This window comes from Rana temporaria, chromosome 1, assembly GCF_905171775.1.
Source record: "Rana temporaria chromosome 1, aRanTem1.1, whole genome shotgun sequence".
Classification (NCBI taxonomy): Eukaryota; Metazoa; Chordata; class Amphibia; order Anura; family Ranidae; genus Rana; species Rana temporaria.
Window position 1 is genome coordinate 422,571,343 of NC_053489.1, and position 72,089 is coordinate 422,643,431.

Below are 72,089 nucleotides of genomic sequence, written 5' to 3' on the forward strand. Positions count from 1 at the left end.
GGCACCCATGCCCAGCTCGTCTGCACCTCAGGGCGTGGTTCTTGAAAGGGGAAGGCTTGAAGCACTAGGATGTCCAGAAGAAGTTATGTCAACCCTTCTTAACGCCAGGAGATATAAAGGGATTGGTTCTGAGATCCCCAACCAGAGAACCAAAGGGGAGTGGGGCCATTTTTTGGACAGACACAGATATATAATTATAAGTAACACATTTTTATTGGATACAACATTAGTAAAAAATTAGAGCAGATAAAAACACAATGACATTCGGCTTGACTAGTTTCGCGGCTTTAGCCGCTTCGTCAGAAGCATGTCTAAAATTGAAATAACAAACAGAAAACAATTATACTTTGAACAACATATAAAAAGAGTAAGTTGGGGAGTAAAGGGCTCAGCTGCTCACCTAAGAACCCCGCAAGCGAGCGAGGCGGGTGCCGCCGCACAAGGCCGTGTATGGCGACCGAGGGGGCGCGCAATTGTCTGGATGGACCTACTACTTGGGTAATAAAATGGAAATAGTGATTAGTATGGCAAGCCCAGATCTTGGGTGAAGGGGGGAGGTGCACACACGCGTGAAAGTGACCATGAAAAGAGGAAGATAAAAAAGGGGGGGTGCTGTGAAGGTGTTGGGTAATGGGCAGGAGGGGGGGGTGGGGAAGGAGGGTATGGTTTGGGGGGGAAGGAAGAGGGAGGGAAAGAGGGAGGGAGGGGATCGATGGTTGGAAAGGGAAGGGAAAGGACAGAGTAACCCAAGGAAGGCAAAAAGGGGGGGGAAGGGGAAAGAGGGACCAGAAGGATAGGAAGGGGAAGCAGGGAAAAAAGGGGGGGGGGAGAAGAAAAGGGGGAAGAGAAGGGGAAGGAGAGGGCGAAGGGGAAGGGAAAGGAAGGGGGGGTTTAGGGAGAGGGAGATGGGTAAGGAAAGGAAATTGAAATTATGAATGGAGTAAAAAAGTGAAAAAAGGGGGGGGGAGTGAAAATTATTTTATACCTTTAAATACAGAAGTGTATTGCGTGTAGGGGGCCCCGGGATACAGGAGCCCAGGCTGAGGCAAGTGTAAAAAGCCACATATAGCCTCCAACAAGGAGGGTCCATGGTAGTGGGCCCAAAAAGGGAGGGGGACCACGTTGGATCCCAGGAAGGCTCCAGGGTGATGGAACCAACCAGTGGCACCTGAATGAAAAGCAAAAAAATGAAGAAAATATATGTATTAACAAACAGTGAATGAATATCTAAGGGAGAAAGGGATGTGAGGGATGTGGGGGAGGGAGTGGACTGAGCAAGCCAGTTGAAGAGAGAGAGCATAAGAGGTTCTCACTTACTGTGGGCTAGGTAAGGCCACAGAGATCCCGGGGTCCAGCATCCATTGCGCTCTGAGCAGATGGAAGCTGCTATTTAAACCCCCCCGCCCATAACAGCTGACACACGTCCCTAGGACGTTGGTGTACAGCAACGACGGGTCTGGGCGTCAGCGTGACGGCAGCGCGGAGGTTGTGCGCATGCGCCGTACAGGGCTGTCCCGCGATGCGAGGGCAACAGCATGACGACAGCGCATGAGTTATGCGCATGCGTCATGCAGTGATAGCCCACGATGTAAGGGCGGAAGCCCACACCGCGAGGTCTCCGGACGGGGCACGCCCCAAAGGGGTGGGGGCAACCCTCCCATGGAGACAGGAGCCCGGTCGCCACAGGGAGGAGTCCGGGAACGTCCAGACCAGCCCGCACAAGGGGGAGTGGTGGGCAGCTGAGTCCTGGTTAGGAACATAAATAGATGTAAAGAAGAAGGTAAAGTTATTATGATATCGTTAAACATTGAATACATAAAGTGTAAGTAAGGTATAACTACAATGACCATTGTAGTGAGGTGCCCCATGGATAATGAGCACCAGGGTAGACTTAAGCCCCATATTGCAACCACTGGGAGCCTGTGTGGGGTAAAGGCAAAGAGCCTTAGATGGCGATATTATGTATCCCCCTGTGGCAAGGATAAACCCAGGGGGATCATAACACTCAGACTGAGCTGGTAAAGCACACTTAGGATGGTCAAAACGTGCTCACCGTGCCCTCGCGATGGTAATCGCGTAGGGCAGGCTGAGCACCTAGTCTGGACAATTTGAGGTCATCCCGCCCAGCCTGGTGGTGAATCAGGCTGCAGGCGGGAGGGACAAAACCAGGCCTCGAGTCCAGATTGGGTCCCAGTGAATGACAAGGCACGGTTGCTAAAGTCAAACCATATAAATTTGGGTAATCTAAGATATAGACAGAGGATACTCCTCAATTGAAATTGAGGAGTATGGGTGGGTGGGATGTGTAAGGCACAAGGGGTAAATAGGAATAGCCCAAGTGCTTGTCACAAACCTCCCAAAGGGGGCCTGGGTGTATTATCCACCCAATTACTAATGCAGAAAAGGAGCCTCTGAGGTTGAAATTGATAAACAATTAAAAATGTACCATCATCCAGAATTTCAATATAAAGGGATTGGTTCTGAGATCCCCAACCAGAGAACCAAAGGGGAGTGGGGCCATTTTTTGGACTATTGCGGTACGGGTAATATAAATATAGAATGTACAGACACAGATATATAATTATAAGTAACACATTTTTATTGGATACAACATTAGTAAAAAATTAGAGCAGATAAAAACACAATGACATTCGGCTTGACTAGTTTCGCGGCTTTAGCCGCTTCGTCAGAAGCATGTCTAAAATTGAAATAACAAACAGAAAACAATTATACTTTGAACAACATATAAAAAGAGTAAGTTGGGGAGTAAAGGGCTCAGCTGCTCACCTAAGAACCCCGCAAGCGAGCGAGGCGGGTGCCGCCGCACAAGGCCGTGTATGGCGACCGAGGGGGCGCGCAATTGTCTAGATGGACCTACTACTTGGGTAATAAAATGGAAATAGTGATTAGTATGGCAAGCCCAGATCTTGGGTGAAGGGGGGAGGTGCACACACGCGTGAAAGTGACCATGAAAAGAGGAAGATAAAAAAGGGGGGGTGCTGTGAAGGTGTTGGGTAATGGGCAGGAGGGGGGGGTGGGGAAGGAGGGTATGGTTTGGGGGGGAAGGAAGAGGGAGGGAAAGAGGGAGGGAGGGGATCGATGGTTGGAAAGGGAAGGGAAAGGACAGAGTAACCCAAGGAAGGCAAAAAGGGGGGGGAAGGGGAAAGAGGGACCAGAAGGATAGGAAGGGGAAGCAGGGAAAAAAGGGGGGGGGGAGAAGAAAAGGGGGAAGAGAAGGGGAAGGAGAGGGCGAAGGGGAAGGGAAAGGAAGGGGGGGTTTAGAGAGAGGGAGATGGGTAAGGAAAGGAAATTGAAATTATGAATGGAGTAAAAAAGTGAAAAAGGGGGGGGGGGGAGTGAAAATTATTTTATACCTTTAAATACAGAAGTGTATTGCGTGTAGGGGGCCCCGGGATACAGGAGCCCAGGCTGAGGCAAGTGTAAAAAGCCACATATAGCCTCCAACAAGGAGGGTCCATGGTAGTGGGCCCAAAAAGGGAGGGGGACCACGTTGGATCCCAGGAAGGCTCCAGGGTGATGGAACCAACCAGTGGCACCTGAATGAAAAGCAAAAAAATGAAGAAAATATATGTATTAACAAACAGTGAATGAATATCTAAGGGATAAAGGGATGTGAGGGATGTGGGGGAGGGAGGGGGGGAGGGAGTGGACTGAGCAAGCCAGTTGAAGAGAGAGAGCATAAGAGGTTCTCACTTACTGTGGGCTAGGTAAGGCCACAGAGATCCCGGGGTCCAGCATCCATTGCGCTCTGAGCAGATGGAAGCTGCTATTTAAACCCCCCCGCCCATAACAGCTGACACACGTCCCTAGGACGTTGGTGTACAGCAACGACGGGTCTGGGCGTCAGCGTGACGGCAGCGCGGAGGTTGTGCGCATGCGCCGTACAGGGCTGTCCCGCGATGCGAGGGCAACAGCATGACGACAGCGCATGAGTTATGCGCATGCGTCATGCAGTGATAGCCCACGATGTAAGGGCGGAAGCCCACACCGCGAGGTCTCCGGACGGGGCACGCCCCAAAGGGGTGGGGGCAACCCTCCCATGGAGACAGGAGCCCGGTCGCCACAGGGAGGAGTCCGGGAACGTCCAGACCAGCCCGCACCAGGAGAGGTAGTACTAACAGGGTGTATGAACGTATTTGGTCAAAGTTTTCAGACCACATGTCTTCGAGGTCTAACTCTTCTAGCTCCCCAGAGGTTCAAGATATTCTTAGCTTCCTACAAACGGGCTTGGTCTTACCTTTAGCGGTCAGTTCTCTCCGGGTGCAAGTCTCAGCCATCTCTGCGTTTACGGGGATCTCTTGGGCTAACCATCCCTTGGTTCGCCAGTTTTTCAAAGGTGCCATTCGGCTCAGGCCCCAGAGAAAACCGAGGTTTCCCAAATGGGATCTGCCTCTTGTTCTGGACTATCTTACCTCGATCAGCTCTAATCCGGATAAGCCTCTTTCAGCTAGAGATCTTACTCTCAAAACCATCTTTCTAGTTGCAGTCACTTCAGCTAAGAGGATCTCCGACATAAGAAATCTGGGCTCAAAAGAACCGTTCCTGACCTTCTTTCCTGACAGAGCAGTATTAATTCCTATGCTGGGCTCAAATCCTAAAGTGACATCCATTTTTCATGAAAATCAGGAAATTGTCCTGCCCACCTTTGGGTTATCTGAAGATCAAAGTGTTCATCCCCTTGATGTAGGACGCACATTAAATCTATACCTAGAAATGACAAAATCCTTCAGGCAAACAGACTTTCTTTTCGTCCTTCTCCATGGAAAGAACAAGGGAAAGCGGGCATCAATCAGATCCATCTCAACTTGGATAGTTCAGACCATCCAGAGGGCATATAAAGAGAAGGGCCTGGCTCCTCCAGAGGCAGTAACTGCACATTCAACTAGGAGCATCTCGACTTCTTGGGCAGCCTCACGTCATGTCGCACCTGAAGTTATATGCAGAGCGGCTTCGTGGTCTTCAATTAATACCTTTGTTTCTCACTACTGTATTGAACCAGCTGCTTTGTCTTCTTTGAGTTTTGGTTTACAAGTGCTGTCGGTGGACAGTGTTAAATAAATTTATTTTCTCAGCATTTTTGCCCACCCGGGTTTCTTTTGGTGAGTTATTTCCCACACGTATGCCGCCATGGAGCCAGTCAGGAAAAAGGAAAATTTATTACCAAATACTTACCGTAATTTTCCTTTCCTGATAGGCTCCATGGCAGCAGGAGTCCCTCCCAAAATGCGTGGAGTAGGATAGTTACGGAACAAGGCTAAGAGCCCACAGCTAAAGATTTATAGGGGAGGGGTCCTATTGGGTAGTTATGGAGGCGGGGCTAACCCACACGTATGCTGCCATGGAGCCTATCAGGAAAGGAAAATTACGGTAAGTATTTGGTAATAAATTTTCCTTTTTCTTGACAAGGATCCAGGGACACCGCTACACAGAAAACTGTTCTTTAGTGGACTTTGCAATTACTGAAATATATTATTTTCCAAATGGAAATCCAAATACTGGTAAATTGAATCTAGCAATTCCAGTGTTTGCTAAAAAAATTTTGGTTATGAGGATCTTTGAAAGACACCACCGTTATCAATTTTTAAACCAGTTGAGCTGCATCTTGAGAGCTATTATCTAATTTGATAGAATCATAAAAACAGTGTGTTTGTCCCCCCCCCCTAGCAAAAAAAAAAAAAAAAAAATATTAAATACCCTGAGTTTTTTTTTTTTTTTTATCCGAGAGATTCCAGTCCTTCCATATTCTATCCATAGACAGGTTGATATACTAAAACTGGAGAGAGTGCAAAAAATCTGGTGCAGCTCTGCATAAAAACCAATCGACTTTCAGTTTTTTTTTCCTTTTGGGAAAGCTTGATTGAACAAGCTGAAGCTAGAAGCAGATTATTTACCCTGCAACAGATTTTGCACTCCAGTTTTGGTAAATCTTCCCCTTATGTCCGAACACATTTTTATATTGATGTTTTTATAGACCAATAATGCTTTTTAAGGAATAATGTTTCAACCAAAAACAATTGTCTGCAACGTAATTTATCTACATACACGTATATAGCAAAAGCAAAGAAAACGGAAGCTTTGAAAATTAAACATATGATTTGTTTAATTACGAGTGAAATATGAATGTTACATAAAATTTCAAATGCTCTCCACAAGTAGAAAAAAAAATTGCAGTATATTACTATTTACATTGCTATACAAGCACATTAGCTGGAGCCATGTCTATTTACAACACTGAAGTTACATGACAGAAAAACAAAATCGCATCATATACATCTAGAATTATAATACATGGAAATATGTTCAAAAGAACAAGACAACACTTATGTTAGACCCCTTTTACACTGGGGCAGTTTGCAGGCATTAAAGCGCCTGAAAACTGCCTCTCATGCCTCCCCAGTGTGAAAGTCAGTGCTTTAACACTGGGGCAGTGCGCTTACGGGACAGGACAAAAAAGTCCTGCAAGTAGCATCTTTGGGAGAGCTGTATACAGCGCTCCTACACCGCCCCTGCCCATTGGAATGAATGGGAAACACTTCCACATGGGCAGTTTTAACCCTTTCTTCAGCTGCCATAAAAGCACCTTGCTAGCAGCCACTAAAACTTTACCCCTGACCCTTTCAGTGTGAAAGCAGCCTTCACTTGCAGGGAAGTCCTCTTTCTTTCTGTTTTGCCTATGGGACACAGATGGCGGGTGTAAAAAAAAATCTCAGGGGTTATATTCCTCCCTTGCTCTGTCCAAATGGAGAAAAAAAGTTTTGCCTATAGGTCTATTTAAAGGACAGGAGAGTTCCCTACTCTACTAAAATGTTTAGTTTTTTTTCATCTGTAGAGTGGGGGAAATAATGGATTTGATCCCCTGCAGATTTTGTACATTTGCCCACTTGCAAAGAAAATGAAGGGTCTATAATTTTTTAGCATAGGTGTATGTTAAATGATAGAGACAGAATATGATGATACAAACGTTATAAATTCAGTTGCAGTTCAGTGAGTAAAATTAGTATTTGATCCCCAAGCAAAACGACTTGGTGGAGAGACCCTTCTTGGCTAGCACAGAGGTAAGACATTTCTTGTAGTTTGTTACCAGGTTTGCACACATCTCAGGAGGGATTTTGGTCCAATCTTCTTTACAGATCTTCTCTAAATCCTTAAGGTTTCTCCCAACTCGAAGTTCAGCTCCCTCCATACATTTAATATAAGATAAATGTCTGGAGACTGGCTAGGCTACTCCATAGCCTTAATGCGCTTCTTCTTGAGCCACTCCTTTGTTGCCTTGGCGGTATGTTTGGGTCATTTTAACAGTGAAAGACCCATCTTCAGTGTTCAGGCTGAGGGGAGATGGTTCTCATCCAAGATTTTACAAAACATGACCCCTCAATGCGGCAGTCTGGAGGAAGAAAAAAATGCCGACTATGACCCTAAGAACACTATCCCTACAGTCAAGAACGTAGGTGGAAACATTCTTTGGGGCGGGTTCTCTGCTAAAGGTACAGGCCGACTTGAGGAGCCAATCAACAGGGGCCATGTATTGTAAAATCTTGGATGAGAACTTTCTTCCCTCAGCCAGAACACTGAAGATGGATCTTCCAGCATGACAATGACCCAAAACATACCACCAATGCAATAAAAAAAAACTCAAGAAGAAGCACATTAAGATCACGAAGTGGCCTAGTCAGTCTCCAGACCTTAATCCTATAGAAAATTTATGGAGGGATCTGAAACTCTGCATTGCCAAGAAACCTTAAGGATTCAGAGATCTGTAAAGAAGAATCCCTCTCCTGAGATATGTGCAAACCTGGTCACCAACTACAAGAAACTTCTTACCTCTGTGCTTGCCAACACGGAAGTCATGTTTTGCTTGGAGAGCGAATACTTATTTTACTCATTGAACTGGAAATCAATTTATAACATTTGTATCGTGTTTTTTTCTGGATTTTTGATTGATATACTGTCTCTATCATTTAAAATACACCTACGATTCAATAAAAAATATAGCACTTATAAAATTCGCAGGGGATCAAATAATTATTTTCCCCATTGTATATCTGTTAGAGATTTCTCCTCACTTCTTAAGAATCTCAATAATAGGTGCATCGTTGGAAATAAAAAAAAACATACTATAATCCCCCACTCTATCCAAATTAAAGAGTTTTGGATGGAGTTGGCCTTTAAAAACAGGTAAAGCAACAACATTTATATTACCCCTTCATAAGCCTTACTGTAGCAAGTCATGCCTTGTATTTGATCCTAAGCCAAACACTGTAACAACAAAATCTTTTCATTGATACAAAAGCGATGCAAGATGACCATGAGATTTTCCGTGCAGCGTGAGACTTGTCGTTCCATTGCCAGCCTGAAGTCTTCTTTTACTCCTTTCGTAATTCCCCGAGTCACTGTGTGATGCCTGTCAGAGAAAGCATCATCTTTGCTGAGAAGATACATTGGAGTCTTAAATTAGGCCTGCCAGAGCCCTGTAGTTTGAAATGACATCTTAAAGTCTCTACCATGCTGAAGTCAGCCTACACCTCCCTAGGCCAGTACAGTTATAACAAAAACCCTGTAATACATTGCTCACTTGATTTAGTGAGATTGTTGGGGCTTACTTTATATCTCGGAAGAATAAAGTTGATTAGATCAGTGGTTGCCAACCTTTCAGACCACCAACATGAATTTTACATGCCTTATACACACACAATCCTCCCAGTGTCTGTGATCAGCGCTGCCATTGGAAGTCTTTCACCTCTCACTCCCTACACTACTCCCAGAGCCTCCCTCTGAGTTCACAGGAGCCGAAACTACAGAGGAGGCATCCAGTATCAATGTGCACTGAAAGTATTGACACATTGAACTAGGCAGATTCGCCTGCAGTAAATGTTTTCTAAATGTCAGATTCACTACTTTACAATTCTTGCCCTTTGTTCACACTGGTGTGTGGTGCATTTTACATGCGTTACCTTTATATAAAAAGTGCATTTTAATGACAGCACACAAAAGATGCAGTAAGCAGAACTCTTTTTTTACGCACCCATCCTAAAACACACAGGTGTGAACAACAGAGCCTCGACCCACTACGCTGAATAAAATGAGCCAAAATATTAAAATACGAACCTTATTTTCTAGACATTCAACTGAGTTTAATATCTGAATTGGAAACCTATACCAAGACGAATACATATGCTATGTTTCCTTACCATATTCTAAAAATGCTAGTCATCCTGCTGCTCCTCTGACTTTAAAACGATCAGACATCGACCCAGAACAAGTATGCAGGGCAACCATTTTAACGATGCTTGCTTATTGTGAGTGAGTGACATTGAATCAGAGGACCAGCAATAGCAACCTACATTTTTCTCAGTGCCAAGTTTCTGTTTAGTGCATCTCCTAATCCCACATTTTCTACACCTATCCTCCCCAAACAGCTGGTAAATCACACCGATAACCCCACCTATTTATATGTAACTTTACCTGCTAATAATGCACGGTTGCTGCCTTAGGGACATGTTGCGCTAACAACCAACTAGTCACTGAATTGCTAAGAAAGAGGGGCAGTAAGGTTTTACGCCATCAATGCCAGTGAGGGAGCAATCCTGTAGAACAGGCATCACTAAATGACAGATCAAGACTGAGTCACTGTCCCATCTGGACCACAATGGTCACCACTTAGGAGCCGGTTCTTTCCCCCATCCTCTGCCACTGTAAATTTCACAACAGAGAAGAGGTCAGGAGGCACAGCAGCACTGGATGGAGGGAAAGAGCGGTAAGCTGCTGGAGCCAACTTTTTATATTAACAAGCTGGCGATTGGTGACTAGGACTGTCCCACGTCCTCGCAACCAATGACTGTTTCACCCTCTGCACTGTTGTGTGCCCCTGTGAGGTAGGAGAGTGAAGGCACTAGGACACAGTTGTGAAGGATGAGATGGGTTGTTGTGAAGTGTTCAACGGTGTGATGGGGGGGTTGAAGGACATTGCTCACTACTGGAAGGGGAAATGGGGGGGCACTACTTGGGCTGGGCGGGGGGGGGGGGGGGGGGGGAAGAAGAAAGCTTCTGTGGGGGGGGGGGGGGGGGGGAGAAGAGGGCACTACTGTGGGGAGGTGATCTGAAGGGTGGTAGATGATGACACTAATGTGAATTTACTATATTTTCTTTAGCCTGGAAAGCATTAGACCAGCAATCAGCAGATTGCCGATACCATGCAGGTCTCCTACAAACTGTTAGTGTGAGAGGTGTGTGTTCATACATCGTACATGCATGCAGTTTCACATTGACAGGAAGACTCAACAGCGCTGTGGTAGTTTGAGCACTACAAGCTGAAAGCCACAAAGGTTGTCGGCACTTGTAGTTCACACACACACACAGCTGTGTGAATAAATGATGAAGCCATGTGGGCGGAGCGGTTTAAAAAAAAAAAAAAAAAAAGTGACAGCTAGTATGGGGAACTTCTCACCACAGCCGTGTTCTCCCTGTGTCCTCCTTATCTCTATTTTGGGCACCTGGCTGTGACAGCTTGCGGCTTCACAGCCAGGTACCCGCTGCACATACACAAGCGGAGCTGCGCTCTGTGACTGGTCCCAAAGTGTTCTAGGACCTGTCGAGTCCCAGAAGACTTTGTAAAAGGAGAACTTCCGGTCGCCTTAAGCGATTGGAAGAGGAATGGAAGTGGGAGCAGGTTCCTGTCAAAGTCGGGTACCTGCTCTGCCCCTCCTCCACAAAAGCTCAGTTTCACAAACAGGATCCAGGGAGGAAGCCTTAAAGCAGAAGTTCCACTTTTGGGTGGAGCCCTGCTTTAAGTGACTTATCTTGCTCTGATTTTTAATGTTTTTACCTCTCAAAAACCTGGCATTTTCACAAGGGTATGCAAACTTTATGTTCACGCTATGCAATGGCAGCACAATATACTTTACCTACTAAGACACCTGGATACACTAAAAATGGAAACGGCTTCATAGAGGCCATAGTCAGAGGAATTGTACAAATAAGTGAATCGATTTCTCACCGCCACCAATCGGGTGCAAACAAGAGAAGGGAACTTGGTTTCTTAGTAAGAACATAGGCCCTACTATGTTTAACTACCTGTATTTGAGCCAAATGTATTCAAATCTGTACACAAACATGAAGCTGAACTGAATGTTTTTCCATTGGGCAAAAAATACCACTTTTTAAAGCGATTGTAAAGCACCGCAGAAAAAAAAAAAAAAAAAAAAAAAGAACACAACAACTTTCCTCTGTAAGATAATTGCATAATTATGCTAGTATGCATCATATACTAGCACATTATGAAATACTTACCTTGGAACAAAACCCTCCAGCGACAAGGTGTCACAGCCAACAGGGCTACCATCTTCCCCCAGTCTTCCTTCCACGTTCATGGATTCCTGCTGCGAGATTAGCTGGAACAGCGATGACCTTTAGAGCGCCATGCAACAGTGATGTCACCAGCTGCATCCAGTGTGAATATCTTGTAAATGGTGCCCATTTAGGAGATATTTATTTTTACCTAAAAGGTATGCCTTTTTATAGGCTTATCTGTAGGTATAAAGTCACAAAGCAGACTTGACTATCGCTTTAAGAAGTAATGCTTTGAGTAGTGTATCCATGTACATTTGAAGTGTCATAAAATCCATTACACATATCTGTAGTGCAAGAGCTGCTCTGGCAAAAACGGTTTACAGTATTTTCTATATGTTCAGACTCACATTCACTTCTGGTCTAATAACAGAGTGTAATACAAGTCAATGGATCGGACAAATAGAAGCATACCTACTGCTGCATGCAGATGCGATATGAAACAATTCATGTAAGAACTGCATGCACTTACAAACATGTACAGTGTGTGGAAATTGTTCTTTTCTAATACTGTACGAGTCTCATTGTATAATGTGATGTAAGAGTGCTGCCAGTTGGAAACAAATTACCAGTGGCTCATGGGGAAGAATGCGGAATGTCACGATATTACAATCAAAATGAAGAACAAGAAAATAAAAATGGAAATCTATCTATATGGGCAAAATGTTGTACAACAAACATCAAAAACTATGGGGCTGTGAGTAAAAATGTTAACGGACACAGCACATCATGAGCAGGCTTTGTGGACTTGGTACCTGTCACTGGATGTTAGGCTGGCCTGTAGGACAGGTATGAATTCCTGCTGCAGCAGCCCCAGGGTAGTGCTAGAGCTCCTTCAAAACAGTAAACAGTAATATTCAAAACCCTCAGCTGCCAAAACACATCACACTGGAACATGTTTCATAATACAAATGGAAGAGCACATTTTAAAAAGTAAACCTGTCACAAATCAGAAGAATTCAAACTGAGCAAAAAACAGAGGTTACCTTCAGGGAAAACCCCATATAAAAATCATCAATAGATTTTTCTATATAGACATTTGAAGTTAAATACACAATTATGACTTTCTTTTTAAAATATGTGCTGGGGCCCACCTCCTGAGCCTCCCTACTGGTCCAATGTGATGGGCACACTCACTGACCAATAGCTATAACAGGCTGGAAGGGACAACAATGCTCAACTCCAAGATGAAGCGTCAACATTAAAGTGATTGTAAAGTCTCGTCTTTTTCTTTAAAAAACAAACAAACATATTATACTTAGCTACTATGAACAATGGTTTTGCACAAAGCAGCCCAGATCCTCCTCTTTTTGGGTCCCGCTGACGTTCCTGGCCCCTCCCTCCTGTCCAGTGCCCCCACAGCAAGCAGCTTGTTATGTGAGCACAGGACCCTAGCTGCAGCTCTGTGTATCCATTCAGACACTGAGTCCGGGTTCAGCCCCACCTTATCTCTCTCCTGATTGGCTGACTGACAGCAGCGGGAGCCAATGGCAAATAAGATAAAAAACCTTCTGCCTTTACAACCACTTTAGAGCTAGGTTCAGACCTTATAGAATCACTGAATAGAATACCCAAGCTCTACTGCTTGTGATGTTATCCAAAGTTAAAAAACGGTGCTCGTGGCTGGGATGTGCAGTCCCTCGGTACTTTTAACGTTAATAGATACAAGCCACCAACTTGGTGGACTCAAACGTTGAAAATCTTAATTGGCTACACAAGTACAGCATTGTTTTACTGTATGTACTTGTGTAGCCAATAAAGATTTATAACGTTTGATGTTCAAACCTTAGTGAAATAGGAAGTCGAGACGTATTTCCGGCAACTCGTCATCCAGGAGCCGATATTTATTGTTGCAGGTGGAATATACAGTTATACAACAGCTTATACATTTCATAGCCACATGGCTAGGACTAAAGCTTTGTAGTGAAAATGCATAAGCCATTGTATAACTGTACTCTACCTGCAATAATAAATATATTTGCTCCTGGGTAAAGAGTTGCCAGCAATACATTGTGACTTCATATTTCACCTGGGTGTTATAAAGACACCAATAGCCAGAGCACCGATTACTCATCTCTTTCAGGGAATCTGGAGAGACTTTTTTTCTGCTAGGTTCAGACCTTGGTGTGTCAAGAATGCACAAAGTCACATGCTTTCTCGACATACAGAGAAACACACTCATTACATGTACTTATATAGCACCATCAATTTACACAGCACTTTATATTAATATTGTACATTCACATCACTTCAATCTGAAGGACCCTAACTCACACATATACATACGAGGGCTAGTTTAGACTGGATAACATATCTTCAGCATCCTAGATCTCTAAAGCTGGCCATAGATGGATCAAAATTTGACCAGTTCAGCAAGGACCGGATGGGTTTCGATCCATCAATGACCAGTCCTGTTCAACAGTGGAATTTGCAGTGCACAGACATTGCAATGCCGTGCCAATCACATGCAATGTCTGTTTGCACCAGTGTGAACCCCCAGCCTTAATATGTGAATAGGGGAATTGGCTCCATATTGGTCTAGTCATCAATTTTGACATGCTGTTTTCACCAAAGTTGCCTATATTTATCACATACTCGGTTTGATTTGCCTTGGCTGTGACAAGTTTCCTTTCAGTAGTTTTTCAGTTAGTACTGAAAAACTCAACGGTAACACAAACTGAAAATAAAAGTCAATAGCAAAATATATTCGCTTCCATGGGGATAATAAATACTAAAAGGAGAAGCCATTTTTCCACCTCAAACTTAAAAAGGTTGTTTGGCAGTGGGATCCAAATAATTGAAAAGCTTCATGCATTCAATTTGCGGTTGTAAACCTTCATTACACCAATACCCACTGCCTCTCTAGCTGAGAAGTGAAGGAGTCAGACAACTCGTTTCTGCTAAACCTCACACAAAGCATAGAGGCAGCAGATCTCAGCACTGCACTACATTGCAAGTGTCAAACAGTTATTTAAAAAAAAAAAAAAAAAAAACACAGAGAAACCTGGACGATTGTATGCAAAAATTATTTTGCGAGACTAATTTGCTCTCAAGATAAACCAAAATAAAGAAATATTTACCCTCAGAATATTTCTGAGAACTTTTTTGTTCGCTTTGAACCTTTAGGCTGGGTTCACACTGGTGCGAACACGGACATTCCACGTGATTCACACCGCATTGCTGTGCGGATGCAAATGCAATGTCTGTGTGGCGCAAATTCAGCCATACAAACTGCATGGCTGAAATCGCATTCGCAACAAAATGGTGCAGGACCCTCTGCACTGGAATTCCTGTACCATTTGACAGTTTGCACTGCAATCTGATTTGGGGGTGTCATTAACTTTCTATTGACACCGGCAGCGTTTCGAAGAGGGCAATATGAACCACCTGAGAGTGAAATGCGATGCAGGAACCAGCACAGGAATCGCACTGGTTCCCTCATTGTATATGAGTGAACCCAACCTTATAGTAACAGAGGCATTGGGAGAGATTTACTAAAACTGGTGCACCTGTGCATAGTAACAAACCAGCTTCCAGGTTTTATTGTCGAAGCTTAATTGAACAAGCTGAAGTTAGAAACTGATTCGTTAATATGCACAGCTGCACCAGAATCTGTGTACACCAGTTTTAGTAACTCTCCCCCATTATTAGAGCTGCACGAATACTTGTTAAAAAAAATAATGCAATCTTGATCCAGCATTTCCACGATTCATGTAACAAATGCAGAGCAGTTATCTTGCTCACAGCTGTCAAAAAAAGAAAAAGAAAAAAAAAGCAGGCCGAAAGAGATAAAAGAAACATTGGATCAAATGTTCTTTAAGAGGTCAAAAAGAGATGAACTTCAGTCTGCAAATGAGGTCAGTTTAACCAGTTAAAGACTGAACCTTTTTTGACACTTGTTGCTTGAAAGTTAAAATCAGTATTTTTTTTGATAGAAAATTACTTTGAACCCCCAAACATTTAATTATATATATATATATATATATATATATATATATATATATATATATATATATATATATATATATATATATATATTTTTTTTTTTTCTTTAGCAGAGACCCTAGAGAATAAAATGGCGTCGTAATATTTTATGTCCCACTGCATTTGAACCGCGGTCTTTCAAATGCAATTTTTTGGAAAAAATACACTTTAATTAATATAAAAAATTAAATAAAACTAAAGCTTAGCCCAATTTTTTTGTATAATGTGAAAGAGGACATTACGTGGAGAATGGTGATCTATAGTCTAAGCAAAAAAAATTGTGATTCTCATTTTAATCGTGCAGCTCTACCCATTATGTTGGTAAAAAAAAATTAATTTGCTTTCCAAATCATACTATTCCATAAAATGAGCCTGAAAGATGGCTATAAACCACTTGCAATGCCGCACATAAAATAAGGTTTATGGCATCATACTAAAGGAAGACAGATGACCTGGACAGGGTACAATGGTGGGCTATCAAATAAACTGAGGTCTCATTTACAAGTGGTTAAAAAAAAAAAAAAAACAGGGATTGTTCAGGTTGGGAAAACAGGTGAATTAGATCCCTTTCAAACTGAAGGCGTTTTTCAGGCTTTTTAGCACTTAAGATAGGACCTGAAAAACGTCTCCCATGCTACGACAGTGTGAAAGCCCAAGTGCTTTCACACTGGGGCGGTGTGCTTGCGGGACATTACAAAAAGTCCTGCAAGCAGCATCTTTTGGGTGCGCTATATACACCGTTTCTAAACTGCCCCTGCCCATTGGAACACATAGGCAGCGCTTCCAAAGCACCTGAAAAGCGATTTGAAAGCGCTGCAACACAGCGTTTTAAACTCTTTCATCGGCTCCTAGCAGGGATTGAAAGCACCCCGCTAGCGGCCGAAAAGCGACGCTAAAACTAGCGATGTGGCCCCAGTGTGAAAAGGGCCCTAAAGCAGTCCATAGATGGTGCAAATTTCTTTCCTGCAAAATAAATTTGCATGATTCCCCCATCGGCACTGACAGTGTTTACAGGGAAATCTCTCTCCTGCAGAGCTTTTGCCTGCTCCCGGCCAGGAGAGAAGACCGTGATTATCACTAGCAGGTATAGCAGCCACTTGCGATAATCCAAAGCGATTCCGGCAGGCTGGTTGTACCCAAGTTGATCGATCTATTAACTTGGTACATTCAGCCTGCCCATTAACCGCTTGAATCTTGGCCGGTTTGAACCCTGTATGGCCAGCCTTAGATGTGATTTAACTAAATTGTAATTACCATGCACACATAAGGACAACATAAAGGTTTAGCAGATTAACTTTTGATCCCAAGAACTTTACCAAAAGACAGGGGAACATCCGTTGTGTTTGAAGGAGAGGCAAATTTATCACCGATATGAGAGGGCTTTTCTTGGAAAAGTTGGAAAAGTCTTAACACAGTAAAATACCAGAGGGTATACTGGCCCACTTTTTATCCAGAAAGCTGTACATAGCAATTTTTTTCCAACTTGAGAGGCAAAATTGTTGACAGTTGCCAATAGGTTTGCAGTCTGGACCAAACTCTCAGGAGTCTGTAAGTGGTTAAGGGCCCATTCATACTAAAAACTGCATGTAAATTTCACTGCGTGTTCCTGTGCAATTCATATGCAGGTCTCTGCGGTATGATTTTTAGCCCATTCATTTTGAATGGGCTGCAATCGCATCACATCAAAAAGTAGTGTATGCTCTACCCTTGGAAACGCACTGCAACTGTATCACATGGTACATTTACACCATGCGATACAATGCGGTAAATGCACTGCGTTTGTGGTGTTGTTCCCTTTGCACTGACATCCGCTGCAGATCATAAGGGTAGTGCGATTTGAATGCAGTGTGGAAAACCAGCACAGAACGCAGGTTTTCTGCATGGCATTCTAGTGTTAACGGGCCCTAAATGCTATGGAAAAGGGTCTTTTTTTTTATTCTTCACTACATAAATATAATAATTAAAAAATAAAAAAGGAAATGCTACATCTTTGATTACACAAAAGATATATTAATCTATTTATGGCCATGATAAAAATGTGACTTGGTTGATGTTTTAAGCAAAAGCTACTTATAAAATGTCCCTTAGTTATTGTAATAAGTTTGCTTACATTAACCACCTTGCTAGTATTATAGCATAGGTATATGCCCAAAAGCTTCCATTGCAAATATGAGGATTCAGGAAAAAATTCCATGAAAGCCATTTTAGTTTATACACAGTTCAGAACAGGATATACTTTCATACCTTTGCCTCAGTCAGTATTTAGACCACAGACATTTATTCATGTTTGCACTTTCTTAGCTTGATTCATTTAACATTACATTGGCTTAATTTAATACTCCTAGTTACTCTGCAATCGACACCGCATGTATAGCAATGTAGGGAGATGTGGATCTGGAACAGCATTTACCAAGGCATAACAAACACAATACTAATAAGCCGTAGTCTAAAGATGTACTGTCAACTCTAAAAAGTAAATACTTACTTGAGCAATACTCCTTGATTGGGGATTAGTTCCAAATGAATCTTACCCCCTTCCTGTGTTCTTAAATATGCAAATTCCTCAAGCATATCAATATCTGAAGATATTAAGGGAAACATTTTCATGCAGTCTAGCATTACATGCTGGATATCTATACTGATATGGACTGGGTAATGTTTTAGGAACGAAAGGATGCCACATTGTTTGATGAAAATTATCAACCTATATAGAGAGGTGAATTCAAAGACACCCCAAAAATCAAAGTGAAAAAATTGTGCACCAGGCTAGTCCATTTTGCTGAAATTTCATTGACGCAACTTAAAATGGTACTGTACTCAGTTTGTATGCATGCCCGTCTGGGCATGTTCCTAATGAGACAATGGTGTCCTGGGGTATTTCCTCCCAGATCTGAAGCAGAGCATCATTGCGCTCCTGAACAGATTGAGATGCAACCTGGTGGCGTTGAATGGACTGAAATCAAATGTTCCATAGGCATTCTATTTGATTTAGGTCAAGCGAGTGTGGGGCCCATTCAACAGTATCAAATCAATTCCCTTATCCTCCAGGAACTAGCTGCATACTCTCACCACATGAGGCTGGGGATTGTCGTGCTTAAGGAGGAACCCACCAGCGTAGGGTCTGACATGGAGTCCAAGGATTTTATCCCGATACCTAATGGCTATTCGTTTATAGCCGCTCCGTCGCGATCGCTCCCCGGAGCTGAAGAATGGGGAGAGCCGTGTGTAAACACGGCTTCCCCGTGCTTCACTGTGTCGGCGCATCGATCGCGTCATTCCCTTTATAGGGAAGACACGATCGATGACGTCATTCCTACAGCCACACCCCCCTACACTAGTAAACACATACACAGTGATCCCTAAATGTTACAGCGCCCCCTGTGTTTAACTCCCAAACTGCAACTGTCATTTTCACAATAAAGAATGCAATTTAAATGCATTTTTTGCTGTGAAAATGACAATTTTGTTTGGGAGCCACGTCGCACGACCGCGCAATTGTCTGTTAAAGCGACGCAGTCCCGAACTGTAAAAACCCCTTGGGTCTTTAGGCAGCATTTTGGTCCGGGGCTTAAGTGGTTAACAAACCCCTCTGCTACTTAACTGACCAGATCAATATCCCAGGAGTTTAAGTGACTGGACGTTCTACTCTGATTTTTTTGGAGATTTGAGAAAATTAAAAAGGAACACTTGTGAATCAGAACTCCTGGGATATTGATCTGGTCAGTTAAGTATCAGAGGGGGATGGGTGTATACAGAGGGGGTTGTTAATTTCAATTAACAGCAAAGCAGCTGAAACTGATTAACAATAGGTGCTCTAGATGGGCAACAATGAGACGACCTCCAAAACAGGAATGTTTTTTCAGGTGGAGATGTCTGACATTTTTTTTCCTGGCTGTTTTTCACTAGTTTTGCATTTGGCTAGGGTCAGTGTCACTACTGGTAGCACGGGTCGATACTTGGACCCTATAAAGGTTGCACAGGCAGTCCAACTCCTCCAGGATGGCACATCAATATGTGTCATTGCCAGAAGGTTTGCAGTGTCTCCCAGCAGTCTCAAGAGCATGGAGGAGATTCCAGGAGACAGGCAGTCACTCTAGGAGAGCTGGACAGAGCCGTAGAAGGTCCTTAACCCATCAGCAGGACTGTTTTTTTGCTCCTTTGTGCAAGGATGAGCACTGCCAGAGCCCTACAAAATGACCTTCAGCAGGCCACTGGTGTGAATGTCTATGACCAAACAATCAGAAACAGACTTCATGGGGGTGACCTCAGGGCCCGATGTCCTCTAGTGTTCTCTGTGCTCACTGCTGAGCTTGATTGGCATTTTCCATTGAACACCAGAATTGGCAGGTCCGCCACTGGTGCCCCATGCTTTTCACAGATGAGAGCAGGTTCACCCTGAGCATATGTGACAGACGTGAAAGGGTCTGGAGAACCTGCAGAGAACTTTATGCTGCTTCAGCATGACCGGTTTTTGGTGGTGGGTCAGTGATGGTCTGGGGAGGCATATCCATGGAGGGACGCACAGACCTCTACAGGCTACACAATGGCACCCCGATTGCCATTAGGTATTGGGATGAAATCCTTGGACCCATTTGTCAGACCCTACGCTGGTGCAGTGGGTCCTGGGTTCCTCCTGGTGCATGACAATGCCCGGCCTCATGTGACAAGAGCATGCAGCCAGTTCCTGGAGGATGAAAAAATTGATACCATTGAATGGCCCCCACGCTCACCTGACCTAAATCCAAAAGAACACCTCTGGGACATTATGTTTCGGTCCATCCGGGGGCCGCCAGGTTGCACCTCAGTCTGTTTAGTAGCTCAGTGGCGCTCTGGTCCAGATCTGGGAGGAAATAACCTAGGACACCATCCGTCATCTCATTAGGAGCATGCCCTGATGTTGTCAAGCATGCATACAAGCACTTGGGGGCCATACAAACCACGGAGGACCATTTTGAGTTGTTGCAATGAAATTTCAGCAAAATGGACTAGCTTGCTGCATAATCTTTTCACTTTGATTTTTGGGGTGTCTTTGAATTTAGCCCTCTGTAGGTGGATAATTTTCATTTCCATCTAATGATGTGCCATCCTTTCATTCCTAACACATTACCCAGTCCATATCAGTATAGATATCCAGCATGAGATTTGTCCGTTGAGATCTGGTATGTTTTCAAAGTATATATATATATATATATATATATATATATATATATATATATATATATATATATATATATATATATATATATATATATACATACACACACACACACACACACACACACACACACACACACAAATGCCCTTAATTGTCCTTTTGTAGTATTGCTTGTTTTCTGTCTGCATGCCAACTGGATTTATTGGAAATGTGTAATATGGCTCTATAGAAGATGCCTCTAGCAATAAGAGCTTTTTCTCAATGATGAGCATTACATTTAATAAAAGGGGTTGTAAAGGAAAAAAAAATTTTCCTAAATAGCTTCCTTTACCTTAGTGCAGTCCTCCTTCACTTACCTCATCGTTCGATTTTGCTTTTAAATGTCCTTATTTCTTCTGAGAAATCCTCACTCCCTGATGTGGAGAAAGCCTCTTGAGGGGGGAGGGGGCGAGCAGGAGTGTCAGTACGCCCACTAACACACAGCTCCTTTATCTGCAAAGTAGAGAGTGTCCTGACCCTCCTGCTTGCCCCCTCCCCCCTCAAAAGGCTTTCTCCACACCAGGGAGAAAGCCTCACATTACTGTGTGGAGTTACAGACAGAAGAACAGGAAGTGAGGATTTCTCAGGAGAAATAAGGACATTTAAAAGCACAATGGAAGGATGAGGTAAGTGAAGGAGAACTGCACTGAGGTAAAGGAAGCTATTTAGGGGAAGAAAAAATTTCTTTACAACCCCTTTCAAATTAACTTGGTGCCATTGACTGCAATGGCCCAGATATTGATTTATTTTTTATATTTCAGAAGGGAGACGTAAAGGTCAAAGTAATTTTTTTGCATCACGCAAACTTAATTCAGACTTCCGAATAACTTATTGATAAAAGGTATTATGTACACCCACCTGCCACTTTATTAGGTACTTGCTAGTACTGGCTTGAATCCCCTTTTGTCTTCAGAACTGCCTCAATTCTTCTTGGCTTAGATTCAACAAGGTTTTGAAAACATTCCTCAGATTTTACTCCTTATTGACATGATAGCATCACGCAGTTGCTGCAGATTTGTCGGCTGCACATCCATTATGCAAATCTCTTGTTTCACCACATCAAACAGGGTGCACTTTTGGCTTTAGATCTGGTGACTGTGGAGGCCATTGAAGTACAGTGACCTCATTGTCATGCTCAAGATACCAATGTGAGGTGATTTGAGCTTTGTGACATGGTGTATTACCCTGCTGGAAGGAGCCACCAGAAGATGGGTACACTGTAGTCATAAAGGCATGGATATGGTCAGCAACAATACTCAGGTAGGCCGTGACATTTAAACAATGTTCAATTGGTACCAAGGGGCCCAAAATGTGCCAAGAAAATATCTCCCACACCATCACAAGCTTGAACTGTTGATAAGGCAGGATGGATCGATGGTTTTATGTTGTTTAAGCAAAATTATGACCCTACCATGTGAATGTCACAGGTGAAATCAAGACTCATCAGACCAGGCAACATTTTTCCAATCATCTATTGTCCAATTTTGGTGAGCCTGTGCGATTTACCTCAAATTTCATGTTCTTAGCTGACAAGAGTGGCACCCGGTGTGGTCTTCTGCTGCTGTTGCCTATCTGCATCAAGGTTCGATGTTTTGTGCATTCAGAGATAGTATTCTGCACACCTTGATTGTAACAAGTGGTTATTTGAGTTACTGTTGCTTTTCTATCATGAACCAGTGTGCCCCATCTTCTCTGACCTCTGCCACCAATAAGGCATTTTCGTCCCCACAACTGCCATGTTGATTCGCAATTTGTGTTGCCAAGCAATTGAACAGGTGTACCTAATAAAGTGGCAAGTGAGTGTATATGTAAATTTACTTATCCAATTCACACATATTACTAAAACTCTGCATGATGCCAAGAAACTACTATGACCATTAGGTCTCCCTTCTGAAAAATAAAACAAAAAACAAAATGCAACAGTAAATATGCCATAAGTCAAAATGGTTGCTAGTTACCTGGTTACCACTGTAAGACCTATTTGTGGAAATTGCTGATCCAGCAATTCTACATGAATGACACAGCTAGCAATCAAGCTAGCAGCTATTTCACAAGTACATTGGTCAAAGGATACTTGTTATGTAGTTGAAGAAGTTTTCGTACTGGAAATTTCCTTGTTGACATATTTTCCCTATGGTTTTTAAAAAGAGGATCTCTCCTTTGGGCCAGTCATGCTGAAGTAACACAATAAGGTGTCCTAGAGTCATGTCATCCCGATTATCAGACAATGCTCTAAGCTAACAAAGAAAAAATATATACAGCCATTATTGAACATTACAGCAAAACATACACAATATATAATTAATTTACATAATAAATAATAGAATAGGAGAATTCTAACATATCAAAGGGGAGAATCAATTTATATATACATATTAAATAAAACACAAAACATTAACCACTTCCCTACCATTGCCGTTTATAAATGGCAGCTGGTACATTAGGATTTTAAACCAACTTTTAAAGCAGCCAGGGCTTGTGTTTAAACTTGTTCATCCAGTACCAATCACTACCACAGCCTGCCAAATATAGTGTCACTTTTCCAGCCCGAGAGCATAGGATATTGGCATGACATGTTTGGTGTCTGATTACTCATCGCAACCTTATCTTTTATAAATAATGTGGGTAATATATTGCGTAAAATTCCACTATCCATGGAGGGACTGAAAAGTTGAGCACATATCGCACAGAGTACAGGGGTCAGGAGTACTTACAGTTCAATTCTCATGCAGGGGGCTAAGCCCACACTGCAAGGGTTAACTGTCAGTTTATTCTGGGGGAAGGAAGCACTCCCCAATGCTCCTGCAGAGGACTGTTGCTCAGCGTCATTATATCCAATGCAGTCCCCCCCAGTACAGCTTGCTCTCCTCTATTAAACACACTTACCACATCAAAGAAGCTCAGACTAGGCACGTCCGCCCTCAACTGGGTCATGTGACTGGGAATGGGGAGGAGCAGCCTCCCTTGCTCTGAACTGCCAGGCTGCAGAAGCACTTGCTGCTGCACTATGGATGCTCTGTGGGGTAGTAGATTTGGACCCCCTCCCATATCTATGCCCATGTAGGAATGGATCACAGCCCTGTGTAGCACACTGTAGTCAACTACACTTAATGCACCATATGTCAAGGGAGCACTGAACATAGGATCCAGTGCCCAAAACAACATTACAGGCTGTGCCACCTGCACCGGGGTCTGGATATGGTTCCAAAGGTATACACCAAGGTAGCCGATATGGAAACTGCTAGTGAGCCATAAGCAGTCAAATCTTGAAAGAAAAAAAGTCAGTTGAAGAAGGAAAAGAAAACTGGTGGAAAATAGAAGGATCTTCCCTAACAGAAGAAAGGGGTCCATCACCCTAAGGATACTAGCAAACACTGAAACCCCATGGAGTGGACAGGGTCTTATGGATACACTAGGGGGGTGATCCCAGCAAAGCCTTTCCCAATGTCCAGTTCCTGTGTCCTTGACGCTCAGTTTCCACTAGTGCGACTTATCATCTGAATTGGGGCTGCAAAGTCGCATGACAAGTCGTACCCCATGATTTCCAATGAGTACCGTTGATATTTGTGCGACTTCAAAGTAGTCCCTGCACTACTTAAGTCCCACTTTGATGCAACTTGAGGTACATAGACCTCAAGAATATACAGGCATTGCTTCAAGTTGCGTTAAAAAAAATCACAGCGCCCTGATGGCCTGCCCTATGAATACTACAAAGCCTTCCTGCCCCTCTTCCTCCCTCACATGTGCAAGCTTTTTAACTCCTTCCTCCGCGACACCCCTGTCCCGGCAGACATGCAACGCTCCTTTATCACCCTGATCCCCAAGCCGGACAGGGACCCCGTACTCTGCGCTAACTATAGACCCATCGCACTGCTTAACTCGGACCTAAAATTTTTTACGAAATTACTTTCTATCCGTTTGAACGGGATTCTCCCCTCCCTTATCCACAAAGATCAAGTAGGCTTTGTACCCCTTAGGCAGGCGGGCGACAACACCCGAAAGGTGATCGACCTGGTGGATGCGGCGAACAGGGAAAATGCGGCGTCCCTGCTTCTTAGCTTGGACGCCGAGAAGGCCTTTGATAGGCTTGGGTGGCCCTTCCTGTTTGCCACGCTGCGTCATATAGGGATTCGGGGCCCATTTATGAATGCAATTCGCCACCTCTACTTCGACCCCTCGTCCCAGGTTAAGACGCCCTTCGCCCTTTCGCCCTCCTTTCCCATTACCAATGGCACCCGACAAGGGTGTCCACTATCGCCCCTCCTATTCGCGCTATGTGTCGAACCCTTGGCAGCCACGATTCGGGGAAACCCGTCCATTCGGGGGGTGACAGTCCGGGGCAGGGAATTTAAAATATCCCTCTTCGCGGACGACATCATCCTTTCCCTTACGCAACCCAGGATTTCCCTCCCAAACCTCCATGCGGAATTGACCCGATATGGAGCTTTGTCGGGCTACAAAATTAATACCTCCAAATCTGAGGCTCTCCCTGTTAACATCCCTACCGTGGAGGTCGACCTCCTACGAGCCAACTTCCCCTACCAATGGAAGACAACCTCCCTGAAATATTTGGGGGTGCACATCACCTCAAGCTTCACTTCCCTGTATCAAGAAAACTTTCCCCCCCTATTCCGGTCTATCCGATCCCTGCTATCACAATGGAAAAGACACCATATTTCCTTGCTTGGCCGGATCGCTTCGGTCAAGATGACGATTCTTCCGAAGCTCCTTTACCTTTTTCAAACACTGCCCATCCCGGTCCCTTATAAGCACTTGAGAAAACTTCAAGCGGACCTACTTAAATTTACATGGAATTACAGGAGACATAGGGTACCCCAGAAGATACTAATGGTAGCGCGCTCGGACGGCGGCCTCGCATTTCCTAATCTGGTCAAGTACTATGAGGCCGCGCAGCGGCCTTGTGGTTCACCCAACGGTCCTACAACAGGTGGACGGAGATCGAGAAGTTGTGGCTGGCCCCGACCCACCCCAATAGTTTGCTGTGGGGCGCGGATGCGGAGGCCCCCCCTGAACGCATGCTGGGCTCGGTGGCGCAGCTTCGGCGACTATGGCGTCGACTGTCGCGATCGTGCGGACTCTCGGCGGAGCGCTCACTTTTGAATTCCTTTATGTATAATCCCAAGGTGCCAGATAGCCTCACCTACCAAATGTCTCACCCGTGGACGTCACGGAACCTATTTCACTTTGGGAACCTGGTGGACCCTATCTCACGTAAACTCCTGCCCTTTTCTACCCTCCAGGCCAAATATGATCTCCCCAAGACGGTATTCTATGGTTACCTGCAAATTCGCCACTACGCCTTGTCTATAACACCCAACCTGCAATTCTCCCCCCCAACCCCCTTTGAAAGATTGGTCCTGGCCAGGTCGACCCAGAAAGGCCTAATTTCGGATATCTATAAAATACTAAATTCTTACCCCTTGGAATCCCTAGGCAAACACCCCTATATGTTAAAATGGGAAAAAGCCCTGGGAGAGGAACTCTCTCTGGAGCAATGGCGGACTATCTGGTCCCAAGCAGCTAAGAGCTCCCTTTGCACCTTATACAAGGAGAATACGTATAAAATACTTCTCTTCTGGTATATGACTCCCGATGTGCTCCATGCCATATTTCCCGCTAGCTCCGATCGCTGCTGGCGATGCCAAGGGGACAGGGGCTCCCTCTTTCACATCTACTGGAGCTGTCCACTGATTACCCCCTACTGGTCTGATGTTCAGCACCTGCTTAGCTGCCTCCTAGACACTCAGATCCCCATGTCCCCAAAATGTTTTCTTCTGGGTCTATCCCCCCTGAAAATTTCCACGCCTTGCAAAAAACTGCTACGCCATGTCCTCACGGCCGCCCGTTGCCTTGTTGCCCTGAACTGGAAAAAAAGGTCCCCCCCTACCCCTGAGGCCCTGCACGCCAGGATTAAGGATGTGGAGCTGATGGAGAGAATGACCGCCAGGATACAGGATAGACTGGAGACCCACGACATTGTCTGGGAACCATGGCGCCTTCGGGAGGATTCACCTTGATCAGGTAGCTGTGCCAATCCGATGATCGTTTCCCCCTCTTCCCACCCCCCCATCTTCCTATCTTCTATCTGTTCTTTTTGTTTTTTTCTCTTTCTCTTCCTCTCTCGCTCTCTTTAACTATCTCTTTTTTGTACGCAGCTTCGCACCATGAAAGCATTGGTCGCTGTATGGCGACACCCTTACCTTAAGTTATGTGCCTGTGTATTATATAGAACCGGGTAGACGGTTCATATTTGTTATTATTTGCACTGAAGCAGTAGGACACCAATGGAAAGTTGAACTGTGCCTTGTCTACATGTGCCTCTTCATGCTGCGACATGTGGCTTTGTGTTACGTAAGATATGTACTCCTTTTTCTTATTTTCAATAAAAAGTTACTTGATAAAAAAAACCAAAAAAAACAAATCACAGCAAAATCCCGCAACTTTCAGGTCACAATAGTGAAAACCTAGCCTAAGGCTCCATTCACACTTGTACGACTCCAGAGTTGCACCGACTTTGGAGTGCAACTTTGGATAGGTGCAACGTGGATACGACTTTGGCTTTTACCAGTAATAATGGACAACTATTGTGCACAAGTTGCATTGTATAACATTCAGGTACAACTTTCATGCAACTTCTGAGTTGCATGAAAATCGGACCAAAGTAGTGCATGAACTACTTTGAAGTTGCTGCAACTTTAAAGTGATCGTAAAGCGTTGTTTTCTTTTTAATAAATAACAAACATGTTATACTTACCTCCTTCTGTGCAAGGGTTTTGCATAGAACGACTCCGATCCTCCTTTTCTGGGGCCCCCACGCAGCGCTCCTGGCTCTTACTCTTCTCAAGTGCCCCCTTTCTATGTGGCCACTTGTGCGAGCATGTGCCAAAGTTCTGCTGCTGCGTCTATTGACCCAGACAGCAAGACTCGGCCCCTCCCTTGTCACTGGATTTGACTGACAGCAGCAGGAACTAATGGCTCCTGCTGCTATCAATCTATCCAATAAGGACCCGAGACAGTGACTGGAGCTGCTGTGCTTGTTTCCTGCCGCTGGAATGATCGGGTTCAGGAAAAAAAAAAAAAGGGGGGGGGGGGTGCGGCAACACAGAGGGTTTTTCACCTGAATACATAGAAAGCAACTTATGCGACTTGGGAAAATGCTTGCATTCAGGTGATAAACTGTGAGGGTTTAGAACTCCTTTTAGTCACGCATATATGAATGTTTATCATTAAAAAATATGGGGAATGACTTGCAACTCTGATAGTTGGATGACAAGTCGCACAAGTGTGAATGGAGCCTAACTGTACAAATAAGATACCTTGTTTAATAAAACCTACTTGATAAAAAAAAAAAAAACACACATTCTAACCTTTCCACATTCTATCCAAAAAAAGTTTTAGATTTGAACACAGTTTAAATTAACATTTACAGTAATATGCCTTATTGTGCCAACAGTTAATCAGACTCATTTTCTTCAGAATCATTTATTCCCCACACTAGTTTGAAAGCAATTCCAATAAAAAAAACTATTGGAAATAGTAATACATTACACTTAAAGATTTTTATTAAAAACATTTTAAATCCGGTCTGTAGCCATCCCAACAATTGTATTTAAAATCACTAGTAGTTTGCGCTATTAACAGTCCATGCAGGAGAGCATCTGCCATTCATTTGTGCTGCTCAGTACTTGTTTTACATATGTGGTGCCACTCACCTTTACACTTGCCAGCAACAGTTGAAGACAGTAAGGCATTACATATTTACTAACACAGGGTAACAGCTTGAGATCAGAGCCTAAAAACACAAAAATAAGAGAATATGTGTGTACATACAAATATCGTTAGTACTGTAGAAAATGACATAAAAATGTAAGTGGTTCTCAAGTCAAACTGTTTTTTTTACTTTACCTACTTTTACCCCAAGATAAAAAAAAACAAAACATGTGACAGTTTCCCCCTGCCAACCCTATACACTTACCCAGCATCTCTTACCACTCCAGCACTGCCCTCTTCACTTCGTGGGTTAGTTGCTTACTAGCACTGTTGTGAGTCTAATGACTCACACAGCCTAGTTCAGGAGTGCGCCTGCACAGGTGCCCCCATAGCACACAGCTTACTAAAGAGGCATCTGAAGCAGGGAGAAGCAGACAGTGCCAAGGGGGGGGGGGGCTCCAGAAGAGGAGGCAAGAGACCGACCTGTGCAATATCATTGCAAAGAGCTGGTAAGTAAAACATCATTTTTATCTTAATTGAAAAAAAATTGGCCTTTAACCACTTCAGTACCTTGTGTGTTTTTCAGATTTGGTGTTTACAAGACTAAAACTGTTTTTTTTGCTAGAAAATTACTTAAAACCCCCAAACATTATATATATATTTTTTTCTAACACCCTAGAGAATAAAATAGCGATCATTGCAATACTTTTTGTCACAAAAGGAAAGAAAAAAGCGGCGCCATCTAAGCGTAGCAGGTAAGTATTTATTCCAATTAAAACATAAAAGTAGTTTACTCACAAACAGAGCTACATTACAGGCTGTGATCCCGGTGGGAGACTGTGGCCACTCGGTGTCCAGGGGACTGGATCAGCTAAATCCTTGCCTCCCCTGGACACCGAGTGGCCACAGTCACCCCCCAGGATCACAGCGGATGAACACACTATAGATGAAGCCTGTAATGTAGCTCCGTTTGTGAGTACACTACTTTTATATGTTTTAATTGGAATAAATACTTACCTGCTACGCTTAGATGGCGCTGCTTTTTTCTTTCCTTTGTTGTTCTCCAGATCACTTCATCCGACAGCTGGCAGCCACTTTACGGAAGTTTTACATGTTTATATTCCGTTTTAATGGACATTAACGATGGACTAATGCATCTCCATTAACCCCTTTCTGATCACTTCCTTGTGACCTGTGCCCCTTAATAAGTATATCAGTACATGTTAGTGCGCTCAATTACCTTGTTTTTATACTTTTTGTCACACCATATTTGCGCAGCGGTCTTACAAGCGCACTTTTTTGGGGAAAAAATTAACTTTTTTTAATTAAAAAATAAGACCGCAATAAATTTGGCCCAGTTTTTTTATATATTGTGAAAGATGATGTTACGCCAAGTAAAATGATACCCAACATGTCACGCTTAAAAATTGCGCCCGCTCGTGGCATGGCGTCAAACTTTTACCCTTAAAAATCTCGATAGGCGACGTTTAAAAAATTCTATAGGTTGCATTTTTTGAGCTACAGAGTAGATCTAGAGCTAGAATTATTGCTCTCGCTCCAACGATCGTGGCGATACCTCACTTGTGTGGTTTGAACCCCGTTTTCATATGCGGACGCTACTCACGTATGCGTTCGCTTCTGCGCGCGAGCTCGTCGGGACGGGGCGCTTTAAAAAAAATATATTTTTTTTCTTATTTATTTTATTATTTTTTACACTGGGAAAAAAAATTGATCTCGACTTAAATGCAAAAAAAAAAAAAAAAATTGAAATTTTGTCATTTGAAAAAATTACAACAAAAAAATGTGCCCTTAAGACGCATGGGCGGGACTGACGTTTTGACGTCACTTCCGGCCTGCTATGCTATGGGGACGGGTGGGGGCCATCTTGCCCTCACTCGTATCCCCACACAGCAGGCTGAAGGACCCGATCGCCTCTACCGCTGCCGGAGGGCGCGGGAGAGCCCTCTCCCACCGCCGATAACGGTGATGTCGCTGCGAATCCGCCGCGGAGACCACCGTTATCTTTTACAGGACCGCTCACACTAAAGATGGATATCTCAGTTGTGGCAGTAGCTGCTGCCGTTACCGAGATATCCATCTTTAAAGTGCCGCCGTATATAGTCGTACGGCGGTCGGGAAGTGGTTAATATCACTTTAAAGCAAAACTTCACTCTCAATTAACATTGACTCATTTTAATCCTTATGCTATTAGCATCAGTGTTAATTTCAGCGACTAAAAGAATACCATTTTAGTCGACTAAAATTAAAACAAATCGAGATGACTAAAATAAAATGCCATTTTAGTCAACAGACTAAAACTAAATTGAAATTTGACTTCAAAATTAACACTGGTCTGTAGTGAATGTTCATACATAAATAATAACATTAGATTTTTTGATCCAGCAGTATATAATGAGTTTGGAAATTGTAGAGAAATGTTAACTAATGCATTACAATTTAAATTACATCCATTCGATTTTAGACAACTAAAATGTACTGGAGATTTAGTCAACTAAATACGACTAAAACAATGGCAGAAGACTAAAATGGGATTAAAACTAAAATGACATTTTAGTCCTAAGACTAAATCAAAATTTGCTGCCAAAATGAACACTGGCTAGCATCAGTAAATAGATAGGAAGGGATATCATATTTGTTTTAAAACTTTTTTCTTTACATTTCTTTAATTCATTTAAAATATACAAAACAAACTAAACAGAGTTTTTGGTTTGTGTTGCTCAGATGCAGTGGTGTAGTTCCGCTTTAAAGTGGTCGTTAGCACACCAATATATACTATCCATTCTGTATCCCAATAGTGTTCCCCCCTGTCTCTGCGTTTCATTCACTCTATTAGCATACAGAACGGATAGTATATAGATATATTTGTTATTCCTACAGTAGGAGGGGGATGGGGCAGCACTGTCACTAGGTGACACGCAAAGAAGGGGGGGGGAAGGGGTGACAGAGGAGACAGACACAGGAGAGCGGGCTGCAGATGACGGAGGCACGCAAACAGACCATGATGTCAGGGGCTCAGCAGCCATGATTATTGTGGTCTGTTTGCAGAGGAGAGGGTATAGCCAGGCAGAATCATCCAGGTTTTTTTTAGGGTATACAGGGGGCCAAAATTACACAGCACAAGCACTGTGCTGTGTAACATACTTTAAAGCAGGGGTGTCAAACTGGCGGCCCTCCAGCTGTTGCAAAACTACAAGTCCCATGAGGCATTGCAAGGCTAACAGTTACAAGCATGACTCTCATAGGCAGAGGCATGATGGGACTTGTAGTTTCGGAACAGCTGGAGGGCCGCCAGTTTGACACCCCTGCTTTAAAGGGAACAGAATATGTATTTTTTTCTTTTTTTGGGGTTAACAAACGTTTCAAGTCAGTATGAGACTTGAAGACTAAAGCCTCATTCACACTGTGCGGATGTGTTGCAGCGGAGTCCACCAGCTCAGCGGGAGATCCCTCTATTGATCTCCGCTGAGCCGGCAGATGACAGGTCCCTCTCTGCTCACTGAGCGGGGAGAGGCTGGATGAGTGTCACTCCTTGCTATGTAGAGATCGGACAAAAACAGATCTCATCCAATCCGATAGAATGGATGGCAAACGTATCGCCATACATCTGATTTTAGTGGATCGGATGTCAGCGGACATGGTCACCGCTGACATCCGACGCTCCATAGACTTGCATGGAGCGCCCGTTCAGGTCCGCCGAAAAAACTGACAGGCGGACCTTAACGGTCCGATCGTGTGAAAGGGGCCTAAACCATAAAAATGTGGCATCTGCACCTCTAACACATATGGCATATTTCAAATAGCCACTGTGTCACTTCATCCAATCAGTAGACCACCTTAATTTAACACATATTTAAGTGTAAAATATTGAAAGGTACCTTGTGTGTGAAATTGAACCACAGCACATTGCACATGACTAAAGGGGTCCTAAATATGAACATGTAGCATACAAACCTTTTCTAAATTTAGGCTTGACTTTTGACTGTTCCTCTCTATGTTTGGAAGTTTCCTGTGGTGGGGGCACAATGAAGGTCATCAATTCCAGAATCTTTTCACATGTGAGCTGTGGAAAAAAAGAAGAACCAACCATTGGTGTAATGAAAATATTTAAATCTGTGACATTAAATATATACAAGCCGAATTCAGCCAGATATCCCAGCATGTCATTCCTTAACTTGGGTAGCTGCACAGTAGCATTAAAGGTTGTACGGGTTCCTGTACTCAAATTGTTTACTCAAATTTTACTTTTAATTTTGAAGAAAGTCATAAAAGCCTGCCTAATTTTCTGTCTGGAAGATAACCAGCATCATCTAGCGCTTTCCTTCCCAACTCCTCCTGGCTTGACTTTTATTGATCTTCAGGTATCTTAATCACAAAGGCTCAGCCTCGCATGTTGGTGTCACCTGTGGCATTCTTTGTGCAAAACAGTCTGCCTAGAACCACTCCAGACTAACATCCACCTATCATGACATTTTAATATTTGCTTAACTTCTACCAAAACCAGTCCACTGCTTGCACCAGTGATGAGGGTTCTTGAGAGGGCGTGCGGTCTTGTTTTTAGAAAACTATATACAGCACCCTGCTGGCCATGCATTGCATTGAGAAGCACAAAGACCCAGTGATAAGGTGGATCAGGGAAAGCAAAGTATATATAGATTAAATTTGGTCTTTAACCACTGTAAGGTCATGGCGGCAGGTCGGCGCGATCCTGTGAATTGGCACATTTTAGGGCGATTGTGGGCGATGCACAGCGGGGGACCCGATGCACGTGGCCACGATGAGTACTGGCCACCCACGATCGCGAGAGCCAGGATGGGGATGCGTGTGTGTGTGTGTGTACACACACACACACACACACACACACACACACACACACACATACACCTGTTCTGACAGGAGTAGAGACAGATCGTCTGTTCCTAGTAATTAGGAACAGCAATCGGTCACCTCCTCCAGGCAGTCCCATCCCCTTACAGAGAAACACTCATAGAGGGAACACATTTAACCCCTTGATTGCCCCCTAGTGTCAACTCCTTCCTGTTCTGACATGTATACAGTAAAATCTGTGCATTTTTATAGCACTGATCGCTGTATAATTGCCAATGGTCCCAAAAAAGGTGTCAAAAGGTGTCAGATCTGTCTGCCACAATCCCGCTAAAAATCGTAGATAAATAGATAATAGTAATAAAAATTCCATAAATCTATCCCCTATTTTGTATACGCTAAAACTTTTGTGCAAACCAATATATGCTTATTGCATTTTTTTTTAACAAAAACATGTGAAGAATATATATATCGGCCTAAACTAATGAAGAAATTGTTTTTTTACTTTTTGTTTGATTAAAGCGAAAAGTTAAAAATATATTTTTTTTCAAAATTGTTGCTCTTTTTTTTTGTTTACAGCGCAAAAAATAAAAACTGCAGAGGTGATCTGTGTGACCTGGATCAGAAAGTGGTCTTGTCCCTTTGGCCAATAGGGACAGGCAATTTGTAGGAAAACAGACATAGGTGAACTGCTCAGTCACGAGACTACAAACTGCAGTCATAACATATGGGCGCATCATTACAAGATAAGGCAAACAAATGCCACAGGGAATAATTTAACCACACTCCAACCTAGATAAAACAAACAAACATTTGAAAGTCTACAATTTCTTCCACACTACAAATAAGTTAAGCAGACACTTAATACCTCTATAATTTAAACTTAATAGAAGCCAAAAACTGCTTTGTCAGCACTATTCAGAGAAAACCTGTGGACTAAAATGTATGAAGTCATTTGGGAGCATCTACCTTATATTCACCAAGGGCAAAATGGCAGGCAGCAAGCTGGATTAGCGATCTTTGCTGCTCCAAGCTTCCTTGACTCATAATCTGCTGTGATGGTGAGTGAGGTCCCTGCAGAGCTGCCATGAGGTGAAGACTGTTGATGGCTTTCTTATGTTGTCCCTACAGTAAAATAATTCAAGAAACAAAATACATCTTAAATGCATCATTCCCCGTTTTCAAAAATGGATTCTCTGGTACCTTGAAATAGGTCTATTCTTGTTTCACCTACCTGATAAATAACCATATCTGTGAGGAAGATCCTTAGCCACAGCCAGGTGTCTGTCTTCCATGGTAAGCAAATTCTGGAAAACTCTAAATAAGAGCAAGACAAAAAATCTTTTTTTCAGAAACACAGTATTACACTGTACAGTTTTTTTTGCAGAAAAGTAGACAACTTGTTCCTTTTATGAACATGCATCACGATCAAATCTTATTGTGTAAAGGCATCACACAGTTTGCACAACATTGTCAATTAGGGTTGTACCAAAAGGAACAGACAGCATTTTAAAATGAAAATCATATAAACCTGTACACATTTTCAGCGCTGAATGACAATTGCGCGGTCATGCAAAACTGTACCCATATGACATTTTTATAATTTTTTTCACACAAATAGAGCTTTTCTTCTGTGGTATTTGATCACTGGAGTTCTTTATTTTTTGCAAAATAAATTAAAAAAGGCACACAATTTTGAAAAAAAAACACAAACAAATAACACGTTTTTTTCCACTTCAGTTGTACCATTTTGAAAAGAATCTTGTTTTATACGTTCAGGCCAAAATGTATACTGCTACACTTCTTTGGTGAAAATAACTCAAATCAGTGTATATTATTTAATCTGTAGGGAAGTCCAAAAATATGGTATATAGATCTGAAAATCGATCAATCCTGATGTCTTATTTATTGCCCAGACTGTACTGATTAACCCATAACATTCAGAGGTATTTACAGTGCCTTGCAAAAGTATTCACCCCCCCCCCTGGCTTTTTACCTATTTTGTTACATTACAGCCTTTAGGTCAATGTTTTTTTTAATCTGAATTATATGGTATGGATCAGAACACAATAGTCTAAGTTAGTGAAGAAAAATATATACATAAAACTATTTTTCAGAGATAAAAAACTAATAATTGGCATGTGCGTATGTATTGACCCCCTTTGTTATGTCCACCTGTGTGCAATCTACATGTCACATGAGCCGTCATTACACAAGCACACCTTTTTGAAAGGCCCCAGAGGCTGCAACACCTAAGCAAGAGGCACCACTAACCAAACACTGCCATGAAGACCGAGGAACTCTCCAAACAAGTAAGGGACAATGTTGTTGGAGAAGTACAAGTCAGGGTTAGGTTATAAAAAAAAATATCCAAATCTTTGATGATCCCTAGGAGCACCATCAAATGTATCACAACCAAATGGAAAGAACATGGCTCAACAGCAAACCTGCCAAGAGACGGCCGCACACCAAAACTCATGGACCGAGCAAGGGGGGGCATTAATCAAAGAGGCAGCACAGAGACCTAAGGTAACCCTGGAGGAGCTGCAGAGTTCCACAGCAGAGACTGGAGTATCTGTACATAGGACGACAATAGGCCATATGCTCCATAGAGTTGGGCTTTATGGCAGAGTGGCCAGAAGAAAGCCATTACTTTCAGCTAAAAACAAAATGGCATGTTTTGAGTTTGCGAAAAAGGCATGTGGGAGATTTCCAAAATGTATGGAGGAAAGTGCTCTGGTCTGATGAGACTGAAATTTAACTTTTTGGCCATCAAAGAAAACGCTATGTCTGGCGCAAATCCGACACATCACATCACCCAAAGAGAAACATGGTGGTGGCAGCATCATGCTATGGGGATGTTCTAGAGTTAGAAAAAGATGGATGGTGCTAAATACAGGGATATTCTTGAGCAAAACCTGTACCACTCTGTGTGTGATTTGAGGCTAAGACGCAGGTTCACCTTCCAGCAGGACAATGACCCCAAACACACTGCTAAAGCAACACTTGAGTGGTTTCAGGAGAAACATGTAAATATGCTGGAATTCCCTAGTCAAAGCCCAGACCTCAATCCAATAGAAGATTTGAAGATTGCTGTTCACAAGTGCAAACCATCCAACTTGAAGGAGCTGGAGCAGTTTTGCAAGGAGGAATGGGCAAAACTCCCAGTGGTAAGATGTGGCAAGCTCATAGAGACTTATCCAAAGTGACTTGGAGCGGTGAGAACCGCAAAAGGTGGCTCTACAAAGTATTGACTTTAGGGGGGCGAATAGTTACGCACATTGACTTTTTTTTTCTGACAGTTGGGGGCAATTGGTGCAGCGGCAGGGGCAGTTACAAGCACCGATCTCCCTGTATAGCTTTCAATAAGGCAGCTGACAGCCGTGGGAGGCAGAGGAGAAGCGGTTGTCAGCTGCTTTATTGAAATGTTGTACAGGGGGATCAGTGCTTGTAACTCCCCCCACTGCCACACCGATCACCTGTGAGGCTGCCCCCCCCCCCAGCTGCAACTGAGGATGCCTGGTACGATACAACAGGTATCGGATCAAGTATCAAAGCATTTGCACAAGTACCGATACTCGTGCAAATGCTTGGTATCGGCACCCATACTAGTTTCGGTGCAACCCTAGTTATAAGCAATCTTTTTTTTTTTTTAGAAAAACTATTCATTTAGTATTTACTTTGTGGTTAGCTGTGATTGGTCACAGCTAATCACATGGCACAGATGGGCTGAAATTGACCCTATCTGTACCATGTGACCAATCACATTACAATGAAATGCAGGAATCAAAGCCTTTCATTGTGTACAACTGTAATATGATCTGCTGTGATTGGCCACAGCGATTACATGGTATCAGCAGCAGGCTGGTACAGTGATCTGTCATCGGCTGTGTCCAGTGGACACAGCAGGTGACAAATCGTGCCAGAGCGCAATCCTGTGAGGATGTTAGAGGACATCCCCCCAGAGCAACCGGTCGTCATTTTACAATAGGCGCCCCTTTACAATTAGGGGTTAAAAAAAAAAAAAAAAAATCTAACAAAATTACTATTGGGGTTTAAATACAAAAAAAAATAAAAAAAACTTGTTAAATGCACTGAAGGTTGGTTTTTAAAAAGGTGCACTTATCCTTTAAATCCCAACTCCAAGAAAAGTAAAATGCTCCCTTACAGTGGGGCCGCCCTAGCACTAGAAGGATTAAATTGCCCTTGATAACATCAAGAGGGCATCAGACCACTAAATCGCAGGGGAGAGATTGCTGCCGGGACCCGTTTTGCAGTACAGAGGATCAGGTAAGTGAAATGTATTCAGTCCCCTAGAAATAAACAAGCAGTTAAAGTGGAGGACCGCCGAAAAAAAAAATTAAAAGCCAGCAGCTACAAATACTGCAGCTGCTGACTTTTAATATATGGGCACTTACCTGTCCTGGGCACCAGCGATGTTGGCAGTCGAAGCCAATCTGTTTGTTAGCTCTCGGCTGCTGCCGCCATCTTCAGTAAGGGAATCGGGAAGTGAAGCCTTGCGGCTTCACATCCTGGCTCCCTACTGCGCATGCGCAAGTTGAGCTGCTCTTTCCCACTGGTCCCTGCGGTCTTCTGGGACCTCTGTGTCTACCAGAAAACAGCGGGGGAATCGGAGTAGGTGCTGGACGTGGTGTAGGTCACCTTGATCACCAAGGGTGATCTATGCCCGGAAGTGGGAGCAAATACCTGAATTAGACAGGGATCTGTTCCCTCCTCCCCCTGAAAGATCCCAAATGTAAAAACCAGAGGGGGGGGGGGGGATTCCAAAAAGCGGAAGTTAAATTTTTGGGTGGAACTCCGCTTTAAAGCTTGAAATGCAGGTGTAGCCCCACTGTAAGGACCTTTCCTTTCCCTGAAATCCTCAAAAAAAAAAAAGCTATGTACTGAAGCAGTTGTGTACCTTTGTCAAGGGCATCTGAAGAGTGCAGAAGGTCCCAACATTCTCTTGCCATTTTAAAGCTTTCAAGTACTTCATTAGGGTTAGAAAGATCATTTTTATTAACAACCACATGGCGACTTCGACTTTTTCCAGACAGTTCCTCATCATCTGAGCTCTGTGAGTTTACAAAAATAATATGTATACATTTAAATAAAAACAGACCACCATATATGAACATGTAAAACCTTTCCAAGATAACACAAAAAATGTAACTACAGTAGGTGTTATTTCACACAGTGCAAAGAGCAGGAGAAACCTCAACTCTCAACTGAACCTTTTATAGCCGTATACATTGTTCTGCAAACAATTACTTTTCAATTTACTGAAAATATAAATTTTATAGGTAAATATAAAAAGTGTTTTGAGTTTAACAGAGTTAAAGCAGACTTCACTCACCTCTCATTTATTATTGCTAAAAAAGTAAATGCACATTGTTTACCTACAAAAAATATATGCATTTTTTTCCCCCCTCGAAAAAGGTGAACTTATCCTTTAACTATTTGCTGTCCATAAATAGGTTATTGGCCTAGTGAGGATAAGGGGTAATATGAGCTATCTTTAAGGTCTATGGAGAACGCTGACCAGATTTAAATTGTTTATAGTTTGGGAAAAGATTTTTATTTGTATCAAGTATTTGAGGTTTTGATATTTAATAAAATTAATATTTCATGGGAGTTACTGTATTTTGGTTCCGTGATTACAGTATCCTTTGTTTTGCATTTCAAAGCAAGGGTTTGCTAGCATGCAGTCCTTTGGATTTCTATAAGCATTAGCATGCAAAGCTATAGAACATGTAATATATATGAAAGATTTTAGGCCATGTGACAGTTATTTTTAGCTCTTATTGGCTTTTATTTTCCTCAAACAACATCTGCTATGGCAAATAGGTTACTAAATGCAATCTACAGCACTTTTATATATAGAAAAAAAAATGCACCCCAAGTTCATGTTTTCACAAGGTTTTGGTAATGTATTGAGTTGTCTATACACATCTGCAAGCGTCAAAATGGCTGGACTCCAAAAGAACAACATAGAACCATCCAATAAACATTCAGTGCAATACACTTTGAGAATAAATAGAAATACCATTGTTTTTTCTCTACTGTCTGCAAGTTTTCTTCTTTTGTGAATGTGCTTGCCAGAACCAAGTTCGACTTCACTGAAAGCATTTGGAATATCTTCTAAGAGAACTATGGGTACTTGGCTTGGAGTGTTTGGTCCTTTGGAAGAAAAACATCCCTTTTAACAAAGAAACTTTGGAAACTAACAAGATAACTAAAATAACTAATTATTATGATGGATGTCATATGCAAGGGAGATAGAGAATATATATATACTCTTACACACACACACACACACACACACACACACACACACACACACACACACAAATGCCAGAGAAAGAGAATTTTTTTAAATGCTGGAATTTACTTATTTTTATGCACCAAGGCTATAAAGACAATAAGCTTGAAGTAGCTGTGTGTGTGATCTGAATACAAGGCACAATATAATTTGTTGTATCTTTGCAATAAACCAGTTGTTAGCATCAAGGGGAGAGAACAATCTTCTGTTCACTGCCCTCACTGAAGTTGGGGGAACACATATCCCAGTTTATGATATGAATGGCAATGAAACTTTATAGGGGAGATATAGCAACAATAATAGGATTCCTTTTGTACCATCTCATGCTGAGGGTCCTACATAAAAGGGCTTCCAATCATTCAAAAGAATTTACCGATCACATGGAAATCTTTACTGAAAAGCAAATAATCACAACAGCAGCTTCTGTATGCCTCAGTGGAGAAAAGTAAACTTAAAAAAAAAAAAACCTGCAACAGCTTGATTTTGTGTATAGGCTTCTTCTAAAGCGACTAACTTGCATACTGACATTTCCAGAATTAACGTCTCAAGAAACAGATAAAATATAAAATCAATGCAATGTAATGGTATAATGCTACTAGATTTACATATTTTTTTTTCGGTCCCTTTGACAAATCACACTCACCTTGGAAGAGTGATGGCTGAATGGCACTGATATAATGGAAGACGCTTTTGAAAAAAACGAGAGTAGTAGAATAGACAACTTGATTCTTATATTTTGCATGAGCCTCATTGTCAAAATTACTGATGTACCGGCAGAGTTCTTTCACACGGTGAAACAGATCATTAAATGTCCTGAAACAATACAAATGTTGTCTAAAAACAGATATATGGATTCATCTGAAGACAAAATCTATGAATAAATCAGAGGCATGAACAGCGAAGCGTTGACCATTAAAGACCAAAGACAGAGACTAAAATGCAAGACTATACAGAGAAAAGGATTATTTAATCTGTTTATGTGAAGAGTTTAAAAAAATAAAAAAAATAAAAAAAAAAACACACACACATCAAATTTACTTTTTTTTGTCCGGACAATGCCCAAAAGCCAGTTTTATATCCTAGACTTCTGTCAGTGAAAGTTGGAATATACAAGAAATGTATTCCTTTATTATACCCCAATATGTCTCTCAATACCAAGTGTAGAAGTAAGCATTATATTGGGTGTACATTATTACCTTGTTCCTTTGTCCATCTGCCATTCACATCTCATTCCAACTACAGAAAGAATCTTAAACAGTCTATCCCATGGGTCCAAAATCTGTGAGGACTTCTCTGTTAGACCTTCAATTATGTATTTTTGGGTACTTCGTTTTGTGGGAGAAAGTAGATCAGTAGCATCTTGTGTGCCTGGGAATAAACAACTTGGCTATCAAACAATGTAAGATACACATGAATGATCTCTTTTAGCACCTTTGTCCACTCACAACTTTGTGTTTTGGAAAGATTTTTTGCCTGACGTATGACGTGAGGTAATGTGCAATGTAAAGTGTACTGCAATGGACAATAAAACACACAGGGCTTTGCTGCGTGTTGACATTGCACACCACACATCATACAGTACAACCTTGGTTTGCGGGCATAATTTGTTCCAGAAACATGCTTGTAATCCAAAGCACTTGTATATCAAAGCATTTTTTTTACAGGGTATAAAAGAGAAGAGGCTCCTCTAAGTGTAGCAATAAGTTGCTAAATGTTGTACTTTCATTAAATGTAACCATATTGCTACACTTATGCCTCGTACACATGGGCAAACATGTACGATGAAAACGGTCCGCCGGACCGTTTTTAGCGTACATGCCCGCCCGGAGATTTCTGTATGACGGCTGTACACACCATCATACAGAAATCCGCGCGTACACGATACGCGGTGACGAGGCCGCGCCGTCGATGATGCGGCGACGTGCGCGGCCCTGGAAGTTCAATGCTTCCACGCATGCGTCAAAGTCATTCGACGCATGCGAGGGATGGAGGCCGCTCGGACATGTACGGTAAGTCTGTACAGACAACCGAACATGTCCGACGGGCAGGATTCCAGCGGGCATGTTTCTAAGCAAGTTTAGAAACATTTGCCCGCTCGAAAACGGTCTGGCGGGCAAATGTACGCTGGAATCCTGTCCGATCGGCCGTACACACGACTGAACATGTCTGCTGAAACTGGTCCGCGGACCAGTTTCAGCAGACATGTTCAGTCGTGTGTACGGGGCCTTAGAGGCTCCTCTTCTTTTTTTATATTCAGTTGTGACATGACGCTACTCTTATATCAAAACATCGCTTGTATATCAAGGCAAAATGTATTAAGACATTTTGCTTGTCTTGCAAAATGCTCTCAAACCAAGGTTTTACTGTATAGTAATTCCTGCCGATATGTGTCATGCTTGCCAAGTCAAATTTTAGTTCTGTCTCTTATACGGATATACATGTACCTAATAGTAGATATATATGGCAGAGAACAATCAAGTACTTGCTGATCAAATGTTGTAAGAAAACCTACATGCCAAACCACCTGGATATTCTTTCCTAGATAATGTTTATCTTTTGCACAGTAAAAATTATTCTCATTACTGCAGTATGACCAGTCAGTTGACAGTGATCAAACTGATATTTATAAACCATTCACTGAATATTAGCATCATCTATTACACTTCACCAGTGTGAGGATTTGTTTACACATGCATTGCGAAGAGCGATCCGCAGCAGGTAGCTTTTCAGAGGTCATTTGATGGGCAGTGAGAAGCCGATTGCCTACTCGCCGTTTAATGGCTGTAACACCATGCCGTAAACATGTGCACTGCATGGGCTTGCAGTGCAGCCCCAATAATTTTAATGAGTCACGGTTGGTGGGCGTTACTGCCTGCCAAAAGCCACAGGGGTGCAATTCCAGCTTAAAGGAGGTGACCTGTTTTTACCACCCCCCCAGCCACAAGTGTAATCTTTCATTCAAGCGTTATCAAGTGCTTATTCACCTTCAAATGTTTCTAAAACCTCAGAGGAGAAGGGTATGAAAACAAAAATGATTCCAACCTTGTTGCTGACTGTCATTCTGGGGAGATCGTGTCACGTAGTTGATATAAAATTCAGCAGCTTTGTTGAGGTACTTGTAGAGCAGGCTGGCGGGCAATCGTACATCCAGATTGTTTATAATAAGGGGCAGAACATCACAAACTATCAAGAAGAAGATTACAGACAATGATGGTTGCATAATAGCTATTATTTTATCAAAAAAGATAGAACTACAATAATTTTAAGCACACCTCTAGTTACAAACAGAACATATATTGTTAGATATGGCAGTGTTCTATCAGACGGGACTGTGTGGGTAAGGGGCACTACAGCTTACTGCAGCACCCATATCAGAACATAATGATCTGACCTCAGCAAAGTGAACTCTATAAACTCTTCACACATACATGCACTGTTTTTCTGCACTAGATTAACACATTAATGTCACTTTGCGGCATGTGCCCCATTCACACCGCATCACAGCTAGGAGGTGCAGATGCAGACATATAGCATTTTATCACAGTGCAGTGCACAGAAACGCACACTGTACTGCAGCCTCACTGCCTATAAACTGACAGCAGCCAAAACTCTGACACTGAGTGTTTTAGCATATAGTACTGTGTGAATGAGTCCTCAAAAAAACTGCTATGTGTTACTGCCATTTTCATTATTTGTTGAATAAAGCTCATCATTCCCTTGCCCTAGGATCTTACATTTTTTTCAGAACATGATCAGATTTTACATTTACAGCGAGGAAAAAAAAAATAAAGTATTTGACCCCCTACGGATTTTGTGCGTTTGCCCACTAAAAAAACAAATGATCGGTCTATAATTTTAAAATGGTCGATTTCAACAGTAAGAGACAGAATAACAAAAAATAAATAAAAAATACAGAAAAATCCTCTCTTTCCCACAAATAGAGCTTTCTTTTGGTGGCATTTGATCACCTCTGCGGTTTTTATGTGTTGCGCTATAAACAAAAAAAAGAGTGACAATTTTGAAAAAAAAAGCAATATTTTTTACTTTTTGCTATAATATATACCCCAAAAAATATATATTTTCCTCAGTTTAGGCAAATACGTATTCTTCTACATATTTTTGGTAAAAAACAAAAAACAAACGCAATAAGCGTTTGATTGGTTTGCACAAAAGTTATAGCGTCTACAAAATAGGGGATGGTTTTATGACATTTTTATTAATATTTTTTTTTTACTAGTAATGGTGGCGATCAGCGATTTTTATCGTGACTGACATTATGGCGGACACATTGGACACTTTTGGAGCCATTTTTGGACCATTCACATAGCGATCAGTGCTACAAATATGCACTAACCAGGAGGGGGCGCTGAAGGGGTTAAGTATGTCCTAGGGATGTGTTCCAACTGGTGGGGGGGGAATTATGTGTGACACGGCACTGATCACCGCTCCCAATTACAGGGAGCTGTGATCAGTGTCCTGTCACTAGGAAGAATGGGAAAATGTTTGTTTACTTTAGCATTTCCCCATTCTTCCTCTCCGTGAGACGATCACGGTTATCCCCATAGACACAGAGTCCGCGGGACCCACGATCAGACTCACGGAGGGCGACATACAGGTACGTTAATCTGCCTGTACGTGCCATTCTGCCATATATCGGCATGAGCCGGTCCTTATCCGGTTGAGGAGTGAAAAAGGTATTTGACCCCTTTGCAAAACATGACTTAGTACTTGGTGGCAAAACCCTTGTTGGCAATCACAGAGGTCAGACGTTTCTTGTAGTTGGTCACCAGGTTTGCAAACATCTCAGGAGGGATTTTGTCCCACTCCTCTCCTGATGTTTGGTTACTTAAACCTTCAGCTCCCTCCACATATTTTCTATAAGATTAAGGTCTGAAGGCTGGCTAGGCCACTCCTGAATGTGCTTCTTCTTGCGCCACTCCTATATTGCTTTAGCCCTGTGTTTTGGGTCAGAGGTTCTTACCCAAGATTTGCCAGTACATGACCCCATCCATTGTGCCTTTAAAGAAGGGAAGTTGTCCTGTCCCCTTAGCAGAAACACCCCCCCCCTCCCCCAAGCCTAATATTGCCACCTCCATGTTTGACAGTGGGGATGGTGTTCTTGGGGGTCATAGGCAGCATTCCCCCTCCTCCAAACATAGTAAGTTGAGTTGATGCGATTTTGGTCTCATTCGACCACAACAGCTTCACCCAGTTCTCCTCTGAGGCCCCGTACACACGACCGAGTTTCTCGGCAGAATTCAGCCAGAAACTCGATGGGAGACGGATTCTGCCGAGAAACCCGGTCGTGTGTACACCTTTCGCAGAGGAAGCCGACGAGGATCTCGTCGGGCCAAATAGAGAACATGTTCTCTATTTCCTCGTTGGTCAATGAGAAAAGTTGGCTCGCCGAGATCCTCGGCGGCTTCACAAGGAACTCGACGAGCATAACGATGTGTTTTGCCCGTCGAGTTCCTCGGACGTGTGTACGGGGCCTTAATCATTCAGATGTTCATTAGTAAACTTCAGACAAGCCTGTACATGTGTTTTCTTGAGCAGGGGGACCTTGCAGGCACTGCAGGATTTCAATACTTCACAGGGTAGTGTGTTACCAATTGTATTCTTGGCGACTATGGTCCCAGCTGCCATAAGAACATTGACACGATTCTCCCGCGTGGTTCTGGGCCGATTCCTCACCGTTCTTATGATCATTGAAACTCCACGAGGTGAGATCTTGCATGGAGCTCCAGATCGAGGGAGATTGACAGTTATTTTGTGTTTCTTCCATTTAAGAATATTCGCACCAACTGCTGTCACCAAGCTGCTTGGTGGTGGAGTTGTAGCCCATTCCAGCCTTATGTAGGAATACAATCTTGTCCCCGACATCCTTGGACAGCTCTTTGGTCTTGGCCATGGTGGAGAGATTGGAATCTGATTGCTTCTGTGGACAGGTGTCTTTTATACAGGTAACAAGCTGAGATTAGGAGCACTCCCCCTTTAAGAGAATTCTCCTAATCTCAGCTTGTTACCCGTATAGAATACACCAGGGAGCCAGAAATCTTGCCGATTGATAGGGGATCAAATATATATTTCACTCATCAAAATGCAAATCAATTTATAACTTTTTTGAAATTTGTTTTTCTGGATATTTGTGTTGTTATTCTGTCCCTCACTGTTAAAATAAACCTACCATTAAAAAAATTATAGACTGATCATTTCTTTGTCAGTGGGCAAATGTACAAAATCAGCAGGGGATCAAAAACATTTTCCCCTTACTGTACTTAAAGGCCAAGTTTTCCATTAATTCTACATACATGTACTTCACCGTCTTCATGGATGTTTCCCAAATGTATCCAATTACTTCTGCCTTACTTCCTGGGCAGAGTGTAGGTCATGACATGAAAGAGTTGACCAGCTGACATCATTAGCACACACCCTGCATCATCTACCCTGCTACCCACCCACCCATTTTTCTAAATGAAATGCAATCAGTGATCACCTTTCTGACTAAATACACAGGCATCGATATTTTCCTTCAATTTTATTTTTGCATAGATCGTTTATTTGGCATTTTTAAGTGTGCACGAATGAGAGATGAGATAACGGCCTATGTGGATAGAGCTGTAGTATTAAAAACAGTGTGTCCTGGGTACTTTAAAATTCCCCATACACAATTTGATTGTACAATCTTCTTTAGATCTACCATCAACTATCTAGCACAAGGGCCTGCCTGATTGGATACAGAGTAATTGGCGTTTCCTCCAAAAATTGGAAAATCTAAAAAGGAGATTGTACAATATATAGGACCATCTTTATACACCTAAAATTATCTAGTTGTGCTTTCAGTGCCATTAATTGTTAACAGCAGACCAAACACAAAAGCAAAACACACATTTTTCCACGTGGAAAAACAAGTGGCGAATGCTGCATAAAACACACAATACGACAAAATGCCCCATGAGCCACATGTAGCGCAGCCCATTGAAATCAACAGGCTGCCCTATGCATGTCACAGGAAAAACGAGCCACAGAACGTGCGCTGCCACTTTGCTAGGTGTGAATGGGTCCTGAAAGTGAAATTGGTGCGTTAAAACAAAATGAGGCTCCAATCACCTCTGTGCGATTCCTTGCATTTTAGAAATGCGCTGCACCAATAATCACAGTAAGAAAAAAAAAAAAAAACACACCAAGCTCCGCTCTATGTGTGATGAGTGAAAATGCTCCAAAACAATTTGGAATTTAGCAAAAATGTTGGATGTATACATTTGTCTAAGTAAGCACAGATGCAGATGGAAAGCGGTATCAACTTAAAGCCATTACTTACCAAACAGTTTTCTAAAACAGTTTACAGGCGATTCCTGGTCCTCAAGGCTCTCCGCTTCCAGAAGTGTCTCACCCAAGCTGACCTAAATAGAAAAATCTTATAACACATTTTGCATACTAAAAACAAACCGACAGTTAGATTTGTCTAATGGCAACTCAATATCCATACCCCATGCTGTACGACAGTTTCAGGGAACCGCCTCAATAAAAGTAGCAGCATTTCTGCCCGTTCCAGTGTATTAAAACATTGTTCTGTGGCTTTAAGTAACATCTCACACTGTACCCGGCCAGGAAGGGCTTCAAAAAGACCTGTAAAAAGTAAAAAGAAAAAGTAAAGTCTTTAACGAACATACAATTATCCATAAAGTTGTTTTCACCTCATAGGTTTAGTCTACTTACCAGACTGACTGACCAAAAAGGATATACACAATGTTTTAATATTTGGATGCACCCTCTATAATACTCACCGCGTGAGACTCAAAAAATATGCTATTGGTCAGTTGTTACAGCACATTAAAGTGTTACTAAACCCAGGACCCTGCATTCACTATATCTGGTCCCCTACAGTACACAGAACATGGACATGCAAATATTTTAGCAAATATAAACTGCGAAATACCTTTTCTCATCAGCAGTATATAGCAGTTTTGTGACTTCTATCAGTGCCAGGTTAAAGCTTGTAGGATGGCGTGCAATAGGATCCCCCCCTACCCCCTCCCGTTAAGGTTGTTCTTTTATGTTTGCAAGCTAATTGCAATCAATTGAATCCTGGGAGAATACCTCACATTATCATGGAATGCCAATGTGACCCTATTCAAAATTAAGCTAAAAAAAAAAATCAATAAAATCTGGGCCAAATGGGTTGATTCTTTTGACACAGTGACAGAAGATCCTTGAGATTTATTGGTTTTTAATAGATTAAGGCCTGTATTGAACAAACGATGTCCAACTTGGATTAATAGATACAGATAGGTTATAGCACACTTCACAACAGGTTATAGCACACTTCACAACAGTTTAGAAGCGTTCAGCCGTTTGTGTTGTTTAATTTCTTTTTATTCATATGTTTTGGATTACCAAAAAATGCTATGTATACACCTAGAACTATTGGTATGCACAGTACAAACAAATGTATTGTAACGGAACAGGGATGGTAAAGTTGTGGTTTATTTTGCACTAATGTCTGTAACCTATTCGCATCTTTTTTTGTTTGTGTACATTTAGCAATAAAAACCTTTAGAAAAAAAAAAAAAAAAAAAAAAAAGGGAGCATGTAGGATGAGTTTTCATATTGCACTGGCTGTCCTATCAGGATGCAGGACCACCGACCCTCTGTCTGAACAGTGCTGATAACATGCACTCTCTCAAGACAAAAAAAAAACACTAGCAATACACACAAAACTGAGCATGTGCAGCCTGACTCCAGTAACCGTCTTATACGGACATGTTCTGGAGAAAATGCAAGAAAGGGAGGATCTGTGCATACAGGATCAAACAGCCCTTTTACATAATGCAGAGGATTAACCCCTTAGGTTCCACAGTGCGCTTTACTGCATATACAGACTAATTTTACGGTTGTGCACTCTTGTTACTTTTAAAAGATAACTTATTGATTAGCTTTTAGTTCCTTAAAAATGCTACCTAGCTCTCCACTTCTAAGTAATGTTGTTGAGAGGGCTAGCGAGTTAGGTTTACCCTAACTAACCATGTCTGTGCTGGCAGATCTTTTTATCAATTTTAAACTAGATTTGAACAATATCTGTCCTAACAAGGGCTAAAGTGGTAATACGCTCACTGAAGTGACTAGCCTCAGATGATGTACAGTGATGACGCAAATCCTTCTACATAAGTTGCACCTGAGAGAAAACAAAAAGGGATTGAGATTTACTAAAACTGGAGAGTGAAAAATCTGGTGCAACTTTGCATAGAAACCAATCGACTTCCAGTTTTTTTTTTTGGTCAAAGCTCAATTGAACAAGTTGAAGTTAAAAGTGGATGGGCTACCATGCACAGCTGCACCTGATCTTGCACTCTCCAGTTTTAGACCCCTTTCTCCCTGAGGCAGTTTTCAGGCGCTTTGGCGCTAGAAATAGCCTCTGAAAACAGCCTTCTATTCACTGCAGTGTGTCTTTTCACACTGGAGCGGTGCGCTTGTGGGACGTTATGAAAAGTCCTGCAAGCAGCAAATTTGGGGCGGGTTTGGAGTGCTCTAAATAGTGTAATGAATGGGCAGTGCTTCCAAAGCACCCTAAAAGCACTTTGAAAACAAGACCTTTTACCTTGTTTTTAAAAGAGGAACTGTAGTCTGCTCACATAATGTGTAATAAAAACCTCTTTGCCATTCTGAAGCTTCCCTCCAACTACTTTGCATATTTTTTATATGTGAAAAAATATATACCCCAAGTCCTTTTGAGACGAAACGCGTCGGTATTGCATTTTACTGCTTTTAACATGTTCATGATCACTTTTTAATATACATATGTGCCTTGATTAATGTACTGTCTTTTTAATCACCCCTCCCCCCCCCTGTTTGACCTGCACCATATGGAGCCTCTCTTATTTCCCACCACCTCTACTTTTTGGTTTCAAAGAGAACATCCATCATCTGTGACAGTCTTTTGGATTGATCCTTTACCGGGTTCCAGACAGATCTTTCCCCGCACATCCCTGCAAGCTTGATTGACTCACTGCCGCTGGCATGTGTATCCATTCTGTCTGGTAAGAGTAGCCATCTTCATTGGTTGGTGGAGGATATGGTTTTAACGGTTCATCACGTTCCAAGTTATATTATCCCAAGCCCTATCTTGGGGTGGGGTGACATGTTTGACATGTTTTTTTTTTTTTTTTAATAAACAACAAACACAACCAACAATTACAATCACTTTAATATGCAGGGAAGATCAGCAGAACCCAGAGAGGGTGGAGGCTGATAGTCTCAAGGTAATATAAGGCATTACAATTACATTTAAAATAACCTTTTACCAGTATTGTGCATTATATTTAAAATAATTATAACCATGCAAAAAATTTCAGCCTTTAGTACCACATTAATATAAAACATTTCTATCCCCCACTCCACCCTTCCATATAGCTTCATGTCTGACTCCCTGTATATCCTACTTCTGGGTATATTACATTTAATATTATACAATATATATATTTAAAAAAACTAAAACAAAGGGTTAATGCTGCGCTTGAAATAAATAAATGAAAAACTAAAGATGAATAAAAGCTGCCAGCGCCAAAAAGTCTGAAATACAAAACTCAAATAGAAAAATATGTGGGTGCAGCACTAGTGTAAAATATATCCCCAAAATCTTAAGAGAAGGGGCAAAGGAACTGAATTCGGGTAAAAAGTAGAAAAAAAAAAAAAGAAATTAAGATACTAAGGCCCCTTTCACACTGGGGCGGGAGGCGCGGTGGCGGTATAGCGCCGCTAAAAATAGCGCGCTATACCGTCGGATTTGTTCCGGGATTCGGCTGCTAGCAGTGCGGTATTAACCCCCCGCTATTGCCCGATAAAGGGTTAATACCGCCCGCAATGCGCCTCTGGTATTGCCGCGGTTTTCCATTGTTTTAAATAGGAAGGAGCGTTGAAAGAGCGGTATACATACCGCTCCTCTCACCGCTCCAAAGATGCTGCTGACAGGAGATTTTTTTCTCTCCTGCCAGCGCATCGCCTCAGTGTGAAAGCCCTTAGGCTTTCACATTGAGGTTGCTGGGCAGGAGTTTTTCAGGCGGTATAGCAGCGCTATTTTTAGAGCTGTACCGCCTGAAAAACTCCTCAGTGTGAAAGGGGTCTAAAGTAAAAGTGAACAATACAATCACATAAGATGCCACACACATTGGAATGTGTTGGTCAATATGTGTAAATGAATAAGCAGGTTATATATAACTAAATAAATAATTGCAGTGCTCAACAATAATGAATATGCAATCAAATTCTTGAAAAACCTATAATAAATGTACAAGAATAAATATTAGTGTCTAACACCATATAAAAGGTAATAACAATTCTCAAAAGCAGTGGTGAAAAAAAGTATTTTATAGTGATTATCCATTTGGGACTGTGCTTCAGTTTCTCAACTTGTATGCTTGGGACTCTGCCTTAGTCTTTTTTCTCAAACTTTTTTTCACCACTGCATTTGAGAATTGTATTACCTTTATTTGGTGTCAGACACTAATATTTATTCTTGCACATTTATTATAGGTTTTTCAAGAATTTGATTGCATATTCATAATTTTTGAGCACTGCAATTATTTATTTAGTTATATATAACCTGCTAATTAATTTGCACATAATAACCAACACATTCCAAGGTGTGTGCCATCTTATGTGATTGTATTTTTCACTTTCACTTTTTGGAACTTTACTTTAGTATCTTAGTTTCTATTTTTTACCCAAATTCAATTCCTTTGCCCCTTCTCTTAAGATTTGGGGGATATATTTTACACTAGCGCTGCACCCACATATTTTTCTAATTGAGTTTTGCATTTCAGACTTTTTGGTGCTGGCAGCTTTTATTCATCTTTAGTTTTTCATTTATTTCTGCAATTCATTCATATATAACCTGCTTATATAATCACAGGAACCAGTGCAGGCCATAACCTTCTCTATTTGTTGCAAAGGTTTCTCTCACTCTAAAGCAGTGTTTCTCAATACCAGTCCTCAGGCCCCCCCAACAGGTCAGGTTTTCAGGATTTCCCTCAGATGAAACGGCTGTGGTAAATACTAAGGCAGTGAAACTGATCAAATCACCTGTGCAAAATAATGGAAATCCTGAAAACATGACCTGTTGGGGGGGCCTGAGGACTGGAATTGAGAAACACTGCTCTAAAGTCACCACGTAATGTTAGATATAAAAGAACTTTCATACCTCTTAAGAACTGCGTTTGCTTATCCTGTGAGTCATTACGAAGAGCAGCCGTTATTACACCAATTTCCCGCCAAACTATTGGCTGGTCACTGAAGTTTACAAACCTTGACAGACAGAAAAAAAAAAAAAAAAAAAGGAGTGCAGCTTCAGTCAGCACAATAAAGGACAATCCAGAAAGAAAATGACACAAGTATTAAAAAAATTCTTCAAAAGAATTACACAGTGTATGGAAAAATGGTTACATTCGAAATGTAAGGGTGGGATGGGAGGCATTTGCAGCATGTTACGTGAAACGCTATAACAATATAACAGTGCAAAAAGGTGAACTTATCCTTTAAGCTCTTATATCACATGCAATCATTTTACATTAGGAGCCTGTTCACATCAGCTGGTGTACGCAACTCGCACTGCTATAAGTTGTATGCTGTGATGTGCTGTTACAAAAAACACCTTATTAAGGCCCCTTTTACATGGGGCAGTGGAGGTGCGGTGGCGGTATAGCGGCGATGTACCATCGGAATTCCCGGAGGAATCGGCCGCTAGCGGTGTGGTATTAACCCCCGCTAGCGGATTGTTTTAAATGGGAAGGAGCGGTATATATACCGCTCCAAAGATGCTGCTTGCAGGAGATTTTTTTTCTCCCCTGCCAGCGCATCGCCTCAGTGTGAAAACCCTCAGGCTTTCACATTGAGAATGCTGGGCAGGAGTTTTTCAGGCAGTATTTAGGTGCTATTTTTAGCGCTGTACCGCCTGAAAAGGGGCCTTAATCCTGTGCACAAAAGGGCATTTCAGTTAAAACATTCTAATACATGTAAAGGAAAAAAAAAAAATCTACCGATATAAAAAAATAAATAATGTATTAATTTGTTTTACATTTAATGAAAATAAAAAGTGTTTATTGATACTGAATTAAAATCAACATGCCTTTTACAAATGAAAATAACTCACATGTCATACAAGAGTCGACCGGCGGAGGCGGTGCGTTCTGCATTTCTTTCAATATTGTACATTTCATACTGTAAAATAAAAAAATATTGCTGCAACTCAAAGCAGAATTGAACTTCAAAAAGAATACATACATTAATAATAAATGGTACAATGGGGAACGTTTATTTAACTGTTCCTGACTGCGCTATAGTGCGGCTGTTCAGTTCTGGGAGGGTGTCCTCCTAAAACCTTACCTCTTGTGGCCCCCTGTGGCGCATTGGGTAGGCTCTGTGACTGCTGTGTCCTTTTTCAAAAAAAAGATTACACGTGATTGTGTTATAGGTAGAGGGGGGAATTGTAATAATACTGGGTTTTATTGATGTATGAAAGTCTGCTTTGAGTCAGGGACAGGAGCGGAGACAGAACCATGCAGTGTGATGTCATCTGCCTGTCTCTCCACCTCAGCCAATCAGAGGTAGCCTTGTATTTATTTATAGAGTACAAAGTATCTTGTGAATGGCTGAGCAGTGCTAAGCCTGACTTGATATTTTTCCTGGAGTGGAATGGAAAGTCCCTGTTCCTCTGCTGGAACACAGTGTTGTATACTGGATGTAGCTGATGCGCCATAGAGTTTATAAAGCACAAACATCTGTTAGCGAAGGTAACCGTTCGTTTGGACCAGCTTGGTGAAAATTAACTACAGCATGGGAAAAGAGAAGTTTGGGATTTAAAAATATATTGATTGGTTTGCGCAAAAGTTATAGCGTCTACAAACTATGGGAAAGACTTATGCCATTATTATTTATTTTTTTACTAATAATGGCAGTGATCTGCAATTTTTTGCAGTATTGCGGACGGACAGATCAGACACTTTTGACACATTTTTGGGACCATTGACATTTATACAGCAATCAGTGCGATAAAAAATGCACCGATTACTGTGTAAATGACACTGGCAGGGAAGGTGTTAACACTAGGGGGCAAGCAAGGGGTTAAATGTGTTCACTCAGTGTATTCTAACTGTATGGGGATAGGACTGAGTAGGAGGGGAGACATATTGCTGTTCCTACTTACTAGGAACAAAAAACATGTCTCGTCTCCTCTGACAGCACAGGGATTTGTGCGTTAATCCACAGGTTTCGTGCAGGGGAGACATTCTGCCCCATAAATGCACGCGAGCTGGTCAGGAACCGGTCAAAGTAAATTTTTTTCTTTCATTAAAATAACAAACATATTATACTCACATGCTCTGTGCAGTAGTATTGCACAGAGCGGCCCCAATCTTCCTCTTCTTGGGTCTTACTGCAGCGATCCCAGCTCCTCCCTTTGTGTGTCCCCATAGCAAGCCGCTTGCTATGGAGGCACAGTGTCAATGGAGCCATAGATTTACACCCGCCCCCCACTTCCTCCTCACTACGTTAGATTGCCAAACGCTCCCACTGCTTGAGTGATGTTTGAAGAGAAGGAGTAGTAAAGTGATGCTGCAGTGCACAGCACTGGATCTATTCTCCCCTCTCTAACCCCTTTACACAGGGAGGGGGCAGAAAAATAAAAAATAAATGTTTACCTTAAAAAGGAAAAAAGTACAGCCAAAGCTCATTGTGATCCTGTGAATCACTGGAGTGTAGTTAATTCTGCACTCCTGATTCTGCACTCCTGTGATCTGTTTTTAGCTGACAGCAGGTCAGAGCCCGCTGACGTCACAGAGCTGGTCCAGGCTCAGGAAAGATTGCGATCATATGGTCGGGATCCGCCCACATGCCTGGACCAGAGCCCAGCTCAGCCTCTTAGCAAGCTGCTGAGACCCTGAGCCAGCCGCACCCACCCCCTCCAAAACCCAGAACTCCAGCGAGTGTGGGGCAGAACGAAGAGCCGGTGACTGACCATCACAGCTCTCTGCTCACGGAACCAAGCAATTGCCGGTGTTTGATCGCTCGGTTCACAGTCTTAGGGCCAGCGGGGGACAGATTTAGGATGCAGCTAGACAAGTATGATTCTACAAAAAAAAAATTATTCCCATACTTCTAAAAGTAAAAAAACTTTTTAGCTTAAAGCGGGGGTCCTCTCTAAAAAAATGTTATTTTTTTCCAGCATGTCATTCAGCATAGTAGCGCGAGCTACAGTATGCCTTTATATATTTTTTTTGGTGCCGTACTCACTGTTTAATCGCGTAGTAAAGTTTCAGGGGAATGGGCTTTCCTATGCAGAGGGCTCGTGATTGACGGCCGGCTATGGCGCGTCACGCTTGACGGAAATAGCCGAAATAGGAGTTTGCTCTTCACGGCGCCTGCGCAGTCAGCTCCGATGTCTGTGCGCAGGCGCTGTATAGCGCCGTGAAGAGCCGAGACCTACTCCGGCTATTTTCGTGAAGCGCCATAGCCGGCCGTCAATCACGAGCCCTCTGCGGCGGCAAAAAAATATATAAAGGCATACTGTAGCTCGCGCTACTATGCTGAATGACATGCTGGAAAGTTGTTTTTAAGGGTGAAACACCGCTTTAAGTAAATCATCCTGCACTGAGCAATGAAGACGCCTAAAAACCAGCACCTTGGGCGAAGGTGCCTGCAAGGGATCTGGACCATTAGAGAGGAAGTAAGTTCTTCTTAAAGGGAAATCACAGATAGCAACAAAAGTCTGACAGGTCTTTCCTTACTGTATCCAACATAAAAAAAGTGCCCTCAGTTCTTCCAGTGACAGGTTCGCATATATATATATATATATATATATATATATATATATATATATCTCCATACATACATACAGGGCACATATGTGACAAGGCGTGTGTTTTGCAATGAGAATTTAAGTTAGCGAGTGTATGGTGTAGTAATAGACCCCAGCAGAGCTGTGTGTGGCCCTGTCACCCCCTCTATACACTCATGGGGCACACCTGGATATTGAAGTCCTGCGGGTATAGGGTTCGGGCGGTGATAAGCCAGGCTCGGGCCGCACACGTGTCCTCCTGGACCAGCTCCCGGGCTCTCCGGACCAGAAACTCACAGTCCCCCAGTCCCGCCATGGTCACGAACGGTCTCGGCGACGGCTCATGACGTTCCCGTGAAGGAAAAGGGCCACGCATGCGCAGCCCAGCGTCGCGCCTTGATGCTCTCACAGACTAGTTTCCGTGTCCGTTGTTGCCATAGTAATGGTGACAGAAAACATTCGTGTTCTCTGCTAGTATATGGAGAAGTGTCCCTCAGGGTCATTCAGAAAATGTGATGTTCTTCTGCACAGCTTCCTTTAGTTATTGTTACAGGAAGATATGTCTCCTTTTACAGTGCCTTGGTTTATTTTTTTTTATTTTTTTTACTGTATCTGCTTAAAGTGGAGTTCCACCCAAAAGTGGAACTTCCGCTTTAAGCACTCCTCACCCCCTTACATGCCACATTTGGCATGTCATTTATTTTGGGGGGCTTCGGTAGGAGTGGGCGGCCGCGTCGCTGGACCATGGAGCAGGTAAGTGCCTGTTTATTAAAAGTCAGCAGCTACACTTTTTGTAGCTGCTGACTTTTAATAAACACTAAAAGGCTCGAACTCCCCTTTAACAGCTTTTTTATTTACCATGCCACGTGTTAACCACTTCACCTCTGGAAAATATTACCCTCTTCATGACCAGGCTATTTTTTGCTATTTAGCACTGCGCTACTTTAACTGGTAATTGTGCAGTCATGCAACACTGTACCCAAACAAAATTTATATCATTTTTTTTTACACAAGTAGAGCTTTCTTCTGTTGGTATTTGATCAGCGCTGTTTTATTTTTAATTTTTTTGCGATATAAATGAAAAAAAATAACCTAAATTTTGAAAAACAATATTTTTTACTTTCTGATATAAAACATTTCCAATAAAAATAAATAAATAAAATGTCTTCATACATGTATCTTGCTACATGTCTTTAGTAAAAGAAATCCCAATACGTTTACAGTAAATTAATTGGTTTACATGAAATCTAAAGCGCCTACAAATTTTTGTATATATACTGTATTTTTTATTTATTTAAGCAACTTATAATGAGACTGCGATAGTGCAGCGGAAAATCGGACACTTACTTGCGCTGGGGGGAATGGACTAACTGTGTAAAAGTGATCAATCAGCGCAATCCAATAAATACCAAAACAATCTGTGCTGAATGAGATGCTAGCCAACACCTGTAAGTGATTCAAAACTCATTTAACCAAACTATTACCCAAATTGGTGTAGTGCAACCAGTGGCGGGACAAGGTCGCCTATAGCCCAGGGCGAACGTGCTAAACCGTGCCCCCCCCAAAAGAATGTATAAGCAATATGTATCAGCAAAAATACCCCCACAAAAACGCTGCATGTTTGCCCCCTAAGCAGAAATTCACCCTCCTCCCAGTACAAATCCACATCCCTGCTAAAAATCCCCCCTACCAGCACAAATGTTTGAACCCCCCATCCCCCAATTCCCCCCAGTTTAAATGCCCCCACCAAAAAAAAAGAAAAAAATTACCCTTTCTAGCACAAATTTTCTACCCCTAAAATTATTTACCCTCCTAGTACTCATCATCTCCATCCCACTTCAAACCCCCCCTCCCAAAACAAATGCCCCCACCTATTCCCCCTCCCTACACATATTCCTTTAAATCACCACTCTTAGCACCCCCGCAGAACAATACCTACCCCCTGCTTCCCCCCTTCCAACACAAATCCCACCAAACCATCTCCTGGTTTTCCCTCTCTGAGGATGAAGCAAAAATAGCTACTCCTTCCGAGCCTTCTCTGCTTCCTAATCACATAAGTGGATGGATGGCTGAATGGACCTCCAATCATAGCAATACATATGCAGGGAGAGAAAAGGAACTAACTAACTGCCACTGACACCACCAGTGACATTTAAGCTGGGTTCACATATGAGCATGCAGTGGCTCCCAGCAGGGGTCTGGTGCGTCCCCGTTCACCGTTTCAGGTCCGATTTCAGCCCAAATTTTTTACTGAATGCGGACCTGAAATGGACCAAAAGACGCCCAGGACTCCTGTGCAAATTCGCACCGGAGCCGCTGCGGAGAGATGTGAACCTGCTCAATAGAGAGCCGGTCACAATCTCCTGCTATTTCGAATTGGATGCAGGGATCCCACATCCAAACTTGCACAAGTGTGAACCCAGCCTAGAGTGATTGTAAACCCTCACCTTGTAAAACAACCCATTCCGTTTAAAATAGACATGAAAGGCAAAACCTTTGTGTATAAATATAAAAAAAACAAATATTTACATACCTTTTCCCCTTTATAAAGTGATCACATTCTCAGCTGCATAAGAACCGGGGGGGGGGGGGGGGGGGGCTGAACCAGCAGGACACTAAACTTACCAGTGAAAGGCTGGGCCAGGATGAGGGGGGGGGGGGGGGATGCCAAGACAAGTTTGATTATTGGAGGAGAGCAGGCTGAGTTCCCAGCACAGCGTGTTCTTCTGCTTAGTGCAGTACAAAGAGAACAGCATACTTTCTCTTGCGAGTACATGGTACAGCAGGCACATATCAGTTATATGAAATGTTGGGTTTACATATGCTTTAATACAGTGATCAGAGATAATACTGTACATTGTCACTGTACTAATTACACTGGCTGGGAGGGGTTAACATCTAGGACGGCCAAGGGGTTAACTGTGTGCCTAACTATGTGTAAAGTGTGTTGCTTATACTAATAGATCTTAGTAAGGAATAGGGCTTTCCCAGTGACGTAGCACAGTGTGCGTCAGAGGGGGGCGGGGTCACATGACGCGTGGCCGCCTCCCCTATAAAAGAAACGTCAAGCTCCGGCGCGTCATTCGTGGAGCTGTGCTCTGAATGGATGGATCTTCTCATCGCTGGACCAATCGTGGGCGAGAACACCCGTACACCCGTCACTGGAGAACTCACCTGCCGCTGGATAAAAGACAACAATGGATCAGGGAGCAGCATGGATCGTCTATTTTCACCGCTGGATTTTTATTTGGTTTAATTAATAAAGTATTTTGTTCAACGGTGTCTGTGCTTTTTTTACCATTTCACACAGGGGGGGGGGGGGGGTCAGGATCTGGGGGTCCCCTTTGTTAAAGGGGTCTTCCAGATTCTGATAAGCCTCCCGCCCGCATACCCCCACAACCACCGGGCAAGGGTTGTGGGGATGAGACCCTTGTCCCCATCAACATGGGGACAAGGTGCTTTGGGGGGCACCCCAAAGCACCCTCCCAATGTTGAGGGCATGTGGCCTGGTGTGGTTCAGGAGAGGGGGGGGCCGCACTCTGTCCCCCCCTCTTTTCTGCGGCCGGCCAGGTCAACGTGCTCGGATAAGGGGTCTGGTGTGGATTTTAGGGGGAACTCCACACCATTTTTTTTTTTTAAATTTGGGGTGGAGTTCCCCTTAAAATCCACACCAGACCTGAAGGGTCTGGTTATGGATATTTAGGGGGAACCGCACGTAATTATTTTTTTTTTTTTAATTGACGGCGGGGTTCCCCTTAATATCCATACCAGACCTAAAGGGTCTGGTTATTGAATTTGCGGGGACCTCCGCGCATTTTTTTTTCCCGAACTCCGAACCCGGACCCAAACTTTTTCCAATTATTCGGGTCCGGGTTCGGGAAAAACCCAAAGTCCATACCGAAGCCGAACTTTACAGTTCGGGTTCGCTCAACTCTAATTATGAGCCCTGTTACGATACTGATGATAGAATTGATTCGATGGAGATAGTGCTGGTCGCAAAAATGTTTCACAAAATAGCGTCGTCAGGGCGCCGCATCCATCCTTTTCCTCATCTGGTTATATACAAAATAAAGCACAAAGCATATTATTTGTATACATCAATATTGTGGGGCATAATACACGTTTACATATAATGGTAGTCTTCTTAAAGCGGGGGTTCACCCTATAAACCCAAAAAAAAAAATTTTTTTTCTTCTACCATAAAATCAGGCATTGTAGCGCGAGCTACAGTATGCCTGTCCCGATTTTTTTATCCCCGTACTCACCGTGTACTCGTACATCGAAGATACCGACTCCCCTCGGGGAATGGGCGTGCCTATGGAGACGGAGGATGATTGACGGCCGGCTCTGGCGCGTCACGCTTCTCCGGAAATAGCCGAAATAGGCTTGGCTCTTCACGGCACCTGCGCATAGCCTGTGCGCAGGCGCCGTGAAGAGCCGAGACCTACTCCGGCTGTCTTCGGGGAGAGTGACGTGCCAGGGCCGGCCGTCAATCATCCTCCCTCTCCATAGGCACGCCCATTCCCCGCGGGAGCCGAAATCTATAATGTACGAGTACACAGTGAGTACGGGGGTAAAAAAATCGGGACAGGCATACTGTAGCTCGCGCTACAATGCCTGTCTCGATGGTAAAATCGTGTCACTGAGGGTGAACCACCGCTTTAAGGTTACATGCTCACCTATTCTGTCAGATTTGTTTTGAGAACCGCATCGGACGGTTAGTGAGCTCCAGATATGGCGGTCAGGCACACAAGGACATACACCCGATGGGAGCCAGACCCATCAGGTTTCTGTGGGGCTGCTGAACCTTAACAATACCTAATAGGATGTATGGTATTGCAGTATCTAAAGATAATTAATATGGTTATAATTAATAAATAAATAAATAACTAATATTGAACAAATCCAATATATAGCAAATAACGGGGAGAGAGGGGGAAAGATAAGGGGGACATTAACCCCACAAAACCCCAAGGATACCTACTGATTGTATACGTGATGTTCCACACAGTTCTTGTACCCAAAATTAGGTGCGAGGTAACTGGAAGGCTCACAAATGGTGGGGGACTGGGGCCAGCGTATGAAGGTATTCTTTAAGGTAAATTAATAATACTAGTAACAGATAATTTTAATGGGGACAATATATGCTATATGAAGTGTACACATCTCATGCAAGTAGAATATAGGTATGAATACTTTTATCAGACAAGAAAAGCAACAAAGCAGCACTTTGTATTGCTATACTGGGTGAGGTATAGATTACTACATGAGATGAGCACTTCAAATATAGTCATTACATATTCTGCTCAGTGCAGAATCCCAAAGTTTAAGTTTAGGGCTTAACAGACTTTTTTACCCCAATAGTTGAATTACCTTTAAATCGTCTGTAATAAGATTTACTGCTAAATGGTCCCACCGTTCGCCTGTCCTAGACGCCAGGCGCACACATCTGACGTCAATCCGTGTGCGCCGACGACTTAAATGCTAAGGTTCACCCGGAAGTGAAGGGTCAATCCTGACCCCTGACATCACCTCCGGCGACTGTATCTCAGTGGCGCCCGCGCAGATAGGCCAGATCCGGGCTTTTTGGGATGTCAGGAACCCTTTGTGACTTTCTTTCCGGACCGGGTGGTCCTTATTCCCACGCTTTGGTCTAAGCCAAAAGTTACTTCCGTGTTTCACGAAAACCAGGAGATAGTGCTTCCTACATTCAAATCTCCAGAATACACAGAAGTCCATCCCTTGGATGTTAGTGAAACTCTGAGAGAATACTTACGAGTCACTTCATCGTTCAGATGTTCCAATCATCTTTTCTTATTACACTCTGGCAGCAACAGAGGAAAACGTGCTATTTCAAAAACAATAGCGGCCTGGATAGTTCAATCCATTCAACAAGCTTACAGGGCTAAGGGCTTGGCTCCTCCAGAGGCGGTGACGGCTCATTCCACCAGAGGCATGGTGGTCTCATGGGCAGCAGCTCGACATGTGGCTCCTGATGTGATATGCAAGGCAGCCTCGTGGTCTTCGATCAATACTTTCATGTCTCATTACTGTATTGAGCCTGCTTCCCTTTCTTCTGTTAATTTTGGTCTGAGAATACTGTCAGTTGATGGGAAAGATTACATTTTTTTGTTCAGCATACCCTCCCGTGTGGATTGGCTAGTTATTTCCCACACATAGTCTGCCATGGAGTCTGTCGGGAAAACGGAAAATGATTGCCAAATACTTACCGTAATTTTCCTTTCCTGATCCTCACCCATGATTTACATATGAGAATTTGACTGAGAGTCGGCTAGTTAAGGAACACCGTCCATAGAGGTGAGATCAAATTCATGGTTAGGGGATCCTATAGCAGTGGAGAGGAGGCGGGGTTAACCCACATGTAGTCTGCCATGGAGTCTATCAGGAAAGGAAAATTACGGTAAGTATTTGGCAATACATTTTCATTTTTTTTTTACTAGAAAATAACTCAGGCCCCCCAAACATTTTATATAATTTTTTTAGCAGACACCCTAGGGAATAAAATGGTGGTCATTGCAACTTTTTATGTAACATGGTATTTGCGCAGCAATTTTTTCAAACGTGTTTTTTTGTAAAAAAAAAAAAACGGTTTCATGAATATAAAAAAACACTAAAGTTAGCCCAATTTTTTTGTATACTGTGAAAGATGATGTTACACCAAGTAAATAGATACCTAATATGCACACACTCGTGAAATGGCGCCAAACTTAGATACTTTTTTTTTACAGGTTACATGTTTAGAGTTACAGAGGAGGTCTAGTGCTAGAATTTTAGCTCTTGCTCTACCATTTGCGGCGCATATAACCTGTGTGTCTGACTCTGATACTAGCCAGTGCCTCACTAGCCACTGACCTTACCGCATGGCACTGGTGGTCTGTAATGTTTACATGCAGCGGCACTTTGTTTTGTGGCCTGGCAAAAATGAGGCCCTTTTAAAGTGAATAGGGTGACACTGCAACCACTCCACAACCGTGTGTAATGCCCCATTTATGTAATTAATTCAGGTTGAGAGGTGGCAACATATTGTCTACTCATTGCCTGCCAAATGCCTTTATTTATTGTAAATTTCTGGTGTGTAAAAAAAAGTTACCTCTGCCCAGGCATATGCCACATCCGGATTGCTGCTCTGTACTACTCTGTAAAAAATATATAAACTTTTGTTAAAACTAGATAGAACAGCTCCTAAAGAAGATATAAATCATGTAAAAAAGGTTTATTTCCCTTTTAGACCACCAGAGGGAACCAGACAACTATACTGTGCATAGTACGATACACTAATGGTTGCAGTTATATATATATAATAGTACAGTGATTTGTTGCAAACCTTTACTGGGACAATTTCATATTTTTAGCAGTTATTTCTGCCTTCTCCAGGGATTATATTGAAAGAATGACTTGCTCTAAATGAATATTTTTCAAAAACAGAAATCTCTCATCATGCATCTGATGCAGCAAACTATTCAAAGCTGAAGTTTTAGCAAATGGAAGTGATGTAGTTAGGGTGACCACATTTCCATACAGCCATTCAGGGACACCCCCCCCCCCCCAGCAAGCAGCGGTCGGTGACATCACAAGGAGGCAGTGCCGCCATATGACGTGGCCGAGAGGCCCCGCCCCTTACCTATTTAAGCATTTGTTTCATGTATGGAAGCCCAACATTGCAGCTGCTTAGATTCACAGAGTGTAATTGTTCTTGCGATGTTGGGCTAACATACATGAAACAAATGCTGTTTATATCTAAGGCACTAAAGTTGTATATAAAACCCTGTACTTTATACCACAAAAGAAATACAAATGACACAAGGGATCTGGGGTAAAAACTGCACATACACTGACCTACCCGACTACTACACTGACCTACTGTACCTGATTCCTACACTGACCTACCTGACCACTACACTGACCTTCCTGATCCCTACACTGACCCAATTGATTGCTGCATTGAAATACCTGACCACTACACTAACCTGATTCCTACACTGACCTACCTGATCATTACACTGACCTACCCGATTCCTACCCCGTCCATTGGGGGAGCATGTCAGATCCTCAGCTCTAAGGGACTAATGCTGGGACCTGTAGTCCTTCATTAGGAGGATGAGGCCAGTGGCAGACTGGCAGAGCTGGGGGCATGGGTTAAGTGGCAGTGCTTGGGAAGGGATGGGATCACTAACTCTCACTTGCTGTCACCTGTTAGTGTCCATTTGGGAGGGGAGAGGGGCTTGGTGAGGGTGGGAGAAGGGGTGGGAGAGAGAGAGAGAAGGGGTGAAAGAGAGAGAGAGAAGGGGTGGGAGAGAGAGAAGGGGTGGGAGAGAGAAGGGGTGGGAGAGAGAGAGAAGGGGTGGGAGAGAGAGAGAGAGAGAAGGGGTGGGAGCGAGAGAGAGAGAAGGGGTGGGAGAGAGAGAGAAGGGGTGGGAGAGAGAGAGAGAAGGGGTGAGGTAGAGAGAGAGAGAAGGGGTGGGGGAGAGAGAGAGAAGGGGTGAGGGAGAGAGAGAGAAGGGGTGATGGAGAGAGAGAGAGAGAAGGGGTGAGGGAGAGAGAGAAAGAAGGGGTGAGAGAGAGAGAGAGAAGGGGTGAGAGAGAGAGAGAGAGATAGATAGAGAGAAGGGGTGGGAGAGAGATAGAGAGAAGGGGTGGGAGAGAGATAGAGAGAAGGGGTGGGAGAGAGATAGAGAGAAGGGGTGGGAGAGAGATAGAGAGAAGGGGTGGGAGAGAGAGAGAGAGAAGGGGTGGGGGAGAGAGAGAGAACAGGTGATGGAGAGAGAGAGAGAGAGAGAAGGGGTGGGAGAGAGATAGAGAGAAGGGGTGGGAGAGAGATAGAGAGAAGGGGTGGGAGAGAGAGAGAGAAGGGGAGAGAGAGAGAGAAGGGGTGAGGGAGAGAGAGAAGGGGTGGGAGGGAGAGAGAGAGAGAAGGGGAGAGAGAGAGAGAGAGAGAAGGGGTGCGGGAGAGAGAGAGAGAGAAGGGGTGGGAGAGAGAGAGAGAGAAGGGGAGAGAGAGAGAGAAGGGGTGAGGGGGAGAGAGAGAGAAGGGGTGGGGGAGAGAGAGAGAGAGAAGGGGTGGGAGAGAGCGAGAGAGAAGGGGAGAGAGAGAGAAGGGGAGAGAGAGAGAAGGGGAGAGAGAGAGAAGGGGTGAGGGAGAGAGAGAGAGAGAGAGAGAGAAGGGGAGAGAGAGAGAAGGGGTGAGGGAGAGAGAGAGAGAGAGAAGGGGTGGGAGAGAGAGAGAGAGAAGGGGTGGGAGAGAGAGAGAGAGAAGGGGAGAGAGAGAGAGAGAGAAGGGGTGAGGGAGAGAGAGAGAGAGAGAGAGAGAAGGGGTGAGGGAGAGAGAGAGAGAGAGAAGGGGTGGGAGAGAGAGAGAGAGAGAGAGAGAGAGAGAGAGAAGGGGTGGGAGAGAGAGAGAGAAGGGGAGAGAGAGAGAGAGAGAGAGAGAAGGGGTGGGAGAGAGAGGGGGGTGGGAGAGAGAGAGAGAGAGAGAGAGAGAGAGAGAGAGAAGGGGTGGGAGAGAGAGAGAGAGAGAAGGGGTGAGAGAGAGGGGGATGGGAGAGAGAGGGGGATGGAAGAGAGAGAGAGAGGGGGGGTGGTGAGTGAAATTGAACCCCTAAGCTGGCCTGCAGTCCTTCCTGTACCCCCTGTCCCAGCCCCTGTCTGTGGGTAGGTGTGTGTGTGATGTATGCACCTACCTCCAGACCATCCCTGTCCTCTCTGTCAGCCTTGATGATAGGCACAGCTGGAGAAGTTGGGAGAAGGTGTGCAGGCTCTGGGAGGATGTCACTGCTGCTCAGGTCTTCTCTCACTCCCTCTTGTGCTGTTCCTTCCAGTCAGCCTCCTGCTGCTCCCCGGGGCCACCACTCTCTGTTGTCCTCAGGTGATGATGCTGCTCTCCCTCTCAGATCAGAAGCTGTGTCCCTCTCTGGTATGTCAGGGGGCAGCCTCGGAGCTCAGCTGCTTTGGGTCCCAGGAGGCAGACAGAGCAGAAGCGCGGAGGAGGAAGTGAAATCCTCCCGCGCTTTCAGTTCTGAACAGAGGGGGTGCACTGCAGCCGTGATGTCACTGGTTGCTACACGCCAAGCGGCTGTAGCAACCAGTGAGCACAATGAAAGTCATGGGGAGGTGGTTCTGCATGCCGCAGACAGCGCTACCGCGGCTCAGACTCTGCTGAATTCATAATGACTTTACCCAGTGCTTCATTCCGGGACATTGTATTGTCCCGGAATGAAGGCATCCGGGAACAGGGACACAGATGCCAATTAAGGGACAGTCCCGGGCAATCCGGGACACGTGGGCACCCTAGATGTAGTGCGACTTAGCTCCCTGCTCCGTCTATCCAGTATCCAGTCCTGGGTCTGGCACTGTGCCATGCTAGTCTAGTGGTGGTGGCTTTTTGTTCTCTTGGATCTCCCCTCCTCTGGACCTTGTTAGTGGAGGCATGTAAAACCCGTGGGCCAGATTCTGGTACATTCTGCGGCGGCATAGCTTAAGCCATTTACACTACGCCGCCGCAACTTACTGGAGCAAGTGCCGTATTCCTCAAGCACTTGCTCCGTAGTTTGGCGGCGTAGTGTAAATGGCCCGGCGTATCCCCGCGTAATTCAAAGGGGGCGGCTTGTATTTAAATTAAGCGCGCCCCCGCGTCGATTGAACTGCGCATGCGCCGGGCTGAAAAATAGACCAGTGCGCATGCTCCAGCTCACAACGAAAAACGTCAATGACGCCGACGTGTGCGTCATTGACGTAAAGTCGTATTCAAGAACGACTTAGGAAAACGACGTACCCGACGGGAAAAGACGACGCGGACCCGACGCCATACTTAACATGGCATACGGCGGACTGGCGTAAGGTTACCTCTCATATAGCAGGGGTAACCTTACGCCTACGGAAACGATGTAAGCGACGACTACGCAACGCAAATTCGTTCAGGAATCGGCGTATCAGGCTCATTTGCATAGTCAAATGAGACCTGAACGTAAACGCCACCTAGCGGCCAGCGGTGAATTACATTTAAGATCCGACAGTGTAAGTCACTTACACCTGTCGGATCTTGGCCGTATCTATGCGAAAATGATTCTAGGAATCACTCGCATAGATACCCGGGTCAAAAAGCAGAGATACGACGGTGTTTCCTGAGATACACCGTCGTAACTTTGCTGAGAATCTGGCCCCTAGTCCACAGGTCAATTCATTTACAAATTATTTCCAAACAAATTTGGGCTTTAAATTAACTCATGCTGTGTTTATCTCAAAAGTAGTAAATTAAAAAAAAAAAAAAAAAATTCCTTCTTAAGCAAATGTGTAAATGTTGATGCTTTGCGATATTTAGCTCTTAAATTTAGCTGTATTTTTTCAGTTGTTTTTTCACAATTTGTTTCACAGGCTAACACCACACCACATGGAGATATTTTTGTAAGGTAGCCCATACATTGATCTTTTTTTTTCATTCAGCAGGTTTAACGAAAAAAAAGAAAGATCAAATTCCCCCATCCACACATTGTAGGTGGATGGGGGAATCCTTCCCACTGTTGTATTGTATACTGACAGTAGGGAGCCCTCACCACCATCAGAATAAAATAATCAGGGTTGTTGGCTATAGCAGAATTGTGTGTACAATCGAAATTCATCCAGTCCCTGCTGAACCAACCAAATATCGTCTAAGTATGGCCCATTAAGGCCTTAAAGCACACGGATGCAAAAACAGAGCTTTCAGGGGCAATTGCCTTTTTTTTACCTCTGAATGCAGCTGCAAAAAACAGTGGCAAAAAAAAATAGCCCAGTCACGCATTCCAGAAGTGTTTTTGAGTTTTTCTATGAAAATTTGCATTAATGCGCCTAAAGTCAAATAAACATGCATAAACTTATGGCTAAAGCCTGGTACACACAGGCCAAATGTTGGGAGACATCGGGCAGTTAAAAAAAAAATCAGACATTTGGCCTGTGTGTATGTCAGTCTGTCTGACAGAAGCTGGCCATTTGGCTGGTTTCTGTCAGACGAGCATGATGGAAAACCAGCTGTCGACTGACTCCCGATCAGCGTTCTCAGCCAATGGCAGAGAGCAATGATCAGAGTGTTCTGGCAGGGGGTTGCGTCCTCCTGTCAGAACACAACCGTTCAGCAGGGGCAATTGCTGCACTAAATTCACATAGTTAGTGCAGTGGCTCCGACCAGAGCTGACAGTTCCTTTCTTTAAACCCATCAGGTTGAACGAAAAAAAACTCATAGGCCCGGATTCACAAAGCACTTGCGCCAACATATCTCGAGATACGCCGCGTAAGTGCAAATATGCGCCGGAGTCAGAAACTAAGATACGCCTGAAAATAGGCTTCATCCGACCAACGTAACTTGCCTACGCTGGCGTAGAGTGGGCGCATATTTACGCTGGACGTATTTGGCGCTCCCATTGATTTTCTATTCACATATGCAAATGAGGGAGATACGCCGATTCACGAACGTAGGTCCATCCGACGCAGTGCACGTAAAGTCATACGTTCCAGCGTAAAGTTATGCCCCATAAAGGAGGTGTAACTCAGCAGCATCCATGCAAAGGGCTGCACCAGGGAACACAAGCCGACGTATTTTACGACGTTTACGTAGGACGTGAATATGACTAGGCGTAGGTTACGTTCACGCCGTAGGCAGTGATCCGACGTATCTTAGGCAGTTGCTCCGACGTGATTGTAAGCATGCGCACTGAGATGCGCCCACGGGACGGCGCATGCGCAGTTGGCGATACGTATCTGTCTGGTGATCGGCCCATCATTTGCATGAGGTCACGCCTCATTAGCATGGCTCACGCCCACTTCCACTTACGCCTTGGAAACCCAGCGCAGATTTGGACTGGCTTTGTGAATTCAGTGCTTGCCTCTCTGCGCTCCGTCGGCGTAGCGTAAAGGAGATACGCTACGGCGGCATAAATATGCGCCAGTGTCTGTGAATCCGGGCCATAGTGTGTACCTGGCTTAAAGAACATGAACATTGTAGCCAATATAATGAGTTTATGAGCAGATGCTTCTAAACATCATATGCATGTAAACGCGCATAAACACGCATAGTTAAAAGTGATAAAATGCAAGATTAGAGGCATTTTTCTGAAAACTTCTGATGGCTGCCTGGGGTATTCTGAGGAGACCTGATGAATCCCCAAGGGGGGCAGGCCTCCTTAAATACTCAGGTTCAGCCCAGCTGAGGGGATGTTATTCGAGTTGGAAGCCCGAGATGGAGTGCTAGGCAGTTGGGGCCTTTGAGGGAGTTCATCAATCTGGGGGTGACCTTGGGCCTGGGTTCGGGTGCGGACGGGACCCTACTACAACACACAAATGTGTCCTGTCTAAGAGGAGCAAGAAGAGGACAGCGGGAGAAGCACTGCCAGGCAAGGCTCCAGGGAGGAACAACAGGTCGCAGCCAAGAGGGCTGGTGAGTGATGCACACTCAGGAGGACTGGAGAGGCACGCCTGAGAAGAGTGGGAGAGAGCAGTCTGAGATGGGTGCAGAACCAGAAGAGAAGACTGTGAAGGCACACCTGAGAGGACTGGGAGATTGCAGTCTGAGATGGGTGCAGAACCAGGAGAGAAACAAGGGCAAGGGAGAGAGGAAACTGCAGCCATGAGGGCTGGCAGGGCCTGAAGATTTGGTACTGGGCTCAGTAGCCAAGTAAACAACTAGCACTAAATACTTCCATATTTTTCACTACACTAAAGAGGCCCGCAGTCTCTGCCTGCAAATGACATTCACCTTAGGCCTGGTTAAGTCAGTTCCGGCCTACAAATGAGTTCTACCTGGTCCTGGAAGTGTAGGCAAGTAAAGTGCTTTGGGTATTGAGGAGGAATAGTCTGCAAGCAAGTGTTGTGCTGGAGTGTATATACAGAGAGTGTATACAGTTGGTCCCATGTAAATATAAAGTGGGCATCCCATATACTCTTGACCCCATCCAAGTTAATTCCCCTCAATAAAAATACAAAACAAAGTGCATGGACTGTTTTCTGTCTAAAGCCTCATACACGCGATCAGACTTCTATCGGACAAATCCATGAAATTTTGTCCGAAGGGCGTTGGCCGTGAACTTGTGTTGAATACAGACGGCAGAACATTTTCAACCAACATACACAAAACGACGTTGTTTTTCAGCTAAGAGTTTTCATGTGCCGAGAAACGAGTGATACATTTCACTGTAGTTATCTCAGTTTTTGATATCTTCTTGAATAAAAGTTCAGCTCTGGGTCTTATTCTGGCTTTGTTAAAGGCTTTTCTCAACAAAGTTTTAGAATACCCCTAATCAGATAATCTTGATCGTAATAGATCAGACTGATGAAAGAAAAAACTCTTTGCGAGCATCAATCTCTAATAACTAGCATATCCTAGCTGAAGATCACACCTTGTCCAAGTATATACGCCCCACTCCAGAATTGGTCTTTAGAAGGGCAATCTCATTACGAGACATTCTGACCAGTAGCCATTATCAACCTAATGCCCGGATTGTATCCCAATTCTCCAAAGGTACTTACCGCTGTGGCAGATGCAGTCGTTGCCCTTGGATTTCCAAAGGGAAAGGGCATTCGCCTGCCCAATGGTCAATGGCTTCAGTCAAGACAACATGCAGACTGTGCAGAGTGATTTACCTCACGACCTGTCAATGTCATGCATTGCATTTTACATAGGTAAAACTATTCACATGCTTGGACTAAGGATGAGGGATCATCTCTATTATTATGGTGGAGGTAAAATTGTAACCCTTGTTACCAGACATATAGGGCTGCACCACCGGTTTGACAATACAGTGATCTCCTTCTTTGTATTAGAGGTTATTCCCCCAAATCCCAGGGGTGGTGATTGGGATAATTCCATTTTAAGAGCTGAAACTTATTGGATTGAAAAACTCTCAGCCCTCACCCTCCAGGGATTAATGGGGTCAATTCCTATAAACCCTTTTTTATAGGTTGGTTCCCTATAAGATGATCTAGATCAGTGTTCCCCAACCCCCGGTCCGCGGCCCACTACCGGGCCGCGGCACTTCTGCAGCCGGGCCGCGAGCAGGCGGCATGAGAGAGCCCCACATGCGGACCGCGGCACTCTGCCATTCGGACCGCAAGGAGACTTTTCTTCCTCCTGCGTCGCAGGAACTGAGGACTGTAATGTGTGGGGGACGGAACTGAGGACTGTAATGTTTGGGGGGGGCAAGGCTGAGGACTGTAATGGGGGGGGGGGAAGGCTGAGGACTGTAATGTGTGTGGGGGGGGGAGGCTGAGGACTGTAATGTGTAGGGGGGAGGCTGAGGACTGTAATGTGTAGGGGGGGAGGCTGAGGACTGTAATGTGGGGGGGGGGGAAGGCTGAGGACTGTAATGTGTGGGGGGGGGGAAGGCTGAGGACTGTAATGTGTGGGGGGGGACTGAGGACTGTAATGTGGGGTTATGATATAAATAGGGGCAGATGACAGTACTGTTAATGGGGGAGCCCAGAGTATGACAACACTACCAGTGACAGGGTGAGTGTGAGCAGGGCCTAGTGGGGGCACTAGCTTCATCTGTTGGGGCCTTACCACATCTGGTGTCAGGCAGCATGGCAAGTGACAATCCGCATCTGGTGGCAGGCAGCGTGGCAAGTGACAAGTGACAATCCGCATCTGGTGGCAGGCAGCATGGTAAGTGACAATCCACATCTGGTGGCAGGCAGCGTGGCAAGTGACACACTCAAAGCTCCTACTGATTCTGCATTATGGTGGGTTTAACTTTATTTTTTACTACAATGTAATAAATAGAAATAATGCGCTGACAAATTGCCCGCGAAAAATCGCTTACCCCCCGTATGCCATCCTCAACCTCCCCCAACCGGGCCTTGGAAAATTTTCTTCCATGCAGCCGGTCCCCGGTGCCAAAAAGGTTGGGGACCACTGATCTAGATGATTGAAATGCCCTTGTTTTTGTGCTTGTCCTACCTAGTTCCTCTTTTTTTAAGTCTTTCATCCTTGTCTTTAAATATTTATTTATTTTCCTCTTTCTCCTCCCTTCTTCCTAATTGGTTCACATAGATGATACCCTAAATGTTGGACACTACAGCATTAGAGACTTGTAAAATTAAAAACTCTAATGAAGGGTTTGGACACTTTATCATTAAATCTATATAGTTATACATTTTTTCATTTATTTCAAATATTCTTTATATTTTAGTTAAACTTTTTCAATACAATATTGATTCCCTTTTTCCCCTTCAATACACAAGGACATAAATAAAAAAATCAATGACCTGAGGCTCCATGTTCGGGAGAAGCTGGGCGCATTTTGGAAGCACCAGAGTGGCACGGGGGGTGGACCACCATGTAATGTGAGTTTGACCCCGGAGGAGGAGGTGGTCGCCCGGTGTCTGCAGAGGGAGCAGTTGGAGGGCGTGGAGGGCTATGATTCCCGTGATGATGCCTCGAGGACAGGTAAGTGTTTTATATCCCCTATCCGGTGTGTAGCAGGTGAGGGGGTGGAAGGGAACATGTGACAAGTGTGTGGTAATGATAATAATAAATGTGAGATAGATTTCTTGAATATTAAACTCTGGCAAATCATGCTCCTATGTTCATACCTACTTTTTCTTTATAAAACAGCTTGTCTGTATCATTTCACCTTTTCTGATTCCTGCACTCGCCTGGCGAGACTGGAATTTTTGGACTTGAAAGTCTCAAATTTTTGGTGCTGGCTATGCGGGTAAGTTTATTTTTGCTCCTAATGTGATCATTCTATTGTGCTCAATCCATTACTATTGTGGGGTAGAGGGATGAGTTTATACTTTATTTATTCATCCATATTATATGACGATATACCACGAAGATTGGG

The 72,089-nt window shown here is 43.4% G+C and overlaps 1 protein-coding gene across 4 annotated transcripts; it reads right to left on the bottom strand.

The window, feature by feature from the left end:
* Positions 1–8,013: 8,013 nt before the first annotated feature.
* Positions 8,014–55,631, bottom strand: INTS10 (integrator complex subunit 10). 4 transcript variants are annotated; one of them, XM_040325256.1, is made up of 18 exons: positions 55,451–55,631; positions 52,582–52,649; positions 51,634–51,737; positions 46,927–47,066; positions 46,759–46,840; positions 42,480–42,620; positions 40,634–40,805; positions 40,081–40,250; positions 39,162–39,295; positions 38,037–38,190; positions 34,350–34,432; positions 34,085–34,240; positions 32,246–32,354; positions 28,276–28,355; positions 22,617–22,779; positions 17,834–17,927; positions 12,120–12,197; positions 8,014–8,422 (listed from the first exon to the last, which is right to left on the bottom strand). In XM_040325256.1, the coding sequence occupies exons 1-18, from the start codon at positions 55,577–55,579 to the stop codon at positions 8,266–8,268; spliced, it is 2,214 nt and encodes a 737-aa protein (XP_040181190.1). In that variant the 5' UTR covers positions 55,580–55,631; the 3' UTR covers positions 8,014–8,265. The 4 variants fall into 4 exon arrangements, with proteins under 4 accessions (XP_040181190.1, XP_040181187.1, XP_040181194.1 ...); XM_040325253.1 differs by having other exon boundaries at positions 8,014–8,446; XM_040325260.1 differs by lacking the exon at positions 12,120–12,197 and having other exon boundaries at positions 8,014–8,446.
* Between the last annotated feature and the right edge of the window lie 16,458 nt (positions 55,632–72,089).

What these genes read in the sequence shown, in the direction of transcription:
- INTS10 (XM_040325253.1), bottom strand. Translation starts at nt 55,579, where the DNA reads ATGGCGGGACTGGGGGACTGTGAGTTTCTGGTCCGGAGAGCCCGGGAG. An exon ending in TGTTGCTGGCAAGTGTAAAG is followed by an intron (nt 22,780 to 28,275) that starts GTGAGTGGCACC and finishes TTTCTTTGTTAG; the next exon opens with CTTAGAGCATTGTCTGATAA. An exon ending in CTTCTTCAACTACATAACAA is followed by an intron (nt 17,928 to 22,616) that starts GTATCCTTTGAC and finishes TAATATCTTCAG; the next exon opens with ATATTGATATGCTTGAGGAA.